This window comes from Mercenaria mercenaria, chromosome 12 (genome assembly GCF_021730395.1).
Source record: "Mercenaria mercenaria strain notata chromosome 12, MADL_Memer_1, whole genome shotgun sequence".
Taxonomy (NCBI): Eukaryota; Metazoa; Mollusca; class Bivalvia; order Venerida; family Veneridae; genus Mercenaria; species Mercenaria mercenaria.
Genome location: NC_069372.1, coordinates 9,721,828 through 9,793,916, shown reverse-complemented (window position 1 = coordinate 9,793,916; position 72,089 = coordinate 9,721,828). Strand labels below are relative to the sequence as shown.

The following is a 72,089-nucleotide window of genomic DNA, read 5'->3' as shown; positions in this document are numbered from 1 at the left end:
TCGAAAGAAGCATGGTCATACGGTGATAATTATTTTACCGATGAATAATTGCTTTCGCATACAAAATGGCGCGTGGAGAAAGCGCCACTTCCGGTAAACGACTCTTACGAGATCTCGTTTTTTTGTCACGGGAGGTTGGCGAGATTTGCTCTATGTGCCTTTCAAGTTGCCAATCTATTTATTTTTTATAGCTCTTTGGAAGAACATAACCCACATTATTTCAGTGTTTTTCTTTAGACAGAAAAATCTTGATATAGTTATCCACAGATTGAATATTGATTAAGGAGGAAATAAATTCCTAATTTTAGAAAGAGGATCAATAAAATTTACTGGAATATATTCTTAACCATGGTCCATTCTTTTTCAAAAACTTGCACTATCTTTCTTTTTATTGCAATATCTTTATTGAGTTTATAATTATGATGAAGAAAGGATACAAATCCACGGAGTGTTAAAGATCTTTGTAAAGACCTACTTTGGAAAATATATTTTTTAAGTAGTGACAAAGTGATATTCAATGGCTTATCTGTGGTACCTAAGATAACATTTTTTTCATTTGGCAAAAAAGTGATATTTTTTCTTTCACACAATGACCTTATTTCACTGAAGAGATTTGATGTATGAGTACATGACCAGAATAAGTGCTCAATACTTTCATTTTCTACATTACAATATGAACATAAAGGTGTATCTTTTATTTTAAGTTTAAATAGGTAATCATTTAGTGGCAAAATACGATGTAATATCCTGACTTGAAACCACTGCATACTTGTGTCTTTAAAACAGTCAAAAGGCATATTATAGTACACCTTCCATTCATCTTGTTGAATGGAATATCGGTGGTTCCATTTTATTTGGCTGGTAGGAACTTCTTTGTTTTTATTAAAGATATCATAGAATGGCCTTGTTCCTTGTTTATGTTTTAAGAGTATTGACATAGGATTTGGTATTAGAGGAGTTTGATGTTTATCTAATTGTTTTCCCCTGTGACTTTTACTGAAGTATTTCATAATTGCATTTTTCATTCCCATGTAATGAAGAAGGTTAATATTTATATTATAATTATTTTGTAGTTTGTCTTTATTCATAATCTCATTATTTTCAAAAATGTCATTGATGTATTTGATACCGTTCAAGTACCATGATTTGAAGAAAACACTTTTATTGCCAATACAAATATTATGATTATAAAATAGAGGTTCTTTTAAACAGTTACTTGAATCAACTTGTATTACAGAAATAAAACTCTCCAAAACCAGAAAGTACATCTTTCCAGAACAAATTACTGCATATATTTGCCATTTTTTCTGCATAGTGTTTGCCACAGTTGAACAATTTACTTTCATCAAAATAGAGATTAGTAAGAGATTGCCATTGACCCTCATGAAGAACTAATCTTCTTAGCCATGTCAGCTTCATACTTTTAATGAATGCCTCTAAGTTTACCATTTTAAGACCACCTTCAAAGTATTCCTTAATAATTACTGTTCTTTTTATTTTAGCTGGACCTTGCCATAAAAATTCAAATAGAAGTTCATTTATCTTTTTTATCATTGTTCCTTCAGGATTTGGTATTGTGAGAAATAGCTGATTAAAAACTGGTATTAAAATACTTTTAATCACTGTGATTTTTCCTAATGGAGTTAAATACCTGCGATTCCAAAAATTTATTGACTTCTTAATTTTCTCTATTTTTTCATTATAATTCAAATCTATCATTTTTTCTAAATCAACATGAAAATGAACTCCAAGTAATTTAAATTTACATTGTCCCCAAAGTAGTTTAAATTTTGTTTTTATAGAGTCTGCACTGTATTTTTTGGACCCTAGCCAAATGATGCATGTCTTATCAAAATTAATTTTAAGACCTGATAACTTAGAGAAATATTCCAGTTCATTTAATGTCTGATCTAGAGACTCCTTTGATCCATCCAAAAGGATGGAAGTGTCATCGGCATATTGAGATATAATGTGCTCTACATCACCAATATTAATGCCTTTTATTGCATCATTTTTTTTAATTCTATGAATGAGTATTTCCGTACAGAGGATAAAAATATAAGGTGATAGTGGATCCCCTTGACGACAGCCGCGGCCTACTTTAAAGAATTCTGTTAAAAAACCACAATGTGCTACAGATGATTCAATATTATTATAGAAAATATTTACCCATGTTTTTATGGAGTTGCCAAAATTAAACAAATCTAATGTTTCATGTATAAAGTGCCATGAAATGGAGTCGAATGCTTTTTCAAAATCAATAAGTAGAAGAAGACCTGGTGAGTTGTTTATTTCTAAGTAATGCATTATATCATATAGTAATCTAGTATTTTCACCAATAAATCTGCCCTTTAAAAAACCCTGTTTGTTCCTTACTAATAATTTTATCTAATATCGTCTTTAATCTGTTAGCAATAGATCCAGATGCTATTTTGTATACTGTATTTAAAAGTGTAATAGGTCTCCAATTCCTTAAAAACTGACGTGGTTTATTTTCTTTTGGTATACAAGTAATTATTCCCTGTCTTTGTGTTACTGACATTAAACCATTGTTAAAAGCATCATTTAAAGACCGAATAATAAAATGTCCTAATGCTTCCAAAAGACCTTAAAGAAATTAGCGGAGAAGCCATCACTTCCCGGACTTTTATCATTGGACATTGACTGTAAAGTTTCTCCTGCTTCTTTAAAAGTTAGCACTCCTTCTATAGATTCAGCTTCTAAGTTTGATAAGCTTGGAATGTTATAATTATCAAATTCTTTTTTTAAGTCTACATTTATTAAGTTTTCATCTTTATTTTCATATAATTTTTGAAAAAAAGTCATGCATTTCCTTTAAAATTTCTGATTGAGATACAACAGTTTTACCATGTTCATTTTCTAACTTTGAAATAGTTTTATTTAAATAGTTATGTTTTTCAAGGTTACAGAAAAAGTTTGTTGGCTTTTCTCCTTCATCAATCCATTTAACTTTTGATCTTAATAGATGTCCTTTAAGTTTTTCTTCTCTAATAGAATTAAATTGTTTCTTTAATGAGTAAAGTTCATCAGAATTCTCTTCTTTTAATGTATTTTCTAAAGATTGTATCTTACTCATAATTTCCTTTTCTAGTCGACACTGTTTTTTTTTCTTTTAACTTGCATAGGATATTGATTTCCCACGTAATTCCATTAAAAGTGTTTCCAAAAATAACTGGTCATTTATAACAAATTGAATTTCATCGTTTGGTACATTGTCTATATTCTCAAAATTATAAACTGGTAGACAGTATTGTCTCTTTACTTCTTTAATTTTTTCCTTAATGCAGTTTAAATATTCAATATCATTTAAAAGAGAGTTATTGTGCTTCCAAAGTCCTTTACCATGGTTTATATTAGAGAAGCCAACTTTTAATGAGATGAAGGAATGATCTGATTTATAGCTGGACTTGATTTCACAGTTTTTTACATTTGGTAACAATTCTTCACTTATGAGAAAAAAAATCTAGTCTAGCTTGCTGTATAGGATTACTCCTTCTCCAAGTATACTTTCGTACATCTGGAAAATTTTCCCTATATGGATCTACCAGTTGATGTTCTGTGATAAATTTTATCAAATTATCTCTGGCCTTTTTATTATTTATCCTTTTATAATTATAATAATCAATATCTGGATTTAGGACCAAATTAAAATCACCGCAAATTATACATTTTTCATTGTTGAAGTTCTCAACTATTCGGAAGACATTATTGTAGAAACTTGGATCATCATTATTCGGTCCATACAATTTAATAAAGTTAATCGTTGTTTTTTCTATTGTAATATCCAATGCAATAAAATTCCCTACATCATCCCTTACAGATTTATGAACATCAATTTCAACATTTTTATTAAAAAGAATCGCTACACCTCTAGCATTAGACTTCGAGAAACTAAAATAGCACTCTCCATTCCACTGAGAGTAAATAAATTTTTCTTGACTCTTGGTAAAATGTGTGTCCTGTAGACAGTATATGTGATGGTTTTTTTCCTTCAAAAATTTAAAGACATCTATTCTCTTCTTGTTCTCATTTAGGCCACGGCAGTTAAGTGATAAGATACTTATTTCATCCATATAAAACAATGGATATATTTCCAAACATGGATAGTACTTCCATAACTTTTATGAAAAGTATATCTAAAATGTGGGTTATGTGCAATAACAAAATGTGTATAGAAAATATAAAAAAAAGATCATGAGCATGTAAAAGAATTTCTTTCAAAATACTATTATAATAGCATTTCTATGTTTTGTTGACACTTAAAAATGCAGTTTCTCTACTTATTCTATTTCCAGAGGAAATTATTGTCAAAAAGAAAATAACAAATGTTTATAAGGGCATATCTTCTGTTGATACAGGTACTTAAACATAGTCCTATGGTGTAAAGAAAAAGTATATCATACATCACATAGGAATATTATGGAAATATCTTAAAAATGTACTAGTTTCTGCCCAGTTATCGAACCGAAAAAGTATATCATACATCACATAGGATTATTATGGAAATATCTTAAAAATGTACTAGTTTCTGCCCAGTTATCGTACCGAACAAAAGAAAATTTCACATGCTATACAATACCAGGTTTCATAAATGGAAACATTTTATTTAATATATAATATTGGGCCGAATGTTGAAAACATTCTATTTAATATACTTGTACTGGGTCTTCTGTTGGAAACATTATATTCAATACACAATACTGGGTCTTATGTTAAAAAATAATCTATTTAATATACCATGTGCCTTTGAGCAATAACATTATGAAGTGGAAATATCGGCCTTAAAAAGAAAAGAATAACTCCTTTAGAAAAAACAAACAAACAAAAAAAAAAAAAAAAGAAAAAACTATCACACAAAAAAAACAAAAAAAAAAAACATGAGACAAAACATATCTGTTCTAAATTGCAACTATTAAGTAAGCAAGAGAAGAAATATATCTTCATATGAAGTAAAGATAGCACTTACATCTTTACAACATCTCTATCAATTTTGTTAACTGTAAAAACTTCTATATTTGAGAAGCATTAATTTTTACCTAGAATAAATGTCAGTTTACACTAGTAATGTTTTAACAATGTTAATCTTTTACTGTAAAATGATTTCATAGGCAAATGTTTTTTTTCTGTTATCAAGATTTATAAATTCATAACAAAAGTTACAACACTTTTTGAAAGTGACCTTAGTCCAGTTTCTATTTTTATAGTTTTTCTTTAATTAGTAACTTTTTATAATGTCTTCCACACTATCGTACAGGTCAAATTTGTGTCTTTTTCCATTGTTGTCCAACCCATAAACCGCTCCATTGAAGAACCACGCATTTTTAATGTTTGGATTGAGCAACAAGCGATTTATCAGATGGTGGTTCGCTTTTGTGACATCGTCTGCCAACCTGTTGCCTGCTGATTTCATAGCTGCTCGTTTGGTCATAACTCTAGTTTTTGCATCGTTATTGAGTAGTTTCACAAGCACTGGTTTTGGTAAGCCTGGTTTTCCCGGGATTCTATGTAAGGCCACAATTTCTGTCTTAGACAGGTTTATGTCTTGAGCTTCAATTTCATTTTAAGTTATTGAGTTTTTATTCGACAATATTTGCTCAGGCTTGAGTAGGGGGATTCTGTCCTACATTCTTTATTCCATTTACATTTCATTAGCATCCATCTATTTGTGATTAATAGAACATATACGTTCAAATTAAACAATACTTAATTTCAAACTCGGTCACATTCAATAGTAAGTAAAATTATGAAAGGCATACCAAATATGACTTTAATTATGTTAAAAATTTCATTTTCTTTCTGTTATGAATACCACACACTTGTGAAAAGTAATCTAAACAAACGTAAATGTAACTTTAAGTCAACATAAAGCCATTTTAATTAATAGAATTAAAATTTCGAGGGAAAAATCACATGAAGCAGATTTGAAGATTGTTTACTGCTTAAGCCGGTGCTAGGGGGCGTGGGCAGTGTTCTATTTTCCATTATTGCTCATGAACAGACTCAATCAAACAGAGTGCAATTTTCAGCTTGCCTTGTTCTCGGCACTTCCGAGGGATCTACTTTCCATATTTTATGACTGAAAAATTGTTGAAAAAGACGTTAAGCCCGCGCACTAACACTTTCCATATTTCATTTATTTTTTTTTAAAAACTAACTTTCAGCAGAAAGTGACGGCAATCTCCAAATCAATAGCTCCAAACCTAACAGAAATTTGTTACAATGATAATACGCGGACTTTAGACGACATATATACATGTACTGTAAAAATTGAAACCTAATTCGTGGCGTGAAAATGTTCGCGAATTTAAGAAATTCACGAAAATCTCAACCAGCGTAAGTTACCACGTTTACCAGGAGGCATCATGATACACAAACTTAGCTTTTGTACTTCAGTTTTTGTTTCTGCTCGCGAAGTCTGGAATCGACTATTTGCGATTTTTATACCGTGAATTTATCCACTTAAACACTAGGTAGGAATCTTATTTTGACCATGTTTTTGTAACACATTAACAACAATCAAAGGAAAACATATGACTTTTCTATAGTATATTCACAAAACACATGACCTATCAATTATACTTACGTTTACTTTTTTATAATATGTTAATATTTTGAATAAATATTGATAACTGGAATAAATCAAGAAATGTAAATATTTACGTGCATTATATTATCTTATGCGAATATATTTACAACAGTGAAGGAGAAAATTCATTATTATGGCAAACTATTTTCGAGGTTAAGTAAAACGTAAAGTACGATGATGACAAAATTAAAAATTAATTGAATGTGTTCGGGATCAATATGTGCATAATCATACATAATTAATGTGAAACATATAGACAAGAGAACATTACAAACATGTCATTGAATGTAGTGAGGTTACGCCGTGAAACGACAAGTGATTAAGAAAGTAGAAAAAAATCCCCACAGGCAACGGCTCAGTAATCTTGTTTGTTTGTTTTGGGTTTAATGCCGTTTTTCAACAATATTTCAATCATGTAACGACGGGCAGTTAGCATAACCAGTGTTCCTGGATTCTATACCAGTACAAACTTATTCTCTGTAAACTTTCTTACATGAATCATCAGAGGTGGAGGACGAATGATTTCAGATACAAGGTCTTTTATCAAATCGTTACGGAGAACATACACCCCGCCCGGGGAACGAACTCGCGACCATGCGATCCGTAAATCAACACTCTCCCTACTGAGCTAAGCGGGTGGGCTTGGCTCAGTAATCTACAGCAAAGTAATGGTAATGAAACGATAAATCATGAGCCGCAAAATGAAAAAAGACAAACTTAATAAAAGGCCTAACAACACGATTTTGTGTGTTCGGCTTTAACGTCTTTTTCAACAATTTTTCAGTCATATAAACAACGGTGTTTTCACTGGAAAATCACGCTGTAGACACATGACATGATACACCACCCAGTCACATTATACTGACACCGGGCTGACCAGTCCTAGCACTATCCTCTAAATGCTAAGCATCAAGCGAGGAAGCTTCTAGTTCCATGTTCTGCGTCTTTGGTATGACGCGGCCAGGGCTCGAACCCACTACCTTCCGTTCTCGAAGCGGGCACGCTACCACTAACTACCGAGGCAGTCACAACACTATTTAATATCACGAATAAGGTGTCAGTCAAAGACACCTTGGCAAATGGTAATGGTAATGGTCGGTGTCACATGTAATGATTGTATAATTGTGACTTTCATAGAGCCTCTTAAGGGTGTTTCTCTTGATGTTCTGCCTTCTGCAAAGGCATTGAGTACATACGTTATTGGTGCTTAAGGTTTGCTTTTTATATAACTATACAGGAGAATTTTTGTGTTTTACATGCCGTGCCTTTTGTTTCACATGCGTGTGTTAGAGTCACATAGCGGGGATTGCTTTAATTTACACTGTCCCGTGACTACTGAACATGGTAGGGATAAGAGTGAGATTGGGAGCGCACTATAAATCGGTTTAAGCTCCCCATTGGTGTTTTTATGCCCCCGAAGGAAGGCATATTAGTTTTCAACTGTCCGTCCGTTCGTTCGTTCGTCACAACGTTAAATTTTTGCATGAAGGCACTTTACTCGCGAACCACTGCACCCAGGACCTTCAAACTTCACATGCTGATAGTACTTATTGAGTACACGACCCCTACTGACTTTGGGTTCACCAGGTCAAATGTCAAGGCGCTGCGGGGGCATTTGTCACCATTAGTGACAGCTCTTGTCTGCCATTGACCGTTCAAAGAGGTGCCCAACTGTGTTCCTTTGTTTGTTTTGTCCTCGTGTGTTTGTTTTGTATGTGAGTATGTATGTTAGAAGTGTGTACTTCTGCGTGTTGTGGGTTTCGTTTTGGGGAGGCTGCGTTTTTTGAACGTAGCATTCCCTGTTTGATATTTATCCATTTTTTAAAGAATGAAACTTAAATATACACTGGCGATATATGAAGCACAACAAACACAAGAAACATCACTTTGAAATGCCCAAAACTAACACACACACGCGCGCGCGCACACACACACACACGGACACACAAACCACGGCATCCCACACCCATTGTGTTAATTCTACAGTCTTTTGTGCTGATTACATTTGAACACAATGGGCATAGATATCTCAAAGTGCCTTGTAGTACAATATACATTCAAGCATATGTTTTCATAGCTCGTTCGTCAGTGTAGTATTCTACTAGATCCCGTTTACTGTACTGAACAGAAAAAGAAACTATCAATATGTATAACTGGTATATTTTGAAATAAAAAAATAATTTTTCAAATTTGAATTGTTTCTTATACCAAACTTACACTTGAAGATCTCCAGGTGATAAATTTTTAAAAATCAATCAACCGTGAAGAATCCCACAATAGCCGTTTGAAAGGCTGTATCTTCTGCGCGTCACCGAATTGGGAGCTCGCGCTAAATTTGATTCAGTCGTGCGGTGCAAGCAACAATATTTTTTAAACTTTATGCTGTTTTTTGAGTTAGCCAATTATCAATATTTCCAATGTCAATAAAATTCCACAAAGAAAATTGTTAATTACAGGCGCACATGAATTTCCTGCAAAACGGCTATTGTGGGACTACTGACTTTACGGTTGATTGATTTTTAAAAATTTTACACCTGAAGTTCAAGTGTGATGTGATATGAAAACACAAGTGATTTATAAAGTAAAGGTTTTAGATAAAATATACGCCAGTAATAAAACTGGAAAGTTTTGCCGTACAGTATATATAAATGCTCTTAGCAAGGTGTGTATGTGTGTTCGGGTTTAACGTCTTAGCAAGGGATTACGGATATTGTTTCAACTATCTGAGAGCCTTTGCACAGAAAACCTGTACATAATAAATGAGGAAACGTTTACTGTATGGACGCTGCCGGGGAAGGTTAAATTTACCGCTAGTTGCTATAGAAATAAGTCCAGTGAAATCAAGGCCTGTATACAGGAAGCCTTTATACAGTATACGTGATCCTGTTTACTGTATAAAAGCCCCGTGGAAAAAGTAGTTTGACCAGTGATAGCCAGACAAGCAAAATGCGGACGTGCGGACGAATGGACGGACGGCGAAGGCAAAAACAATATGTCGGGGGAGACATAATTAACTACAGACTATGTTTGTTTGAACATTATTTCTCAACAGTTTTTCATTTATTTCAGCCAGCAGTTTGACCTGTAAAAGCCGAACAAGACTTTTCTATCACTCTTGATAAATTATGCCGAAATCCAGCCAGCAGTTTGACCTGTGAAAGCCGGACAATGTTTTTCCATTTTTTTTTAGCTCTGGCGGCCATTTTGTGCAGCGAAGCGGAACATGCCGGCGATATGCACAACTAGTGTTGATACTGATCACTCCAGTGATGCTTCGTTGAAATTTAGCCAGTAGTTTGACATGTGAAAGCCGGGCAAGAGTTTTCTATTCTAGCCATTTTGTGCAGCGAAGCGGAACGTACAGGCAATATGCACAGCCAGGCTTGGTACTGATCACTTCTGCAAAGTCTTGTTGAATCCAGCCAGCAGTTTGACCTGTGAAAACCAGACAAGCGTAATACAGACGGACGGACAGACGGACGGACAGACAGACGAACGGTGAAGGCAAAAACAATATGTGGGGGAGACATTATGATAAAAAAATAAAACTATACATATCGCATATCCGTAGCCCTGACAAACCTATAAACCGGGCCAGTCTATTTTATAAGTTAAACAACACGGTTGACCCATTTAAACTAGTGATACACATTTCACATCTGTTTGACATTGTTTTGTTTACTGGTCACCTACGATTTTCTATTGTTTTAGTTTATTGTTGATAAGAAGGGTATCAAAACTCGACTTTAAGACACAATAATTGCCCCTTTGAAAATAATTAGGTTGAATCATAACGTAATGATGTTTTAGAAAGAACTTTTGAAGGAATTTTCTTTGTTTTTTAGTCATTCACCAGAAATTCAAAACGTGGTACCACCTTGAAGACATACATATTTCAACTCGGTTTTCATGTGGCAAATGTCTTTAACGTTTAAAACTCGCTTTTCACATGACGGTGCACTTCCCACTTTATTTTCGTGAAGGCCGTATATGAAATATTTATCCGCCGTTTTTAGCTCGACTATACGAAGTATGGAGAGCTATCTTACTCGACCCGGCCTCGGCGTCCTTCCGCGTCCGCACTTTGGTTAAAGTTTTGATGCACTTTCTCATTATCTTTGTTATTACTTGATGGATTTACTTCAAACTTAAAATAGTTGTTTCTCATCATCACCCACATCATATGGCACAAAGGTCATAACTCTGGCACCAATATTTCATGAATTATCCCCCCTTTTTACTTAGAATTTCAGATTAAAGTTTTGGTGCACTTTCACTCTAATTCAGTTATTACCGAATGTATTTGATTCAAACTTAAAATAGTTGTTCTGCCTTATCACCCACATCATATGACACAAGGTCCATAACTCTGGCACAAATTTTTCATGAATTATGCCCCTTTCACTTAGAGTTAAAGGTTATTTTGATGCATTTTCACTATATCTCGAGTTATTACAAAAAGAATTTGATTCAACATGACACAAAGTGAATGATGCCCCCTTTTGCTAAGACTTATACTTGACATTTAATGTTTGATACACTTGATCCTTATCTCGCTTATTTCTTAATACTTTTGACACAGACTCAAGCTATTATCTAATATTTCATCCACGTCGGAGTCATTAAACACTCCAGTGACGTCTCCAGCTTCCTCAAATGTGCCCAGTTTTACTATCTATCCAGCAACGAAATAGTCGAGCGCGCTGTCTCCTGTGACAGCTCTTGTTTAAAAAACCAGTATGAATTAAAGAGATAAAAACCTTCCTAATAATATTATTTATTGTTGTATATGGAATTTACGAAAACACAAATTTGAAATATATTTAAATTTTATTTTATTATACGCCAGAAGGGACGTATTGTTATGGTCTCGGTGTCCGTCCGTCCGTTAGCAATTTCGTGTCCGCTCTGTAACTCTTGAACCCCTGAAAGGATTTCAAAGAAACTTGACACAAATGTTCACCACACTGAGACGACGTACAGAGTGCATGTTTTGGATGTCTTATTTCAAGGTGAAGGTCGCACTTAGGGGTCAAAGGTCATATGAGTGTGTTTCATGTCCGCTCTGTAACTCTTGAACTGCTTGAATGATTTCAAAGAAAATTGGCACAAATGTTCACCACACTGAGGCGACGTGCAGAGCGCTTGTTTTGGATGACTAGCTTTAAGGTCAAGGTCACACTTAGGAGTGAAAGGTCATATATGACTTTGCTGTGTCTGCTCTGTAACTCTTGAACTGCTTGAAGGATTTCAAAGAAACTTGGCACAAATGTTCACCACACTGAGGCGACGTGCAGAGCGTATGTTTTGGATGACTCGCTTCAAGGTCAAGGTCACACTTAGGGGTCAAAGGCCATATATGACTTTGCTTTGTGTATATTGCTAAGCATTGCAGTGCTCCTATTTTTATTTGGCAGATCCCTTTTTGTTCTCTTACAATATTTTTTTTTATATTACTTCCCTTTTTTTGTTACTATAAATAGCTTATTTTGAAACTTTTTATTATTGGCAGTAGGGAAAAACCGAGACCCCTTTTCTGTGGTACAACATGGATGGTACATCCAATTTTTAGATGTTTTTTGACATAACTTTACCTGGTAAGATTTTTTTTTGTGGACTTAGAATTTTTTTTTGGAATTTCTTCTTTTTGTTGTTCCTGTCCGTTGGCCCCATGTGGTTCTGGGACCATCTGTGTATGAAAAGAATTGGAACCACTGCCTTACCCTTGCATGATCGTAAGAGGCGACTAATGGGGTCTTAACACTTGGTTGGTTTTGCTGTAACTCTGTGATTCCAGCAGGTATACAAATTTTGATTCCATACCTCATGTTTTTTTCGATGTAAATGAGATGTGAAACCAAAATTTGTAGTCCTGTGTGGCGCCATATAACCTATACTGTGTTTGTGCGCTGTAAAACCCAAATAAATAAACAAATTTGGGCTTCAAAAGTCAAGTTCTTGAAAGTTTACTCCTATCCTCTGATGTAACCCTTCGGGCGTATATTGCCCCACTTGGCGGCGCTCTTGTTTAACTATGATTAGTCATGAAAAACTGTTTTAGTACAATAATCTAATTATATATTGTCCTAAAATGTTTCATATCATCCGAAATGACGGAGATGCGCTCTTATTGTGTCCAGATGTATCTACGCGATGGGAAATACATATAACAAAATATAATTCTAACATGTAGTCTATAGAATTATGTAGATATGGTGCAGTTTTGTATTGCTTAAATGAAACATATTTAAATCACGGTTAAATAGAAAATATTCAACCTTGACATAAAGGTTACTTACTTACAGTTATTTTCTTGACAAAGGTATAAATTGGAATACAAATTAAACGATAACATATGTCAGAGAAACGAGTTTCGACAAACTCATAACAAACCTGTTTTTTTTTTCTTCACCTTATCTCGCTTCCTTTTACTGATATTTTGAAATTGGGACAGTTATACATGATATCAGGTCGTATCGTTAGAATAAAACAAGGACAGGAACACGCTATTCAAAATATGGCTTATATTGACTATATAATTTATTTCACTGTTGTGCTTGCGACAAGTCGAACCACAGAGGTAGGTACAATTACCTCGGAGTTAAAATATTCTTTTTTTTGCGGGCTATGTAGCGCACGTATTTATTGTAACAGACTTTTGTTTAACTCAGTAAATCTCTTCATCTAACCAATTAGAGATATTTTTGTCAGGCTAAAACAAACGTATCTTTTAAATAATGAAAATAATTTGCGATAATTATTTACTTATCCGCCCGCTTAGCTCAATAGGGAGAGCGTCGGTCTACGGATCGCGGGGTCGTGAGTTCGATCTTCGGGCGGTGCATATGTTCTCCGTGATGATTTGATAAAAGACATTATGTCTGAAATCATTCGTCCTCCACCTCTGATTCATGTGGGGAAGTTGGCAGTTACTTGCGGAGAACAGGTATGTACTGTTACAGAATCCAGGAACACTGGTTAGGTTAACTGCCCGCCGTTACATGAATGAAATACTGTTTAAAAACGGCGTTAAACCCAAAACAAACAAACAAAAATTAAGGTAATGGACCCGTAATGACATTCTGCACTTTACCACTAATCACATGCACTTCACAATAATATGAATTTATGTGTTTTAGGGCGTGGTTTGTAAGAATGATACCATGTGTGGAAGCGGGGAATGTTGTTATATCAAGCCTGCTTTAGAGGTGGTTAGCAGGAGACAAGCCAGTATTCTACCAGTACTGCCTGGTTTTCATGATACAGGTAAAACACAGCTTGTTCTATATTTAAAGCGGTGCCTACTTCCATTTCCTGTCATGAACAGACTCAGTCAAACCGAGTCTACCATTATTTTGCATTGTTGCATTCTATGCTTCCAAAGTTTCTTCATACAGACTTTATTAACTATCAAAACAGCAATCTGTACCGTGCGGCGGCCGTAAAAGGACTATCCGTACTTGGATTCAATTTTGTTATATTTTCTGTTCCTTTCTGATCATAGAGTCCATTCAATAACTATGTAACAGTTCCGCTTCAGCCGGTGCTAGGGGGCGTGAGGGTGTTGCAATTTCTATTACCTCTCATGAACACACTCAACCAAACCGAGTCTGCTATTATATCTTGCTTGTTCGCAATTTATGCTTCCAAAGAAATTTCATACAAACTTAATTAATAATATATACGTATAGTTTGAAAATGGATCATTCAGTGTCAAAACTAGATCAGCTGGTCAATTGATAAGGAAATATGTAAACACTCGTGTGATAACGTCTTCAATCTAATTCGCACTATAACATCTAATATGATGGTCTTTCTTTAATTTAGATCAAGTTCGAAACTGGGTAGCAGTTCAGAGTGTATCCTTGTAAACATTTAAGAGGCCACATTTTCTCTCTGATCTACATACAGTGTCTTTGTCTAATCTAGGTTAAGCTAAAAATATGATTAACTACTGGCATTGTATCAGAAAAAAACACTGCATGTTATACTCAGTAAATATACCAACACATTTCTATCGTGAATCTTAACCTAATACGTTCGTTGAATGGGTACTAATGTATATTTAGCAAGTGGCAATTCATTTTCCATCGGGAACCAGTCACATTGTCTCAATACTTCTTATTACAGACACACTCACTGCGTAGTTTATGTTTTCGTCAACGCGAACAGAAAAGCAATAAAATTCCTAATGAACATCTTATCTGAACGACACGTCCGTTAGCCGAATAAAAAAAAAAAAAAAAAAAAAAAAAAAAAAAAAAAAAAAAAAAACCGAGTGTGCATTTTTCGCAGTTATACAGTAAAACTCGAAATGATGGATGAAAGTTGTCTCAGATTTTGAATGTGAAATCAAATAGCATATTGTACTACACATTTATATTGTTTATTCAATCTGAAAAAAGTTACATTACACATCCAGGACGCATATACACATAGGCGTACGTGTGTAGCTGAAATTAGGAAGGACATACATTTCTACTTCAGTCAATCAGTCTATGTTCTCATCTAGACATGTTCATTAGGGAAGTTAATCCAAGTGGAGGCTGCGTTTTTTGGTACGTGGCATTCCCTGTTTGATATTTGTCTTTGTTTTTTTTTGTAACGTTGGCAAAAACAAACTACCTGGAGTGTATCTGGATAAAACATATTGAGACACATTGATAGAAAATAAATTATGTTAAATATGCATAGTTACCATTACCAGACTACACATTTTAGGTGAGGAAACTGCACGATTGAAATTGGTTAGTATAATTTTCCGTTCATGACCATGGTTCTTAAAGTAAAGCTATGGTAGGGTATAACATGCACAGCGGTATTTGTTTTCAGATCTAAAGTCTGACATAGTTTTAAATCATGGAAATATGTTATTCACACTGGAGGCGTCATTTTTATAAATGATCTGCATGAAGTAATGTCAGAATAATTTTGTACGAAATCTAAGCCAGGCTGGAAACCAGTATAGGTGAGCAATACAGGGCCTTCGTTGCCCTCATAGTTATATTTCTTTACAGGCATTTGCGAAAAGTATCGCGTGGAGCACGAGTATTGCGGACTACTGGAACAAGCTAATGGGCATTGTGGTTGTGGTCCAGGTCTGTTGTGCAAGTCTGTACCTGCTGCATCGACCTTACAGCCTCTTGTAGTCAGCAAGAAAAGGGACATATACATGCCCGGTCCAGGATCCTTCCAGTGTGAAATGAAACCTTAAAGAGATATTGTATTGCTTTGAGGTACAAATATACGTACCTATATTAGATATCGTTCCATATTTTAATATGACGGCAAATGATGTTCATTTTTAAGTCATATGACACGTTTTTGTGATGGCCCTACGTCCGTCGTCCACAATTTCATGCGAACACAGTAAAACCACATTTTGCAATGGATTTTAATTAAGTTTATTTTTTTACCAGGAAAGTCGCCAAAAACATTTCGATAGCCGAAACGTTTTTAGTTATGAACGTTTCATATTTGCAAGATAGCAGATCATAAGACAAATTAATAGAGTATCGTTTATTTTATTTTGATGACTTTCCTTGTAAACTGGAATGGTATCATATTAGTAACTCCAATGCACTACAGAGTGACCCGAATAGAAACCATATTGTTTTAAAGTTCCCCGTAAGATACTGAAAACAGTTTAAACAAGAGGAAGAGGGCCACTATGGCCCTAGATCGCTCACCTGAGAAACACACCATAACAAAGTAAACATGTTTAATCTAGTGATTTCATAGAAACAAATGTTCAGGCCAATTTTCGTTTGGATTGGACCAAAAATGTGGTCTCTTGAGTTTAAACAAGTATTTTCTTTGATATGACCTAGTGACCTAGTTTTTGATCCCAGATGACCAATATTCAAACTTGACATAGATTTCATCAAGGTAATCGTTCATGATTTGACCTAGTGACCTACTTTTGAACCCAGATGACCCATATTCGAACTCAACCTAGATTTTATCAAGACAATTATTCTGACCGTATTTCATAAAGATTAATTGAAAAATACAGCCCCAATCGCATACTCAAGGTTTTTCTTTGATTTGACCTAGTGACCTACTTTTTGACCCAAGATAACCCATGTTCAATTTACACCTAGATTTTATTAAGGCAATAATTCTGACCAAATTTCTTGAAGATTAATTGAAAAATACAGCCTCTATCGCATACAAAATGTTTTTCATTGATTTGACCTAGTGACCTACTTTTTGACCCCAGATGTCCCATATTTAAACTTGACTTAGACTTCATCAAGGCAATTATTCTGACCAAATGTTATAAAGATCAATTGAAAAATACAGCCTCTATTGCATACACAAGATTTCTCTTTGATTTGATCTAGTGATCTACATTTTGACCCAAGATAACCCATATACGAACTCTACGTAGGCTACATCAAGGCAATCACTCTGACTAAATTTCATGAAGATCAACTGAAAAATACAGCCTATATCGCATACAAAAGCTAAATGTTGACAGACGCCGGACACCGAGCGATCACAATAACTCACATGAGCATTGCTCAGGTAAGCTTAAAATCGGCAATAAAATGTTCTTGCACTTGCGTTATCCATTTGTAAGAAAGAATTAACAATCTAAAGCCAGGCTATCATATATTTGGTTGAATTTGTACTGTCTTTTTAAAACAAATCGTGGTAAAAGGGAACTTGAACAGGACGAGAACTTTCAATAACCTTTTTACGGCGCCAGGTACTGACTCAGGGCAAATTGTTGAGAGGAGATAAATAGCCTGGTCACAAAATGCACGTATGCAATGTTTCCAAAGTAAAAGAAAACCTTACTTACTTGGTATAATACCGCACTAAGGTGATGATTTATGAACAAAATCCGCCATATTTACCCGATATACACAATTTTCTCACTTAAACCACCAAAAGACACAATTTACGTCCTACCCCCTGTTGTTTTTGAAGCTACAGCAAAGAGATTTGAGCCAGCTGTAAAATTTCTTAACAGATTTCAGTAGTTTTCTTGAACAATCTTTTCTATGACCTACTCACCTAGTTTTTTGTTTTTGAAATTTGTTCAAGCAAGCAACAAAACACAGGTGAGCGATATAGGGCCATGATGGCCCTCTTGTTTTAATAAAACATAGTAAGAGAGAACTCGTGTAGATCTACCCTATGTACTATTTCATATAAAACGTATATCCGAATTAGAATGTCACTAGAAAAAGCTTTTTTTGTAAATAAAATTACTTCCTGTCGGTTAAACGCCACAACGAAAACTTCAGTTTCACTACCCCCATCTCGGATTATTTCTTGGGACTCATGATTTCTTCGTCGTGTTTATGTCATTTTACCCTCGCTTATCTTAAGTTATTCTATGCTGCTACATTTCATCTACAGATACACTTGCCTTAGCTTTTCCCATTCAAAGCGATTGTGCACTTGCTTAATTCTGAAATCCATTCCATGTAAAATAGATCTTTAAATCGAGTCCATATGGAACAGTTACTGTTAGAAACCAAACCACCTGTTCTTATCATGTTTCATTGTGGATTTTTATCATACTTTCCTGAATGACTAAGGACTGCAACGCTCGACTATTCAACAGCCTTGTCAATTGAAGGAATATTAAAGTAAAAAAGGGGCATTGGAAAACAGGGTTATGAAACGTTTACAGTGCATATAAGCTCATGACAATGAGCAATTTTGTAAAGTTTCAGTCCATTCCGATTGGTACAAAAGCTTTACAAAAACTGCTAAGTCGAAAAAAGGGCATAATTTTGTAAAAATGCAATTTAGAGTTGTGGAACCTGTGCAATACAAGTCAGATGATCACAGTGAACAAGTGTGTAAAGTTTCATTCCATTCTCGTTAGTGGGTACTAAGATACCAGCTTACATACAAGACCTTAACAAAAAATTTGTAAGTCGAAAAAGGGGCATAATTTTGTAAAAAAGCAAAACAGAGTTATGTACTAGTAACCTGTGCAATGCATGTCCGATTATCACAGTAAACAATTGGTTACTTAGATACCAGCTTACATATAAAACCTTAACAAAAATTGTGAGAAAGGGACATAATTTTCTAAAAAAGCAAAACAGAGGTATGGAACCTGTGCAATGTAATTACGTTTATCACAGTGAATAAGTGTGTGAAGTCCATTCCTACAAGTGGTTACTAAAATACCAGCTTACATACAAAAAAATAACCGAATCAGACGATCTCGTCAAAAAGAGTAACAATAAGCCAAACAACAAAAATTGGTTACACGAGTTCAAGAAAGATGGGGGCATAGACTTGCTTCTTTGAAGCCACAAAAGCTTGGTAGTAACAGAGCCCGCTCCACTATACCTGAAATACTGCAGAACTATTATACAAACCTTAAACAAGTATTTGACAAATATGAATTCCATGATAAGCCTAAAAATATTAACCATGTTGACGAAACTGGTTTGCAGCCTGAACACCGACCACCAAATGTTATTGTACCTATCAATAGAAAACCCCAGGCCATTACTTCACCAAGATCTACCACAACTACAAAAATTGGATGTTCAAATGCCATTGGAAATTCTCTCTCACCTTTCTTTGTATTTAAAGGCAAACTTTATAATCCAGACCTGATGAAATTAGCAACCCCTGGTGCAAAATGTGAAATGTCGGAAACTGGATGGTCAAACTCTAATATTTTCAGGAAGTTTGTACATGACCACTTCTGTCCTCGTGTGAGAAGTCAGGCATCAGGTAATGAGCATGTCCTTCTGATATATGATGGCCGCGGTTCCCATATTAACCAAACATTGATTACATGGCAAAGGTACATAACATTGTATTATTTGTTTTGCCCGCACATACTTCGCATCTCATCAAGCCACTGGACATTCCCATTTTTGGCTCGTTCAAGTCTCAGTACTATATTGAATGTGCAATTTATATGAGAACACAAAAAACTGGAACCTTCCCTTTTGGACCAACAGAAGTTCCATTAGAAAAGCTCCTGCCCTGTGAAGGCTTCAGGGAAGAAAGGCCCCTAGCAAAGGCCAAAGCAATCAAGTACGGGAAAGAGTCAGTTGAAGAGTTCCTCAAACTGAAAGTGGAAAAACAAGTAGTCGATGATGCACAATGTAAAATGTGACTGTGCCTTGACCAAAAAAGTATCTAAAACTCCAAAATCAAAGTTTGGTGGTAGAGCAATAACAGAAGACAGCTACATAGCTGAAATTACAGAATATGAGAAAGAAAATACACAGTCTGAGCACTCTGGAAAGAGAATTACAGATGAAACTAATTCAAAATCAAGCAAAAATAGAAAACCTACAAAACTCAGTCCAAAAGTCAGCACAAGGTCTGCAATCCCCAAAACCATCAGCAAGTGGTTTGAACCTAAACAGAAAGGCTTTATCAGATGAAGATGGTGATAATTCTGATGAATCCGACTGTGACGAGGACATAATGGAACAGGACTGGTACTGTGTGTGTAAACGAACGTCACCACCCAACTTGAAAGACTTGCCTTTCTTGAAGATTGAAAATTGGGCTATGTGCGACTAGTGCGGTCACTGGGTCAATTTAGCCCTGTGTACTTCAGTGCACGTTGTGTACTTCAGTGCACGTTGTCAGGAGGCATAGTTCTTTTCTATGCACCCACAGTCTGCAGTAGGTAACCGAACTTGTGAAAAAGATACTCTGTAAATATGTTCTAAAATGTTACAGTTAGACGTTTAAATGATTCATAACTTTCAAAACTTACTTTGTTTTTTTTTTATATAGAAATGTGAAAAAATAACTTCAGTGGTAAAGAAAAAGAGGGTGGCATACAAAAACTTTTATTGAAATACAAACATGCGAACCGATTGTGACAAGATTGTAGCAGCACATATAGCAGTCCCCTAACTAAATGCTAAGCAGTGTAATTTGTCAAGGTTCCCCTCACCATAGAGACCATCAATCAGCCAATCAGAGCCACGGATTCAACGAGAAGCTGCCAGCTGATCCAGACCAATGTAGTTCAGTATACATGAGGTGAGAATTTTCATTTTCTGTTATATCTTGTTTATTGTTTGACTTAGCATATTTATATTGAAAGGTTGCAGCTACTTTTGGTTAAAAAACAACAACATGTGAATACCTTACATCAAACGCGCATGCGCAATTTTGCCAGTTAAGAGCCACGGAATTACGAGAACACGGCAAACAAAACTTCGCCAGATTATACCGGTCACTAAGATAGTCAGCTCTTGGCATAACAAGCCAATAATAAGACCCCATCAGCAATATGCGTGCTGGCGGAATACAGAGGTTTTATACCACGCATTATCCTTTATTATGCCCATTCAGCCGTTACACATTTTTACACATATCTAACATGACATTTCAGTTTTGTAAAGTAATGAATACCTATGAAAAACAATGGTTTTACAAAGGCGCGCGGTGTCAGTGATTTCTGCGTTCACTTACCTGATCATGGGAACATAACTATTTTTTGCGTCTTTGATATTTCCAAAAGAAAATATTGTAATTAGTAAAATGGGAAGTCATTCGGGGCATAATTAAGCGACACTTTTTATCTTTTATAAACTGTAGCATAACTATGTACATACAACTATAGATAATCATACTTAAGGAAAAAATGTCGAAACTTATGAAAAATGTGTTGTCTTGGTAACTTTAAATCCTTTTGATCTATTAAATGTATGCATATAATACCGCTTACTGTCTGTTACGCCCTGTGTGTATGCAGACTTCATAAGACATACAAATTGTAACGTTATTAATTATTGAGTTTGTTATAGTCCCGGCACGGAAATGTGTGCTGTCGGTATGTATGATTAATGGGAGGGGGATGAGTAAGCCGAGACCTCTATCATACTGACCTACGTATTTCCGTGGAGGATCGCTAACAAACCCAGGGGCGTGAACATGCAAAACCATTTTCGGTCAATAACTTGAGAACGACTTGATCCAGAATGTTTAAACTTCACAGGATGATTGATCATGCAGAGTAGATGACACGCTTTGTTCTGGGGTCACTCTGATAGTGATCAAGGTCACAGGGGCCTGAACATGGAAAACCATTTCCGATCAAAAACTTGAGAACCACTTGACCCAGAATGTTGAAACTTAATTGAGGCCGCGATCATATTGAATAGGAAAAGCATTTGCACGATGGGGAAAATATTTCATGATGGACCTGTCAATTCTTTACTTATGGGTGAAACAGGTCTCATAAGCGTAAATACGACTAGCTTCTACTGATTATAAAACATACCGTACGATTTGTTGTGAATCAACTGTTGTTGTACTTTTAGTAGTTCAACCGCCACCCTTGTTTAAGAGCAACATTTAAAAAACACGTTATTTTTCATCCTCAAGTAATAAGTAAGTAGACTCGCCCAGTTTAATCAATCTAGACGCATAATCTACATAGAGCGCTTACTTCACCCGACTTACATTCGGAACATTTTCACGCGTTTCGGGCTTTATCGTATGTTTAACATGGGAATTTTGAACCGTCCAAAGATGTTGGAAATGTTTGTCTCATTTTTTTATTTTTTTTTTAATAAAAATGTTACTGCTTTCATTGTCTACCACTTTTTTTCCACCCTTGCCTGAAAAAACAGTAATGAGTTTGTACACTGTTCAGACAATTGTGCTCTGTTGAAATTTAACCAAACACAAGTTTACCTGCATAAACAGAAAGCATGATATGTCACCATGCGCGGATCCAGATGGGGGGTAGGGACCGGGGGTCCGGACCCCCTCTGGAAAAACTTTAAAAAAGGAAAGAAGACAAGAAGGAAAGAAAATGTTTTTCGAAAAAGGCAACATTAGGACTGCATGTAAAGTATATGCGGCTGCTGCTACATACGACCCCGACATAATTCATATTATTTATCTAAAAGAAACTAAGAATTTTACCTTCAAGAAAGCTTGTTTCGCAAATTTAACAGGTTAGTCCATAAAACTGTCCCAGAATGCAAAAATTGAAGTGCCAAATTGCAAAATTTCCAGGGGGGGTGGGGGCAGGGGATCGGACCCCCTCTGATAAAATTGGCTGTGTCCGTGCATGGTCACTATACCTGTCCAGTACTGGACATTATGGTAAACGCTTCATTCCTGCACAAATGACAATTTCGCAACTTCTGTCCGGTTTGTACAAATTCCTGGCCGCGATAAACCATTTGACATGTAGGATGATTGGACATGCGAAAGAGATGACCCCTATCGATTTTGGGGTCATTCTATTATATGTCAAGGTCACAAGGTCACAGGGGCATGAACATGGAAAACCATTTCCGGTCAATAACTTGAGAACCACTTGATCCAGAATGTTGAAACTTTATAGGATGATTGGACATGCAGAGTATATGACCCCTACTGATTGTGGGGTCACTCTTTTAAAAGTCGAAGTGACAGGGGCCTGAACCTAAAAAACCTTTTCCGCTCAGTAACTTGAGAACCTCTTAACCCAGAATGTTAAAACGTCATAGAATGATTGGACATGCAGAGCAGATGATCCCTGTAGATTTTGGGGTCACTCTATTAAAGGCCAAGGTCGCAGTGGACAGAATATGGAAATCGATTTCCAGTGAATTACTTGAGAACTGTTTGATCTAGAACCTTCAATTTTCATAGGATGATAAGACGTACAGAGCAGATGATCCGTATTCACGGTATTGTTAGCTCACTTGAGCAATGCTCAGGTGAGTTTTAGTGATTGCTCAATTGTCCGGCGTCCGTCGTCTGTCTGTCTGTCGTCTGTCAACATTTAGCTTGTGTATACGATAGAGGCTGTATTTTTCAGTTGATTTTTATGAAATTTGGTCAAAATGATTGCCTTGATGAAATCTAGGCCATGAATGAATGTGGGTCGTCCGGGGTCAAAAACTAGATCATTAGGTCAAATCAAAGAAAAACATTGTGTATGCGATAGAGGCTGTAATTTTCAACTGATCTTCATAAAATTATGTCGGAATGATTGCCTTGATAAAATCTAGGTCAAGCTTGAATATAAGCTATCTCGTTTCAAAAACTAGTTCACTAGGTCAAATCAAAGAAAAACGTGTATGCAATAGAGGCTGTATTTTTAGATTTATCTTCATGAAATATTGTCAGAATAATGACCTTGATGAAATCTAGGCCATGTTTGAAAGTGGGTCATCTTGGGGTCAAAACCTAGGTCACTAGATCAGATCAAAGGAAAAACTTGTGTATGCAATAGAGGCTGTATTTTTAATTGGTCTTCATGAAATTTGGTCAGAATGATTGCCTTGATGTAATCTAGGTGAAGAACGAATATGGGTCATCTGGGGTCAACCACTTGACACAGAATATGGAACATAATAGGATGATTTGATATGCAGAGTAGATGATCCATACTGATTTTGGGTCCACTCGATCAAAGGTCAAAGTCACAGGGAATTGAAAATGGAAAACCATTTCCAATACATAACTTGAGAACCACTAGGCCCAGAATGTTGAAACTTAGTGGGATGATTTGACATACCAAGTAGATGATCCCTATTGCAGCAAACCATCAGTGTCTCTTTGACTTTTGCTGCTGTCCCCTATTGACTTCTTGCCTATATGACTATGCATTAGGGAGACATGCGCTTTTCTACAAAAGCATCTAGTTGTTTTATATTTTTAGCCTAGAACGACATAAAATTTCACTGACCTTCCACAGAAATATAGGGGGTCACCACGTGACCACCGTTTATCCATTGAAAATGAAGGAATCTTATGAGAGGCAAAACATATATCAGTATACAGGTCCGCTTCAAAATTTGACTACGTAAATGGCTGATATTTATTCATCTCTCTAAGTCAGTTAAATTATGATTGCATTGAAAAATATTTTTTATTACATTTGCAAAAGAAACGATACTTTGCATGTATTAAATGTTTTTGATTATTACAAAATGACCGAAATTTGACATGATCTATCGATCCATATTCCTTATATCAAAAGCATAAAAGGCGCATTCCTTATATCAGAAACATAAAAGCGCATAATATAACTCTTTTCACTTTTGACTACTGCTGTTAGATAATCTTTGTTAGATAGTAGAAAAAATCTTTAAAAAAGGTAGTCGGCACAGTAACACTGGAAAATAAGTGACGTTACTTCAAAGTTTGACTGGTATGAAAATGGAAGGTGTATCGCTTCTCATCAATGGAACACTTAAATAGGATGAATCTTTCATTTGCGTTAAGTTGCCGTATAAAACCTTTATGAAATTTTATTCGCTATATTTTAAGAAGATCTATTTCATATATATAGACAAAAGATAAGTCTATATTTTTCCAAACAAAGGTCTTCGAAATCTCTAAACAGATAATACAAAATTTGATCAAAGGTCTATGTTTTGTTTGTTTGTTTTGGTTTAACATCGTTTTTCAACAGTATTTCAGTTTATGTAACGGCGGGCAGCTAGCCTTACCAGTGTTCCTTTATTATGTACCAGTACTGTTCTCCGCAAGTAATTAGTAATTGCCAACTTCCCTACATTAATCAAAAGTGGTGGAAGAATGATTTTAGACAAAATGTCTATTATCAAATCGTTGCGGAGAACATAACCCCGCCAAGGGATAGTACTCGCGATCCGTAGATCTGCACTCTCCCTATTCAGCTAAGCGGGTGGGCTCGAATGGCTTGTTCAACAAGATTTACAGCTAGGGATACCCGGAACCCAGAATTTTCTTACTCAAACTTATTCACACAACTGCTAGTATTCGCTGCTTGAGATAACAGTGTCAAGGTAGTTTGAAGAATGATTTGTTTCAGTTTTGTTAACTTTATAGTGTTAACGGGGTAAAACCGTCTGTCAGTTCACATATAAGTGAATACAATTATTTCAATGACTGTTGTGTGTTAACTGTTTTGAGATCAGTTAAGCCTTAATATGATAAAAAAGATGAACCAAAAGTGTTATTCTATACCTTAAGCAAAGTTTTATTTCCTTTCAAAAATGATTTTCTAGTTCATATTGGAATATTATTGGAAAATGATGATTATTTATTTTAGACTATCATACCTAAACCATCTTTCATCTACTGCATTGATTATTTATTGACCAATGCACTAAGTTTGCTTCAAGACTGCACTAGTAACAAGCAAAGCCCAGCTATACAATTTTTTAAAGGTGCATCATTGGCCGAGTGGTTAAGGGCGCTGACTTAAAATCATTTGTCCCTCATCGATGTGGGTTCAAGCCTAACTCGTGGCGTTGAATTCTTCACGTGAGGAAGCCATCCAGCTGGCTTATGGAAGGTCGGTGGTTTTACCCAGGTGCCCACCCGTGAAGAAATAACACAAGGAGGGGCAACTGGGGTCTTCCTCCACCATTGGAAAATCGCCAAATGATCAGTGTGTCGGTGAGACGTTAAACCCAGCAAAAAAAATTTTTCAAGTCTCTGATAAGGATTAATAAATCATGTCGAATATTGGTTATTCTGAAATGATATACCACATTTTACTATCAAAATGTGTTAAGTTTGAAAAGAGAGTTTATGCCTTTCAAGCGTATCACAATTTAGCCGACATATAGGCGAGTTACAAATTATAAGAAGTTTACTCATGTAGTGAAATTTTAAAACTGGTCTATATTTATGTAATGTTTGAATTATTAAACAACTTTCAAAAATGTACTTGAAATTTAATATTGTTACAAGAACCTGTAACCATTTCTTTAAAACATGCTTCAATAAGTGCTATAGAAGTGTTTTAAATGCGCGTTAGTTGTAGCCGTCACGGAAAATTGTCCGTAGATGCATACTGCTATCTTCTTCTGGCCTCTGCAATATTCATAGTCAAAGTCCGCACAATTCCTACAGGGTACATCTATAGTGCAGTCCGTTGCCACAACACATGCTGAAAAAAGAGCGTTATTAAAAATAAACGTCTATTATCTAACAGAGCTTTATAAAAATCAATATGTATTATCTCGCTGGCCGTTATGACAGATCAATATGTATAATCTCGCCGACCGTGTTATAAAAATCAATATGTATTATCTCGGCCGACCATTATAAAAATCAGTATGTATTTTCTCGCTGGCCGTTATGACAGATCAATATGTATAATCTCGCCGACCGTGTTATAAAATTAATATGTATTATTTCGCCGACTGTTACGAATATCAATATGTATTATCTCGCTGACCTTGTTATAAAAACGAGTATGTATTAATTCGCCGACTGTTATGAAAATCAATATGCATTACCTCGCCGACCGTTATAAAAGTCAGTACATGTATGTGTTATCTCGCCGGCCGTTAACAAACTCGATGTGTTTTACGTCGGCGACCTTTATAAAAGAACCAGTATGTATTATCTCACTTACCGTTATATAGCTATACCTCAGTTGTTACAAAAAATATTCGTTCAACCTGATATTGGTGACTTACCCATTAGTGTGGTTGATCCAGTATTTAAACGTGCACATTGAAGAGGATTATAAAAAACAATGTCAGTATGAAAAGTCACTTATTGTAATAAAACAAACACGTTTACAAAAATCTACTTTATGACTTGCAATGGTTTAAGCAAAAAGTGGTCAGCACCAAGAACAATGTCATTGTGGTGAACAAAGTGTAATAACGTACAAATTGTCAAACTGTATACCCATTTCTCGTATTCTCAGGATTTCTCATATTCTCGTGTTTTTTATGCCTTGGGACAAAACTAACACTGAAAATTTCGAGTGATTTGAATACAAATGAATGAAAATGTTGCCATTTTACTGAATTTTCCAGAAAAGCCTGCCTTATTCTGTTGATTGTGATATTTCCCGATCTATTTTCTATAGAATATATTTCTTGTAGCAACATGATGATTTAACTTTTTTAAATAATACAAGTTGTTAATGAGGAAGAGACAAATCTAAATCCACGGGAATACGAGAAACACTTTGTCCATTTCTGAGGTTGGGGGTGGTATCAAATACTTAATGAAAAGCATTAAATGCGATAATTTCTCTTACATCTGATAGCTTCATTTGAAAGACAAGTGTGTTGTCAACAAAACTACACCCTAGTTAGTGCTATATTCCTGAATCAAAATTAATTGCCGAATGGTCAAGTCATTTTGTATGTATTCAAAAAAATGTGAATAACAGTCGTTTCAACTCCTGAGAGTGAGTGAATGTTGAGGGAGGTTGTTTCTCAAATATAATACATGTTCAAATGATGAATTTACAATATTTTATTCATCGTATATGTATTTTAGTAAGAAAATATATATTTGTAAAAACTATTGTGTACTTTTTATATAAATTTTGTTGAGGACAACGTAAGCACAACAAAGAAAAAATAATGGACTGTAAATTTATGCAAACTATTTTGAAACAGATATAGGCTATAAATTTAAATCAACGAGACTTGGCCTGTCATTTTCAAAACTGACACTAGATTCAAAATTGTATTGTCACTGGGCAATGTATGCAGAGTTGCTTTAGAACAATTGTTAAGCGTAATTTAAATTAATGAATACAAGAGAATAGTGCAAGCTTTCATGTTTTAATTCACGTGTCTAAAGTAGACATATTTATTAGTTTTCGTAATAAAACTTCTACTGTTTGTCTCGCAAATTTCATGTAATTAATTTATACATTTAATGTAAGAACAATTGATATGTCATTTGAACAATGGAAACAATATATCTGAAGATATGACACACCTTATTGTGAATATTTCATATGTTCAAAACAATGGTACAGTAATATACTGTATCAGGTAAGAGACTTGTATGCAAAATTTAAACAACTTTTATCGTGCCGTTTTTTTTTTTTATATAATTTATGTATAATTCATGATATTCCCTCAAGCTCAAGTAGAGAAAAACGTCAAAATGATGACCACTGTCAAAAACGTTTGCAGATATGTCATTATACTATAAATATTTTGATAAAAACGTCAAACTATTGGTAAACAATTATAAAACACAAAATAAAACTGTGAATATCATTTGTTTTTCTATGGTAAGGATTTTATGAAACAGAATTCTGACTCCAACATTGAAAAATAAGGTCGAGTCCTGTGGGACTGTTTTAAATTTTGCTCACTTCATCCAAAAATAACCTTAAGCAGAAGTAAAACCTATCTACATTTCTTTCACAATGTGCAATCAAAAGAGTAAAGGCAAAAATAGAGAACTTTTACCTCATGTAATTCAGTATTTTAAAGATGTCTAACTCCACCCCTTCTGTTTCATAGGTAATTAAGTACAATAAATCAATAATAAGTTTTGAACACAAGTAAAATCTTACTAGAAAAAAAGGAGTATAAGGAAAAAAACTTGGTCCCATTGAGGTTTGGATCTATGCCCTCTGAACAATTTAAGTCAAAGTAGGGTTATTGCAGGAATTGAATACTCTTCAAAAGGAGGAACACTATTACATGGGTAATACCTTAAATCATCTTTCAAATCTTGATTGTGCTTAATGTTTTATGCTTAATAAAATCCATATTCTTATTCGATTATTGGTATTTTCGTTGTCAAACATATTGCGTATACAACCGAATTATTCAATGTGTTGATATATGAGCCGTGCCATGAGAAAACCAACATAGTGGCATTGCGACAAGCATGGATCCAGACCAGCCTGCGCATCCGCCCAGTCTGGTCAGGATCCATGCTGTTCGCCAACGGTTTCTCTAATTGCAATATGCTTTGAAAGCGAACAGCATGGATCCTGACCAGACTGCGCGGATGCTGGTCGCAAAGCCACTATGTTGGTTTTCTCATGGCGCGGCTCATATGTATTCCGTAATTTGACTTTCAGATTAATAGCACATCTAGAAAGCATTTTAAATTTAAAGGTAATGTTGTCACTTAATTTATGTCGCCCTACTTTTTTGTTATTTGTTTTTTTTTTTGTATCTTGTTACGAACACAAGTATCCTGTTATCTTCCAAGATCTATATAAAGATACACATGTTTAAAGCCCTGCTCCCGTCCTATCTTTTAACCTTGAATTGTCACTGAAAAGGCATGAAAATCGTGACTGTGAACAATGACACCTGTCAAAATAGTCTATTTTATATAAAATTCTATATGAAATACCTGTGTTTTTGCATGCTTAAGTGTGGCACATGGTCGTTAACTGTTACCTATTGTAATCATGGGTTGCATACACACAAAAGAATTTGAATAGACGCAGAGCAGGGCTTAAAACTATATAATTACCGTGTTGAAGACCTGCCACAACCTAGTGACCTACTTATTTCTCAAACATGAACTCCGTGAAAATCATTCTGTCAATACTGGTATAAAAGAGCTATATTACACGATGACAAGTGGAAAATTTAGGCCCTCCCTAAATTAATGTATTCACACAACTTTGTCTGCACACTTCAATAATGTCAGTATATTTTCAAGATAGGCTAACTGTCAATTGGTTAGTAGATACTTGTATTTCTCTTTTTTCCCCATACAAATCCTGTATAAGTACCATCATACAATAGAATATAGTTATTCTGTGGTGCATCTTACTTTTGCGACAGACCCACCTAAACCTTGTGACCTTCTTTTAACTACCACGTGAACTCTGATAATACTATATGCAATATCACAAACAGACAATTAAACCCCAACCCCGCCTGAATTAATGTTTTTGCTTCACAACTTCACGTGACAGATAGATGTTTTCATGCAAAATACGTCTGTCTATTCTGTATTTTCAGCTACATTAACGGTTACCCATACTAACGCGTATAAAACTTTCATTAGTATAATAAATCAATATGCACTGTACTTACGTATTTAGAATTATAGCAAAACTATAGAAAAAGCGTCTATGGTACAAAACTACCTAATTTAAAAGAGTTTCCATCAGATATGTTATAGTATAATTGGAGCACTCCACCAAAATAACGTAGTGGAGGCCAACAAAACTGCTTAAAGGTTCGTCCCAAACCCATCCACCAACGGTCACACTGAAATGTTTGGCAAACTATTAATCAGCAGTCAAAGATAAAGAACTGCACTTTATCCCAGCATTAAAGGACATTTGGTTCTTTGCAGCAACTCGATTTATATGTATGCAAAGAGCGCTTGATGATATCTGAAATATCTATCTACAGATGTGGTCAGATCGGGCGGTTCGTCAAAATCTTTACACTTTTTACGTTAAAGGCTGCGTAAAATGGACATACAACTTCTTTCAAGTAAAAGCCTCGACTTTATTCATATTCTTACAATGTACTTACATTGTCTCGTAGAGCCTCCATTAGACGCTTGCTGTTTCGGAACTACAACCACGGGTCTATCATTTGTAGGAGTCTGGTAGTAGAAAGCTGGTGGTGTTGGTGGTGGTTGTGTTTGCGGTGGTTGTGTTTTCGTTTGCGGTGGTTGTGTTTTCGTTTGCGGTGGCTGTGTTTGCGATGGCGGTTTGTCCCATATCCATTCCTCAGTGTATCCGCAGTAGAATGTTATTGGTATATATCCGTAATCTATGACTGGGCTGAAAGAGGGTGAGGTAACCTCCCACATTCCTAGCATCGCCTCTTCATAGGAATTTGAGTACTGCTTAGGACTGTCAATAGATACTCTGAAACCACCGCCAAAATGACCATTGATATTACCGTTATTCTTATCATTGCTATAGGGTTTGCATACCCTTCCACAAGAATCGTACGCGACGGTTATAAATTCTGAAGGATTGTTAGCAGACGGCCTTTTAACGGGCAAATACCCATTAGCCTGCGACACACCATATCTGTTGTCGACAATTACATATTCTTGCGCATATCCGTCATAATTAAGACCCCAGGAAATGACGTCAATTTTACCCACAACATCTTGCCTCTTGCTACATCCTTCGTACTGGTACTGCTGGCCTGCTTGTATAAATTCATATTTATACCCGAGAGTGGTTTGATTTGTCCATTTGGTTTGTGTCTTGTACAGCGAATACTCCATATAGCCTGTCATAGAAGGTGGTCTCTTTGAGACAACATTCACCGGAATATAGGCCCAGTCATTCGAACGTCCCATCTGTTTAGTATCAACGTCATGTATAAATGGCTGTCTCTTGCAACTACCCCCTATGTTCGTTTGTGGGTACGGGATTGATGTGACGCCAGGGGTTGTAGTCGCTGTATCAATCGTTACCTGGGTATAACTTCTCCAACTGTTTAGTTTTGTGTACGGGTTTGATGTGACGCTAGGGTTAGTAGTCACTGCACTCTCTGTCGCCGTCATTCCTTCGGTAAAATTACCCCCGGTGTTAGTTTGTGGGTACGGGGTTGATGTGACGCTAGGGTTAGTAGTCGCTGCACTCTCTGTCGCCGTCATTCCTTCGGTAAAATTACCCCCGGTGTTAGTTTGTGGGTACAGGGTTGATGTGACGCTAGGGTTAGTAGTCGCTGCACTCCCTGTTGCCGTCTGTTGTGTCGCCTGTGTGTTAACTTCAGTAGTTTGAGGGATTGCTGTAGGCAACTGCGTTGTCGTTTGAGCGGTGTTATTGCCAGATAATCCTATTATTGCGTCGACATCTCTTGAAACACATCGAGCTATGCTAGGTTCGCAGTACAGAAAAGGAGAGTTGTCACAGTTTGGACATACAGGTGCGTCTATATACTGCACCAGATTGAAAAACGCGTTGCTATACCCTACCCGTTGTGTGAGAGCAGCTAACTGTATGCCAAGAACTGCGACGGTGTCGACTGATACAAATCCTGCATTAGCATTTGGATTGTGAGATGGACGGAAACGGGGATCATTTACATCGAAAGGATAGTCAGTTTCTGGGTTTATTGGAGGAATTTGTTCGCGTTGTTGTTTTCTAAACAGTTCCCATATGTAGTCTATGTATGCATGATGGCTAAAGAACAGGGGATCAAATGGAGCATTATTAAGATTATTCATGTTTCCCCCAACGTAGACATGGGGAAAACCGTGTTCAGCTTCTAAGTCGAAAGCAGGAAGGGCAGTTGGTGCAAGTATTTCGGAATTCCTTCTTCGACTTAATATTCTCTCTACTACAGTGTTTGACATAAGTCGAGTGCCTCCAATATTTCTTCTGATTGGTGGACCGGTCCAGTTTCCGAAAGGCCCTGTTTGCACAATACCATACCCGTTGCCGAAGAACTCATTACTGAAAAGAACTGACCGAGTGGGGTCAAGCATTTCATTGTCAAAGACTGATGCCCAGAAAGGAACTGTGACAGTAGAATCATACCATAGCCGCAAAATGGATTCGAATCTGTAATAAGAAAACGTCAAAGTGTTACATTAACACATGCTCGCAAGGGAAGAAATAGACATATATTTTTTTTTCTATGCGCTCTAAAAATATAAATCTTTCATTAATTGAACAGCTGAAGTGCAATGAACACAAGATTCCCTTTTTCATAAATGAAATACTTGGTGTTCACAAGAGAAAGCATGTATTTTATTATCTGTAATCAAATTTTAGCCATTTACCCGTGCAATCTCGTGCATTAGGTCGTGACGTCATAATGTTTAATACCTATATGAGTACCAAATTGTAAAAAGGCAATTTCGATTAAAAGTATAAGTACTGTAAAGTTGATTATATGAATTACAGTATGTATCTATATGTGAACTTGTTTTATAAAATACCTTTAATGAACCTCAAAATGTAAAGAATGTTTAAATAATATTTTGATATAATTAAATACTAAAATTAGTTTTGTTTACCTGAGTGATGTAATATTCACACTTAAAAATAAAGTCATCCTGTAAATGAAGTTTTTAAACAATTTCCCCCCCCCCTTTTAGGGCCTCATCTGTGTCATTTGTCAGTGTCCTATATATTAAATGTGTATAAAATGTAACTAAATTAATATTATGTCAATAATAGTTACTTATCTTGGTTATAAATTAACCTTTTGGACATTACTTAAAAAATATATATGATTAAAATAAATAAAATATAGGTCCCTTTTTGGGGCCTCATTTTAAGCTAATTAAAGTTAGCGAATAGCATGTCTCCTCCTTTTTTTTGATTCAGCATACTTCAAAATAGTTACATAAAAGTTTGGTGCTTTCTGCACAAAAGGAAACATCTTTTTCCTGTAACCTACTCACTATAATTTATTTTCTTCCGCCGTTATCTGTAGTTAATTGCCAGTAAGATTATAGTGATAAAAGTCCATGATACTATTTCAAAAATAATGATTATGATAAAACCAAAGACAATATAAAGATAAAACGTTTTAATATGATTTGTCGTTTAATTAAACTGAAAATGTGAATCAACAAAAATAAATATTAGAGCACCGTCCAGTGAGAAAATACTGTGACGTCAATTATGACATCAAATTGCAGTATGAAGTCTGGATAATTACATTCGGATAAAAGAAATTCATTTTACTGGTATTTCAATGAAATTATACAGCTTATGTTTATTGTATGATTTATCATTCAGATGTTTGGATATCTATTATGCACTCTGGCTAACGATGCCGTAGTTCTGAATTCTGAATCGTGGTACAACGGACTCTAAATAATGCAAGGGTTTGACTGTTCGATAAACATAATTCTGAGACAGAATATGATTTAACAAAAGTTAAAACAGTCTAAGTCATTTCGGCACCACTGCGTTCCAGTACCACGTCTAGTTATATCAGGCCAATCGCTGCCTTACTTGGGATTTTATATAAGTATTTGTATTATATTATTGTAAGATAGTTCTTACCTTATCCAGAAGTCTGTCCATCGAAAAATAATAAGATACTAAAACATTTCAAAAAAGGAAAAATAAAAAAAAATAATCCAAAAATATTTTTGCAAAGTTACATTTCATACTGACACGGTCCGTGTACGGCTTTTATTGTAAAGGCAATCTCAGAAGATCCTTTCTGCATGCATCATTCAAGACACTGGCTGGCATCTTGGTAAAGCAACCAGCTCTTCGTGTGTTATTTGAATAGATTATAGAAGAAAACGGACAAAACAAAGGAGTAAGTGTCCTGAAAAACAATACAGGGGTCTGCATTTTCAAAATGTGTTCATTTCATAGTCAAAGTATATGTCCCCGTTATTTTCGATGTTATTCTATGAATGTAATTTTCCGATGAGGCCGGGAGCAGTTGGTGCCGAAATAACTATAGACAAATGTCTGTTCCTTACATGTAGAGGTACAGTCGATGCCAAGATGGAAACGCCGGACCCATATGAGCCATGCCGACATGTGACCCTGTATGTAGCCTCGCCAGAAAGTCATACACACTTGGATTTAATCTCTGTTGTAGAAAAACACGTAAGTTACTGTTTAATTTATACATTGTGTTTTAGTGTATGAAACATTCGTATATTCATCCATAGTGTAGAAACACTATATCGTAGTTTAATCGATATATTAATCTTAAATTAAAACATATTTTCCTCCTGTAGCAATTAATCAAACGTGGTATACACTTCGTTAAACAATGGTTTGAAGAATGGCATCCGTTTTAATAAAATGTTAGAACGATATTTCTGTGGTTTATCGTTTGATTTACCACGTCTGCTGGTTACATTCATGCCAAGTTCTGATCCATGGTATATCAGATGATAAATTAAAAGGAGACTTTGATAATTCAATAAATATATACATCTCTGGTGTAGAAAAGCACATTCTTTGCTTTCTGTGTGTATATTTAAGCAACATTTTTTAACATTTTTGTTTTGGATCATTCTGCTGGAGATTCATGACTTATTTCACAGAGTAAGATCACTATAAGGTGAAGTGCGCAAAATGCAACGTATTAAAAACATGAGCGCAAAACTTATCCTTAACAGGAGGAAATTTGACAGTTCTAAACAAGCATTGTATCACTTACACTGGTTGCTGGTGAAAGCAAGAATTGAGTTCAAGATACTTTCTTTCATGTATAGCTGTCATACTGGCAGAGCACCTCTGTATTTAACAAAATTGCTTACCGAGTATATTCCTAGCGGACAAGGTTTGAGATCTGAAATTCTGAATGCAGTTATGTTGTTCCATACAACAAGTGCAAAGCATTCAATGATAGTTTTCGTACTATTGGTCTAAAACTTTGAAGCAAACTGCCGTTAGAACTACGCAAAAGTAAATCACTTGACACATTAAAAAAATAATCTTTAGACACTGTATTTCAAAGATTTCGCGGCATTGTTTTAATTTTTTTGATTACTGTTTATTATGCGAAAACAGCAGGTGATTGTTCTTACATTTTTGTAAAAGGTTTTACATACCAATATTTATATTTCCAAGGTTTGTTTAATTGAACGCACTTGTTGGTAAGGTAGGGTAGTGTGTAGTATTTCTATCTTAAATAGTATATGATGGCGCCATTAACCGGGAGGTTTGAACCTCTATATGCAGCTCATCTGGACGTACAATGTAATGCTTTAATTACTGGTATTTGCAATAAGGGTAAAATGACCTTCAGGGGAGGGGTGCGGTCATGACTGTTTGTTACAATATGGCTGTTATTATTGTCATTATTAATATTGTTAAAATTATTATTATGTACAACGCCATTGAATATATCATTGTATAAAAATAGGCGTTTAATCAAATTATTCAGTTTCAGTTTTAGTTTCAATACTATAAATGTATGATTTAATATTGATTCATGAAATTTCTAATTATACAGTAGCATTTGTTAGATATTGGGATAATTCAACAATCTGAGCCAAATGGCAAGTTTTAAAAGGGTATTGCTTTGGAATTAATATATTTCTAATCTATCCTGGTTGCACACCAAAGATAAGTAATAGAGGTAAGAATATTTTTCAAATGAATTTCGACTGAATATATATTTCTCAATGTAAATATTTGGCAAATTTATTACAATAGTACTCATATTCAAATGTTTTTTTTTAGGAAATATATGTTAATCAGATTTAAACATACGCTAGAATTAATATATTTTGGACCGGCAACCTGGACAGGAAAATCGTATTCTCATATTATCTCCATTGAAATTTAAACATGCATTTAACAATCAGTGAACACTAATTAGTGTAAATGATCAGTTGTTAAACTTTCGACCAAATTCATTACTTGATCACAATCTGATTAATCAACTTTAATAAAACACTGCCAAAAATGACTTATGGAACCTGTGCAGTATAGGTCAAATCATTATAGTGGATATGAATGTGAAGTTTCAATCATGTCCCACTAGTACGTACCTGGATAACATTGTAACTTGAAGTTGCTATGTCGAAAAGGGGAAATAATTATAAAACTGAAAAATAGAGTTATTAACCTCCACATTGCAAGTCAGATCATCAGGTAAACAAGTGTGTAAATCTTTGCTAAATATAACCAAAAATGTAAAAAAACCAAAAATGCAAACTGAAGTTGTGGCACCTGTGCGTTATTTGTCAGATTATCTCAGTGACTGATAAGATTCAATCCATTCGGACAAGTAGTTACTAAGATATCAGTTTATATACAAAGACTTACCCAAAGTGGGACGTGAACTCAGACGCCGACGCCGACGACTGGGCGAATGCAATAGCTCTACCTTTCCTTTGAATAGTAACTGCTGCTGTATATACATTCGCTATTGTTTGACGACTCGTGCATCAAACTCCAACATAATTTTGATAAATCTTGATAACTTTATTTAACGATGGTAAGATATTTTGTTATAGCCAGTCTAACATAGTTCTGGAACATAATGATTTTAATATTCCATTTTTAGTATTAAGACAGATTTCGCTCTGTATACATGTAAGGAACTCGTACGTCTGCAGGCTTCAAACTTCGTTGAATGTGGTCAGAATATTTTTCCTATTGTTTTGGTGTCAGTAGGTCAGATGTCAAGGTCAAAGTGCTTGTTGGAGTGAAAACTGTTCCTCAAAATAACTTAAGAATAATCAGGCCTACAACCGGAAAACTATGGAATGATTGCCTGTGTTGAATAAATAAGTATACTGTATTTAGCTTAGACGGTCAAAGGCCAATGTGACAAAACTACAAAACTGAAAAAAATGTCCTCAAACATTGCGGATCGTTTAAGTTTAATACATTCAAACATCATGAAATAATTTCTTGTGTTCAGTAGGTGATTCTTAACTGACTTGCGGGGAGAGTTTGCTGAAGGTCTAGCTCAGCCTTGATTTGACAACGGTTCCAAACAGTAATTTGAGAACGCTTGGACCTGAAGCCCCCAAACTTCACAAGAGCATCCATAATAACTGGTGTAAAAACTAAGAATGTTGTTATTGCTGCCTTTTAGGCAGGGATGATGTATATGTCAGTTTAAAATGTCATACAGATCGGAATTCACTTAAATCGGGTAGAAGACGCAGTATCTAGTGTGCTTACACTACTGAAACTGCTTATACCTAATTCTGGATAATAAAGGAAGGAATCTTTTCTGTGACTATTTTTACTGCAGTTGTGGCCCGTTCAATAATTCTGCTATATTGAATATAGAAAAACTCTTGTATGTCCAACACCTCCCACACTATGAGCCTGATTTGATTCCAACTTTCACAGATGATCAAGCCTGAGGTGCAGATGACCATAAAGGAAGGATTTTTTTCTATGAATATTTTGATAATTTTTGCTTTAAAGAGACTGGCACAGAATATGGAGGCATCCGTTACCTGTGGACACAATATCTAGTTGTTGTGGACATACTTTTATGCACACTTTTTAACTATTCTTATCAATTAAACATTTAATTACATTATTATATATATTTATTATTTATGTTTCTGTAATAGTAATAGTACTTAAAATATGTAAACTTAATTTCTTAAATATTGTTCTTAAAACTATTGCTTCTAATGCTGTTTTGCTGGACAATATATACAATTCAAATAACGCGCCAAACGTAATGTTCTACTTGGACGTTATGTCATGTTATATGACGTCATGACATTATACAAATGTTAACATACATTGCACGACTGCCTGAAGAAATATTTTAATACGACACGTGTTGCAAACTTTAGAGTTGTCTTCTTTTTTACTAATATTATAATATATTAGTGAAAAATAACCATTGCATATCTTTAAATCATATGGCACGGGGTTTGTACTGCTAGGCTCTTTGCCGTAATTGTGGTTTGGTATATTGTGGTGGTGATTTAGTTCTGATCAAATCTTTTTATTATGTAAACAATATAATACGAACTTGTATCTATTTTAAAGTACGTGTTGGTTCTACCCTGTCTGACTCATTTCCACAAGGTTCTATTTTATCTATTACACTTTTTAGCATCAAAATTAACAATATAGTGAAATATTTGTTACCAGGGACAGATTGTTCATTATATGTCGATGATTTTTTGATATGTTATCATTAAAAAAATATGCGTACAATTGAACGCCAATTACAGCAGTGTTTGAATAAAGTTCAAACTTGGGCCATGGAAAATGGTTTTAAATTTTCCCAATCAAAAACTCAGTGTGTCCACTTTTGTCAATTACGGAAACAACATTTTGACCCTGAGCTTTTTCTAAATGGTACAAAAATAGCTGTTGTTGACGAAGCAAAATTTCTTGGTGTTATTTTTTATAAAAAGCTTTCTTTTATACCACCACATACCACTTGAAAGCCAAATGTTTGAAATCATTGAATCTTTTAAAGGTAATTTCAAATATTGATTGGGGAGCAGATCGCAAGGTTTTGTTAAAACTTTATAGAGCTTTGATTAGATCCAAGCTAGATTACGGTTGTGTAGTTTATGGTTCAGCTAGAAAATCGTATTTACAAAAGTTGGATACTATCCATAACCAAGGTCTTCGTATTGCTCTTGGCGCATTTAGAACTTCGCCAGTTGAAAGTTTGTATGTTGAAGCAAACGAACCCTCCCTTTACAGACGTGAAAAACTGTCATTGCAATATGCTCTGAGGGTAGCTGCCAATAAATCAAATCCTGCTCATAAAATCATATTTAAACCCAAGTACCAAGATTCGTATGACAGAAAACCAAAACAAATTAAACCTTTTGGATTTCTAATCAACAATACTATGAAGGAAACTGATTTTGACTTCGATAGTATAAAAGAAAATTTAGTTCTGAATACACCACCATGGACTCTTAATTCTCCAACAGTTCTTTTTGATATGAAAACTGCCTTGAAAAAGTCTGAAACAAACCCCGAAATATTCAAGTCCAAATATAACGAAATCAAATCGACTTACAAAGATCATTTTCCAATTTATACAGATGGTTCCAAAGATGATTCAAGGGTTGGATGTGCCGCCTTTAGCTACCTACATCAATCAAAATTACGTTTGCCAAATAACGCTTCAATTTTTTCAGCTGAGGCAAAACCTATTGATTTGGCCCTTAATTTTATTTCAGAATATAATGAAGAAAAGTTTATCATCTTTTCCGATTCATTTTCAGTACAGTGTAACTTCCGAAAACCGAACGACCTCCGGACCAGCCTAAAAGTTCGGTTTTTGGAAGTTTCCGGAATTCAGAAGTTTGAAAGTTTGTAGGCAAAGTGGACGTGGTGCACAACAGTTATGTTTTCTTACACATCGGATGAAGGAGATTATTATCCTTCATAATTTTACAATTTCACATAAAGAAATGAATTAATTAATGATGAATTACAAACATTAAGAATAACAAATACATAATAACAAATATAAAAACATAAATAACAGATATAAAAAGAAACAACATAACCTTAATAATAGCATTTACGCAAACATTTTCCACTTACATTTACCATTTTTTGGAGTCCTGAGTTGTCAACATTAAATTTTAATTAATGTTGATAATGCATTGTTTAATCGATGTAACTAAATCATTTAAAACACATATCTTTCTTTCGTTCAAACATGAAGAAAGTTTGTAACACGTAAGATATTTAATTCATCATTAATTTCATAAATTAATTACAAATGAAAATAATCGCTAATTACTTCCTTACTTTTGCATCAAATGATGATAGTGATTATATAGCGTGTCAAAATAAACACGCGCCGCTAATAGATAAACAAAAGAAGATATTGACAGCGTTTCTGGATTATCAGGTGACACTTTTAATCCAGCAAATATTTTGCTGTTCGGTTTTCGGAAGTCAATTTTAGTATTAAATTATAAACGGTGCTTCAAAAATCGTCCGCTTTTCAGAATTCGGGAGTTCCGGTTTTCAGAAGTTAAAAATACATAGAAATAAGAACAGAAAAAATGGGACCTTGAGTTTCGTGCGGTTTTCAAAGGTTTCCGTTTTTCAGAAGGTCCGGTTTTCGGAAGTTACACTTTATTACAATCAATTCACAACCGAAATACGGAAAATCCTTTCATTCAAAATATTCTTCTCAGGGTTCATGAACTATCATTTAAGAAGTCCATCATATTCTGTTGGATTCCTAGCCATGTTGGTATTCATGGAAATGAGGATGCTGATACTGCAGCAAAGAAATCACTTTCATTACAACAATCTAAATTGAAATTACCATATACTGATTTTAGGCCAAATATCAACAAATACATTTCAACTAAATGGCAGTCTTCATGGAACAATGCTTCGTTCAAAAAACTTCGTGAAATTAAACCTACTTTAGGTGAATGGCACCAAGGAAACAGATCTGTTCGCAGGGAGGAAGTTGTTCTTTCCCGTTGTCGAATAGGTCATACTCGGTTGACTCATTCGTATCTTTTGAACAATGAAAATCAACCTGAATGTGTACCATGTCAAACAACGCTTACTGTTAAACATGTTTTAATCGACTGTGTAGACTTCGATCCATAGCGCAACTATAATGTTGAATCGTTAAAAGAGTTGTTTGAGCAAATTCCTGCCGACAAAATTTTACAATTTTTGAAACAAATAGGCTTATATCATAAAATCTGAACCTTATTTGATTTTTATTCACAACTTTTACACTTTTTTATGCTTGCAAATGTTTTACACTATATATGTATATACATTTTTACTTTAATAGTTTTATATATGCTTTACAATTAACGTAATCCATTTAACTTTTTCTCGGCGATATATGACCTTTTTGTGTCGGTTCGCCGTAAAACCCAACTCATTCATTCATTTTTTGTATCCTAGCGGATCTCACGTAATTCAAACTTTAATGAAAGTAATTATATACCTTAATGTAATTTATCTCTATATATTCAGTGTATCCTCGAGATCCAGGTAACTTTCAGAGGGAGAAATTATAGCTTCTCTTGTCCCAATCGGAAAAAAGGTACTAAAATATCACTCCTGATTTGTGAGACATGAAAACCGAGATTTTAATTGTAAATGCAAATGTTGAACCAGTACCATTGTGTAGTACAATTCGGGTGTGTATAAAAAACAGCGTCGAAATTTATCTGTTTGGTTGGCATGTGCGCGCTTGTTTATACTGCTAGGCGCTTTGTCGTTATTTATCTGGTGTATTGTTGCGGTAATTTAGTTCGTATTATTTCTCTCTATCATATAATAATTCATAATACGAACTTGTATCCTAGCGGATAAGCCTGGATATTTTTGGATTTGGTCTATACCAAACTTCTTTCGATTAAAAAAAGTAGTAATCAAAGGACCGAAATCTTCATAGAAGTGTGTGTTGGGACGGTGGCGAGGGATAGAGTTGGTGGGTGGTCGAACTGGTCAAGCAAAATCTCTAAAAATAAAACGTTGAAAACATACCCTATCAAACTTCATGGCATTAACGGCAGCGAAGTACCTTCTCCTTTCAGTAAATGTTAAGACACGAACTTCCCGTCTAATTCTAGTCCCTGTCACCTGTCGTTTTCGTCTATCAGGGGGTTCTAATAAAGGTCGAATAATCTGGTACAAAGTTGACTCAAACAGTTTCTTTTCCGGCACGGTCACATTTGAAACACTGACAGCAAACTTTGATATATACATTTGCATGGATCTCCAAAAGACCATCTGACCTACAAATATATATTGTATATAATTTAGTACTGGATTCCTTAATTGTTAAGTGTATTAAAAGTAGTCATTCAACACAAAATTGATAGTAGCAACATATTAAATCGCCATATTGATAATGCAATAATATTTAAAATATAGAAAAGTTATGACTGCAGTTCTCAAAGATAAAACACTATCTAGGTCCTTGAAGCAAATAAAGGACAACGCGTCAATTAGTGCCTGCCGTAACAGGTAATTTGAAATATTGGTATTTTTAGCCTGTAGCCATGACCAACACTTCCAATGTAAAGTACAGTAGCTCTATGACCATTTTAACTGCGTAACCACAACAACATTACAAAATAGAAACCCGTGCGTTACGGTAACTACGCCACCACCATGGAAGAACTTGAGTAGAGTACAAAAAGACATTTATTTTAAGGCTGGACATCAATAAATCCAGCTGTTTTTTATTTCATATAAAATCCACTTACTTCATAACGGTTTTTCGACATTTTCTAGCATATCAGATTTTCAGAGACTTATTTTCCCATAAAGAACTAGATCGCTACTTTAGAGAAACAAAAAGAAAAGGGGGTGTTAACTTTTATATAAGAAAACTACAGTTCGTTAAATACAACCCGCTGAATGTACTACTTTTCACTTCTTTCAAATTCTCATTTCGAGACATTAAATTCTTACGCCGCGATTTTTACCTAGCATGCGATAGGAACATGCCGATTTAAACAGAATGCAAATTGATACATACTGAAACACGGTAGGGTAAAAGTAAGCACGTTGCTTTCGAGAAAATGCACTAGGAAAGGAAAAAAGATTAGTACTACTTATATTTGGACTACTTGACCAGCGGAGGCTTACATTCTATTTGGTAGTGATCAGCCTATAAGAAAAAACTTTTGTTTGATTCCATGATTTTGCATTCATTTTCAAGGTACACCTATTTAACAATGATTCTGCTGAATTTTGGTGCAAAATATTGAGAAAATGTAGAGAAATGACAATTCATTACAGGTCACCCCCATCCCCCAAAATACGCGAAATTTAGCCCTGTGCAAGCAATATTTCAATTTATTTTACCTTATTCGTGGAATTTTCATTTAAGATCCATTTAATCGTTACGATGTTTGTCTTTTTCATTCAGAAACATGCTAATTTCAATAATATTTAGACAAGTGTAGTGCTTAAATGCGAGAATGGCATTCCATTCATTTTCGAGGAGTTTCAGAAAATACCATGTATTGCCCCTTATAGGCTGAACACCACTAAATCCAGGTGTTCTTTATTTCATATAAAATCCACTTACTTCATTACGGTTTTTCGACATTTTCTAGCATATCAGATTTTCAGAGACTTATATTCCCAGAAAGAACTAGATCGCTACTTCAGAAAAACAAAAAGAAAAGTGGGTGTTAACTTTTATATAAGAAAACTACAGTTCGTTAAATACAACCCGCTGAATTTACTACTTTTCGCTTCTTTCAATTTCTCTTTTCGAGACATTAAATTCTTATGCCGACATTTTTTTCCTAGCATACGATAGGAACATGCCGATTCCAATAGAATGCAAAGTGATACATACTGAAACACGGTAGGGTAAAAGTAAGCACGTTGCTTTCGAGAAAATGCACTAGGAAAGGAAAAAAGAATAGTACTATTTATATTTGGACTACTTGTGATAGACCAGCGGAGGCTTACATTCTATTTGGTAGTGATCAGCCTATAAAGGTGTATGCTAGATAAAATTTTCACGAGGCAGAAAGCGCACGACGCACCGATTACAACACCGTTTCCGGTAAAGTTGCACGGTTTCGGATAATCGGACAATCGGCGGGTTTACTTTTAACGCTTGATCATAACTAGTCGAAATGATAGGATGTACGTTTCGGGACGGCTTGACTTTTGACTTTTGACTATCACTGTCCCGTTACGTCCAAGCTTATTCAGAGTATTTCTGAAAGGAAATCCCAATGAAAACGTACGCAAGATAAAATTTTCACGAGGCAGAAATCGCACGGCTCACCGTTTCCGGTAAAGTTGCATGGTTTTGGATATTCGGACAATCGCTGCGTTTATTTTTGATGCTTGATCAAAACGAGTCCAAATAATAGGATGTAAGTTTTGGGACAGCGTGATTACTTTTGACTGTCACTGTCCCGTCACGTCCAAGCTTATTCTGCGTATTTATGTAAGAAAATCCCCGTTGAAGTTTGTTGGGAATTTTTTCTGGTACAAGTACAAATATATGAATGTATTTGTAAAGATAACAGGTCTGATAATGAATTAATGTTGACATTAAAGCATAAAATTGTCTCGCTGATAATTTTGAACATAAATTTTGTGTTTTGTAACTGTCATTTTAATGTCATCGGCTGAAACCGGTGTCGAGGTAGATATCTCCTCGCACTTTTTCACATCATATTTCCAAAGATTTATGTCACTTATTTACAGTTATGTTTTACATTTAACCCATTTGACGTTTCTTTATGAATATATATTTTTAATTTATTGGAGTCTGACCAGTATTTCATGACTATTTTGGATTTTAACGGTATTCATTTCTCGGCATGAAGATCACAAACCAGGATCATTAACGGGCAATATTTCAAAATGAAATTGTGAAAAATCTAATCCGGTGACCACTCATTTTCTTTTTATATTTTTAAAGTAAACATGATATTCTGCTATTCTGGCAGGTTTAATCAAATTTCTTTTATGTAGATTTAGAAATATTAACTGCTGAAGGAAATATACAATATTTCATAATTATGATGCTTTTTGATCTAGAAAACAGCAACAACACATAAGTGTTATGGAACTATTTCCTGAATAACATTAAAATTTCTTTTTTGTTTTAAAGGGAAGTAATCAAGTCTTATAAAATTTGACAATCTGTTATGCTTCATAAATCATTTATTTGATTCCTTGATATTATATGCTATAGCAGACAAGCTCTAGATTTCAGAATACACTTGTACCCTGGTAGTGCATGATAATCTGAAATAAAATGAAAACGAAGTCGGTGACCCCCATATTTCTTTTTATTTTTCGGTACCTTATAGAATGAACTAAATCTATGAAATATGAACAAAATCTGTTATTGGGAAAAATGGTGAAATTCAAGCATACGCCTTTAACAAAAATATTCCATTTAAAGCCACGTTTTCTTTGTATTCTTAAGGTCATACATTAGAATTTTATTATCATCAGACGTGGCTCTCTTTTCCATTAAATGTCAGAAATTATAGCCTAAGTGCATCATTCAAAATGACAATTTATGTCCTTATACGTCGAGGAAAGGTAGTTTAAATTTTTGTCACCATGAACCACGCCATTATCTAAATAAGCATGATATTCAATTAGAGGTACATATATGAAAAAATATCGTGTATTCCACAGAAATGGTAAATATGGTTAAAGAAACAAGACAACTCAAGTTTGCAACGCGTTTCGTTTTAAGAAATGGTTAAATAAGAGATACTGTAAGAGAGAAAGCATATTTCGTTGACAAAAGGCAAAAAATATGGTTACTAAGTTTATATTATCTTATATTTTGCTTTTTTTAAACAGCATTCTACTGATTATTTGATTTTTTTTCAGGACATATAGAATGATGAAACTTTCTGCGCTTAAAAAGAAAAAGTCCGCATACTGTCTTTAACTACAAGTCATTATTTGCTGTAATTTACATGCTTACTTGGTTGAAAAAACATATAGAAAATCATCATCAAATGCATTAATTTTTTAATAGGTCTACAAAAAATCACTAGGTTAGAGAGGTAAGCATTTTTAATATGGTATGATAATTTTTTTTATTTGGTATCATCCGATTCAGTTTCTATCCTTGCTATCCACTCTAAATTAGAACTTCTCTTACTTATTAATATAGAAACATTGAATGATCTAATATCTACAATTCCACCTGCTTTTCATGTTTTTCCATTTTGGAAGGCATGTTGCAATACAAATTTGAGATGCCAACAGCAGCAAAGGAGATAATGCGGGAGGGGCTTCCCATTCTCCTGGGGCGTATGGGGGCCTCCCCTAGAAATATTTTGGTTAATATACACTTTTGGCAGGTTCTAGTATAGTGCAAAATGGGAGTTTTAATACAAAAGCATACTATTATTATAAAAAAGCTTTGATAAAAAACGCAGTCTTAAATGATCTCCATTATTCTTTAGCATCTGCCACAAAATCGTTTTTCAAATAAAAAGGCTTGATGCAAGATAAGAGTCTAATAAAGAAAAGCATGTTGTTGTTTGTGCATTTTGACAATATCTTTTTAAATAATAAAATACATTTACATAGATAGGTCTTTCTGTAAATGATCAAAATTTGGGTCGTGAAAATATGTGACAAACGAAAATAAGGCAACTAATGCTAGCGTTATTTATAAAATCACGATTTATTACTTATTTCTACGACCAAAGTTTTTTTTACTAATGATTTGTGCATGTTTGTCAGTTTTTCATTAGAATTCGCCAAAATCAGTTTATGACCATTTCAAAAGTCTTGGAATTTATTACGGATGTCCAGTCGGATTCCTTCTGTCTTGTTTTTATGTCACAAAGTCACTGTTTCACGAAAGTGCAGTTTTACGAAAAATGAGCTCCTACCAACAACCAAGTGGTTTTACGACGGCCAGCATGTTAATGCCCGGAGACAATATATTTGTTGAAGCTTGAACATTCCAGGTTACTTTGATAGCTGTCTCAAAAAAATATAACAACGTTTTAGGTAAACTAGAGGGTTAAAAGGTCATGCTATGACATTCTGATTTTGCGATTTTTCTGTGAAGCTTTTATTTCAATAATTATGTACCCGCAACATTTCTGGAAAACTGTACCCTAAATGTATTATGAAACTATTTCGTAGTCATTTAGAATTTATGCAAAGCTAAAACAGAACAAATGTCAATCTATAGATACTATTAATGCGTAATCCAGAAGTGATGAATGGATGTTATTCAAACTTCATACAACAATTAAGGACATTAGGGAAAAATGCTTTGTAGAAGTACAATAAATTAACCTAACTTACCTTTTGAATTATCTGCCTTTATTAATTAAACTTGCATATAAATTTCTTTTCCAAAAAGTAACTCCAAAATTACCCAATCGTTTTTGTTGAAATTTCACACAAAGATATAGGTCATTAAAGGAAAAAAAGAAGGGGGAGCTGTGGTCTAGTGGATAAGGTGTCTGCCGCTCAATCCAGGGGTCGTGGGTTCGAGCCCCACTGGTGTCACGACAATGACTTCTCATATGACACCACTACTGCTTTTTCCAAGAAGCGGACTCGGGAGTGGTTCCAATAAGCTTGAAGCTTTCATCAAATCGAGCTAAAACAAATTAGTGTAAACTAAAAGAAACTTGTGTATAAAATCATGAGTCTATCTCGCTCACTTTTTAAATTATCTTCCTTTATGGAATTAAGTTATCTGAACCATATTGTTAAACGCTAAATGAAACTAATGAGGTGCAGTATGTTGTTGAATTGTTAAACCATTTACTGGCTACTGGCAACTGACATATTACCAAAAGCATTTTGTCTTGACATCACTTTCTATTTAGTCGTCTAAATAGTACTTACGTTACTGGCATCAATTGTTCGTTACTAGCATCAGCTGATAAAGCTTTGTCAAAGGTCTCTGGTAACCTGCTTGCTGAAGGGATTGTTCCATTATATAGGAAACATCCCAGCAGTTGGTCACAATCAACAGACACAGAGATTAATATTAATTATATTATGTACTTGTTTAAGCACACATCAAATGGTCAGCCTCAGCTCCTTAACACACGTTATCATCAATATATGTCATTTACAGCACAGCAAATGATCTTTGATAGTATATCATACTTTGTTTAGTTTATCATTTATTTCACCACAATCTACGTTACATTATAACAGTTCAGACTGACAAAACTTTTCATAGTTACACAAAGAGCTTACGTTTCAGGGTTTAGTTTACAAGAATTTCTAAAATTAATGAAATAAGTCTTTATGGAAAAAAGACTTAGTGTATCCTTTTGCCAGATGCAGCTGATTGTTTACTTGATTAGATTATGTCAAAACACCCACGCACTTTGTGGTTTGTGAAAAATGTCTTTAGATGTAGGACGTTGTTAACACTTTATTGTTTAATTTTTTTACCAATCATCTACTTTGATCATCCTTAGTGGTATTCGATGTAAATGTGCGAATGGAACTGAATACAAAAACAGGTGACATTAAGGGAAATTGCTGTGTACAAGAATCATAACACTACCTTGCTCACTTTTCGACTTATCACCTTGTATCTAATTGAGTTGTCCTGGCTATAACTTTAAAAGTGCTGAAGGGAATTTATTCAATCTGCATACAGAATTAGTGACCTTGTGTATAACTTGTGTATAACTTGACATTGCTTTCTTCTTAATAACCTTCCTTTATTTGTGTGTTAGATCAACTCCTAAAAAAATGGAAAACCACAGGTCGCCCAACAGGACATAAACAAAACTGTTGCAGACACTGTTTGATTGAGGCTGTTCATGGATGGTAGTGGAAGTGCAAGCCATCTTCCATGCCCTCTAGCACAGGGTTGAGCAGAACTCAACATTTACATATGTTTTAAGTACAAGAATGTAATTTAGAGACATCCGCAGATGTATTCATACGGCAGTGCACATGGAACCTTCAATGATACACTAGCGTGTAATTCCATGAAAAGCGGCGTATGGTCCCCAGTTAAAATAATGGGTTTGCCCTAAACGAGAAAACAATGGGCAGAACTAAGCAAACTGGAATTTAGAAAGGGCATCTGAGGTTACGGAGCCTGCATATCACAGGAACTGCCAAATGACTAAATTAAAAAGCAGGCACCATATCCTGGGGGTGATGATACAATAGCCAAAGCTATGAAAGGATGTAATGGAACCAGTGCCAGGACAAAATGTTCCAGCTGATAAACTAAACAGTACAAATAAATAGCCTTATTTCGGACACACAATAGTTTTTAATCATAGAATGAAATAATATATCAATAAAATCTGTAAAAAGATCCTTTGAAAGCACTGAGTGCGACCAAGAAGAATAATAGTAGTCTCGGTTTAATAGTAATGAAATATGCAACACCTCTCACGCCCACTAATACCGTACATACATGTTAAATAGACTGCATGATCTCAAAGGACCAGAAAATATAAAAAAAAAACCGAATTAAAACATTACCCTTCTGAAAAAAGAGTAGAATATTGATAGCAATTTATTTCTGTCCTTTCATAAATTAACGCGATTAAATGGTTTATCAATAAAAGTAAGCATAATTGTAGTTGATAAACGATACCCTTCTGTATGCAAGATTATGTATCTTTTCAGTATTCAATATGACCATGCTTATTTATATTTTATACCATTTACTGTGACCTTTGACATATATTTGTGACATTTAAACTGGCTAGCATCTGTACGATCAAACTGATTGCATCATTAAATGAAGGAAATTATCTTAACAAGAAATCAGAAATATTTGCTTATGTAGTCTCAACCCTATTTAAAATAAAGCAACAAAAGCAAACATTGAAAACTTAACGACATGACCTGCCAAAAGGTGAACTTCAACCTTATTCTAATTAATATGTATGTAAATATTACATTAAGATTTACTGAGACGTTTTTAATTTGTAACTATAAAGCTTTTCTAAAATTATATATAACCAACATATACTAAATAAAACAGCCAATCCGCACTCCACCTGTCCCCATTTATTTTGCAAATATCTTCAAAATAACATAAATACTTCTTAATATGTTTTGTACACTCAAAACAATATGTCACTGATAAAATGCCGAACTTTCAACAAAACCAAATGGTATTCACTCGTGTTCTAAACCAGCTTTTATGAGTTATTGTGACTTTTTACAAATGGGCTGAGTTAGTAATTTTGAAAAGAATAAATGTTTGCGTCATTTAAAATTTTTGAAAATTTATTATGTTTGTTTAAACATATACTAAATTGCAATGTACAGAAATTGCACAGATATTGGAATATTAGCTAATGGCCGTTAGTTATTTTGTTCAGTATAAATACCCTGTGATATTTAACCTTGATAGATGAGTATACTCGTAAAATGTATTTTCGAGTGCGAGTCATAATTTGTTAATTGGATACAAATGTATGGTTTATTTAAACCTATAATTGTAAATCAAATCCAGTATAATGTGAAATTATTCACAAATCATTGCATCTTGATGACCTTCATGACATTTTGACCTCTATGATTTACATATAATGTGTATATATTTTTTTGGAGATAGCACACTGATGAACCGGGGATGTTTATACTTTAATAAGGTATTTGTCTCCAAGCATTAACATTCCGGCCCTCATTAACTTTTTCAGGTGCAAAAACTACCTGGCTGTATGTATTATTATGTCCTTACGGCCTGTTTTCAACTTGTTTGAGTTGCAATTTTTTGAATACCAGGACCACGATTGTACTGTAATACATGGCATTGCCTTAAAATTGAGTCCATGAAACGTGAATTTCATTTCTTTGACGATAACGGTAAATATCTGAGATGGAACATTATGAATTGGTGAGTCACACTTGATTGAGCAATTGATCTAGAAAGCCGTTGTAATTACAGGCTGGCCAATCAAACTCCGTGACCTTAATAATAACCTCTCACGTTAAAATTATTCTTTCCTAATTGAGGCGACTCTTTAAACGCGCTCCGCGATTTACCTATAACTTTACCCGAGGATGGCAATGTGGCATTTTTTAAAAAACAAACATGTTTTGCCAAACATCTTATGTGTCACAAAGGTTAACATACGCAGTTACCATCGAATGCATGGTCTATATGTGAAAACAAATCCCATTGCGACCCTCTAATTGTGCGCAACAAATTCACGCATCGAATGGAACACTACGCGTGTTGACTGACCGAGTCAATGTGTCTTGCCGTATTTACACATTGAAAGTGGTAACGGATTTATTTTTTGTAGGATGTAACAACTTACATGTATGTTAGCGTAAATAGTTTGGAAATAACGGACTCGACATTTTTAGGTAGTAGAAAACAACATAGTTCTTTTTCAAAATTCCCGCTTTTTTGTATTTTGGTACAGAAATAAACGCACCCTTGATGCAAAATTAACGCCCCAGGGTGCGCTTAAACGTGCGGATATGAAATGTCAATAAAGTAGAATGGTCTTGTCCTTGTGTCCGATCTTGGGGTTCCACACACTGATGACAGGCATTGCAACCAAAATTTTACAAGATGATCATTACATAATTATTTATATAGATGTGCCCTAAAAGGAACTTTTGCTATGCTTTAACTTTGTACATAATTACTTCAGTCAACGATGACATATGTCATCAGGTACAAGGCGGAGCAAAATAATTTGTCCGCGTTCTACATCCAGAGCTGTCATTGGTCTATCGCATGTTTTAACTAAAGTAAAGATTGAGAGGCACGTGGCAGCGTTTGAGTACTCTATCGGTTTATGACAAGTCGCGCGGCAATTAAGGGATGGCGGGAGCATTTATGATGGTGACCCGCTAATCCCTTGATTGATCACATGTTGTGTATTGTGTATTTTAAAGTATTATAAAAGGAAACGGCCGCGGGTAATATTGATTATTTGGCTGCTGGCAAATTGATACATACTATATTTTCGTAAAAGAATCTTGAAAAAACCATAGGGTCGGTGGGTTTAACTAGGTAGGGATGGGTTACCAGAAACAAACATTTTAGTGCTAAATAAATAGATTGTGCTACATTTATATTGTAATGTTCTACAGTCTTAGTTATTTGTTAATATAACTTCCATATTTTTAGCGGTAGCTTTATATTAATACCGTGTTTAGCTTACATTTATTAAGTGTGTAGTCTTTTAAATTCAATGCATACTATTCTAAATACGCATAAACGTGTTCATTTTAAGTTCAAATGCACTATATTTATAGGTTATTAGCTTTGTATCAGGAAATACGCACGAGTTCTTCAGTGGAAGCGGAATATTCTTCCGCTGAAGAACGAGTGCATATTTTCCGATGCAAAGATAATAACCTTTTTATTACATACGCATCTACACGTATAAATATAATGTAAATATCATAAATTTGTTCAATAGCCTGAATATGACTGACAATACTGAACTAAATAGAAAAAATAGTGCAACAACCCACACTGAATTACGTCACGCACCCGATATAAACTTCAGGCGTAAGTGTATGGAAAAATATTGACGTTTCCGGTACCAGTGTAACTTAACGGGGAATAGAAACGAGTATGTAATAAGTTGTTATTTAAACTTTTGAAATATAAAGTTTGGGTGTTATAAACCTTTAACATTTAGAAGTTCACAAATAACATCTCCAAATAATTCTGAAAGGTACTAATTTATTAATGCTGGTATTTGTAAAAGATAAATAATTCGGAATGAGCATCTTCAAATCTTGACAATAACATCTACACGTGCAATTCAATGCTTTAATTACATCAGTTTAATTTCTCATCATCAAATTTTACACGAAACAAAGTCAAAATAAATTTGCTTTTAATTTTTAACCAGGTTTTCAACGAAAACCTGAGTTATTAGATTGGGGTAGATGTCGGTCGGGCGGGCGGGCGGCGGCAGCGGCGGCGGCGTCAAACTGGTGTTTCCGGTCAATAACGTTTGTTTCGGTAAAGATTTTTGAATAAAACTTGGTATGTATGTAGCTTATATCAAGTCAAAGGCTGGGATTGATTTTGGGGTTTCTGGGGTCAAGGTCAAGGTTACTGTTACTTAAAATAGAAAAAGGGTTTCCGGTCAATAACTTTTGTTTCGGTAAAGATATTTGAATAAAACTTGGTATGTATGTAGCTTATATCAAGACAAAGGCTGGGATTGATTTTGGGGTTTCTGGGGTCAAGGTCAAGGTCACTGTTACTTAAAATAGAAAAAGGGTTTCCGGTCAATAACTTAACTTAGGAATGAGCTATCATGATGAAACTTGGTGTATAGAAAACTTATATAAAGTTGTAGCTTGGGATTGATTTTGGGGTTTCTGGAATCAAGGTCAAGGTCATTGTTACTAAAAATAGGGTTAGGGTTAGGTTAGGGTTAGGGTTAGCATATCTTCTACATGCATGGAGGGATTTTGATGAAAGTTGGCACAATTGTTCACCATCATGAGACGGAGTGTCATGCGCAAGAACCAGGTCCCTAGGTCTAAGGTCAAGGTCACACTTAGAGGTCAAAGGATACAAGAATGAAAACTTTGTCCGGAGCATATCTTCTTCATGCACAGAGGGATTTTGATGTAACTTGGCACAATTATACACCATCATGAGACGAAGTGTCTTGCGCAGTTCCCTTCTTTAGAATTACTTCCCTTTGTTATTACTATAAATAGCTTATATTGTAACTTTTTCATTACTAGACGTAGGGAAAAATCGAGACCACTTTTTTGTAGTACAACATGCATGTTACATCCAATTTTGAGGTGTATTTTGACCAATCTGTACCTGGTAAGGATTTCTGTGTGGACTTACAATTTTTTTTTTTTATTTTTTTTTTATATGATTAACTTCCCTTAGTTGTTACTATAAATAACTTATATTGTTACTTTTTTAAGACCACTTTTCTGTGGTACAACATAGTTGTTACTTTCTAATTTTAGGTGTATTTTAAGGTATCTCTACCTGGTAAGGAGTTTTTTGTGGACTTAGAAAAACAAAAGAATTACAATGATTACTAAACAACCACAAAATTAGAATTACATCTGCAAATACAGGTGCTAGAATAAAGAAATTTGCTGTGACGGGCGTATATTGTGACATTCTGGCACTCTTGTTTATTCTGATGAAAAGTGTTGAAAACCTGGTTTCGTGGCATTGCCGCGTTTCTTGTTATAGATACTGCAGAACGTCACAGTAAAGTATGCTTACTACTGTATGATAGTTATGTGGTACCTGACTGGTTTCTGAGATCTCCGACAGAATGGCAGTCGTCCAGGTAGCCCTGGAGTTCCGTTGGTAGGTATTCCAGAGGTTCCACATTGGCTTTGCCATACTTGACCGCCAACACGACCAACAATACGAGTATCTGAAAAACCTGAAACCGAAAGTAACACGATTTTGTAGTTTTAATTTGGATATGGAATTCAAGGCTCGTGTAATGTGCACTGCACTCCTTAACAACTGTATGGTATGTCAATTACTCAAACCGAAGTGTGTGGCGCTATATAGGAGTCACGCGCGTTCTGTAACCGACTGTAACTCCTTTCCGGAAGCATATCCCTTTAATTCGAATAAATACTTATAATATCGGTTTTGATACAAGCTAATAGCTTACTCCTCAGTTATAGGACATTAATATATGTTTGTATGTAATGTATATTTGATAATAGATATTGTTTAAACCAACGGTGGTCATCATACTACAAGAACCACTTGTGAAATAGACTACTAGGTCCAAGGACACGGTCACATATGAAGTTCAAAGGTAAAATAGCTTCACCCCTTGTCCGTTTCATATCTTCTAAGCCGTAGGAAGGATTCGTAACACTAGAATCAGTTGTTTACCTCATTGGCACAAGGTTCAATGTCAAGGTCAAAACTGGAGAGAGGTCAAAAGTCAGATGGTGTTATGCTTAATTATCGTCATTTCTGAACAGTTATTAGGGAGAAATTATTTTTGGAATATTTTGCTTGATTGAAGGTTGTCCAAAAATAATTATGGCCGTAGTACCCTTAACTGGTCATTCAATAAAAACAAAAATAAAATACATATTAGCAGCAAAACAGATAAAGTTACAGAACACTTCTTGAAAGATAAATAAATAAATAAATAAATAATATATATATATATATATATATATATATATATATATATATATATATATATATATATATATATATATATATATATAAAGCTGATAGAGTGATAAACAAATTAATCTGTCAATAATTGGACAGTCTAAATCTCAACTTGAATCTGTTAGGTATTTTCTCGCTGACCATTTCATCCTAATCCACTTATTTTTGACAAATTAAGGTTTTGCCAGTTTGTTTGAGTAGTGTATAAATGAATTGGTTCTTAAAACATAAAAACATGAATCTGAAAATGTGTATTAACTGTAGTTGATTCAAATTTAACCATCTCATTTTAACCAACTAAAAGTTGTTTCGTAATAATTTGCAATGACCCTCAGAAACTGTCACTGTTGCAAGAGCTATACTTGGAGTAACCCAAAATAATCGGAGTCATGAGAAAGAGGCATATTCAGGGTTCAACGCAATAAGGGCGTAGTTATTATATGTAGATACGCTCTTATTGCGTTGAACCCTCGATATAGTCCATAAACTATTACACCGACACTGTATGCATATCGTAGCTACGTGCGCGCGGCTTAGCTAGATATGACAATACATACTTTAAACAAGGAAACGTATTTTGGAAAAAAATTCAAGTAGTCTAAAATGGCACGTTACTATACATACAAAATGCTCCATCTGCAGGAAGTATATTTCATAAAACGTATCAAAATGACAAGTGAACTTTATGTGAACACGATTTGTTTTGTTTCTTGGGGAACTTTTAAACAGACGTAAATCAATGCCATGGGCTTCCTAGTATGATTCAGCAAATTTCAACTTGGTAGTAGGCATGAAACTGGTTCATCCAAATTCAAAGATTTTAAATGATTTATCAACGAACCATGATAAAAGGTTGCAAATAGCAGTACATTCTGCTATTCCATTACTTAATTTTGAGTAATTGGTTTTTTGACAATAAAACACAGAAAGCCAATGAAAAGTAAAATCCACAATGTCCATTATTTGATGATCTTGAAATCCTATACCGTTTAGATTTTGTACCAAACCGATGTTCTTCGGTGGATTTGAACTCCGTGTTTGTACTGATAATGGGATTTTCCTATAAAAACTGGCAAATGGATTTCCCATTCCAAAATAATAATGGGATTTCCCACTAAAGACAGATAATTGAATTCCCTTTAAAACTAGCAATGGTATTTTCCTTAAAAACTGGCAATGGGATTTTCCATTGAAAAGTAATAACAATAATAGGATTTCCCAACAAGATGGTCATGATGGCCCCAGGTCGCTCATTTGAGATACTCTGCTTGCTTCAACAGTTTTGGAAGATAATTATGCAAAAACATCTATGAAATTATCATGAAACAATGTATGTTTGAATTTTTTTAAAGGGCCAGCAGTTTCTGAAAAGGATTTTAAAATCGGGTCCGCTGTTTCTGACACAATGATTTTTGAAGTTTGCAAGGAAGACGTGACCACACTCCCTGGCAATCATGTTTTTAGACAGATCGAAATAGTTTTGAACACACGTGTCAGAGAGTCACACAAGAACCTTGTACGTGAAATTATATTAAAATTGGAACAGAAATTTCCTACAAGTTCCCACCATATACATAAAGGGAAAAGTGATCACGTGCCCTGACCGCCATTTATCTGACAAATCAGAAAAAAAGAACAATCTTGGTAGATGGCCACACAAGGATAATTTGTATGAAATCATTTTTATTCTCCCCGAAGGGCGAGCATATAGTTGCCGCTTTGTCTGTCCTCCCGTCCGTGTGTCTGTTCTTCCGTCCGTCACACTTGTATCCGCAGTATAACTTGTTAAGTATTTATGGCATTTGATTGAACTACACGTAATCAGAGAGGCTATTGAGACAAAGTGCAGTGTGAAAGGATCATACCGTACGTAGGTTTTGAATTATTTCCCTTTATTAAACAAAGTAAGGCTTGTCCGGAGCATTACTTCACAAAATGATAGCGGCCATTGATGCGAAGTGCAGTGTCAAAAAACCTTACCTACTTTTTGAATTATCTCAGTTTATTTTTTCTCCTTTTTATTATCTCCATTTTATGTTTCTAATACGTTATTCCCCATATCGGGACAAACACCTGCATCGATGAGCATCATTCGGTTTTACCGAGGTCTTGTTGAAAATAGGGTCAGTAGTTTCATACAAGAAGACTTTTAAAGTTTCCACTTTATACATAGAAAAAGCGACCACGTCCTGGTGGTAATGTTTTCTGACGAATCAAGATATCTTGGTAGAAGCTTACGTAAGGACCATTTGTATGAAATTGAATTACACTAGGACCAGTCGTTTTAGAGGAGATGTCATTTTTAGATTTTTCTATTTGTAGCCCCGGCAGCCCTATGCGGAACCAAACGAAACCATTTAAACAACTTTGGGAGAGGACCAGCCAAAGAACATCAAGGCCAAGTTTCTTCAGAGGAGATGTTGTTCCAAAGAATGTGTGGAAGGACGGACGACGGATTGACGGATGGTCGCCGGACGGTGAACGGTCACAATATTTCACCCAAAGCACTCCGTGCTCAGATACTGCTGATATTTTTATGAAAAAAAATCATTTAAGATATACCGCTTTATAGTTTTTTTAAAAGAGTATACTTGAAATAGTCCTATTTTGTTATACTTCTAAAACGGCATTGTAATATTATTTCACGTTAACTGTAATCTAGGCATAAATAAGTTTCTTAAATCTCATTATTTGTTCATTTTCATAAAATCTCAAATATGAATCACCAACTAAATTTCTTCTTTTAATTGAAATGGGTATCATTGCCCTGCTGAATCCATACAATACATTCAGGTGCGTGTACTTTTTTCTATGAGATATTAAAAATATTCCCGTTACAATGGTAACCAGAACTGATTCATGCAATTTCACCCTTCATTCTTCGTATATGGCTTGAATACTAAAACGGGTACACATATCAAGTTGTCTGAGACTATAAGTATTTGCCCCACCCCCTCTTCATATTGGTTTTGTTTTTGGTGCTTACAGAAAATTGACCTAAACTGTGAATCCTTAGAACAAATGACGTCATTAAGTGTGTACATAAAGTAAGTCCGTACGGATGTTGCTTAAGTTGTTATTGCACTGACTTCGAAAGTGAAACGTCTTGAATTCAACATAGGCTGGAGTCTTCGTTGCTTTATATTGAGGGTCCGTGTATGTGTCTTACACTGTGAATGTAAAATTATTGAATAGGACTATCATTAGCACTTTGTACCTATCTCAGAAACCTAAAATAACTAATATTCTTGATGAAGGAGTCGCCATTTTGGGCAAATACTTCGTCTGCAAACAAACAGAGATATAAACAATCTGTAAAAGTGTTTTTCGTATATATATTTTTTTGTTTTGCATAGTTCAGAGATAAGCTATCATCAAACTATAGGTTTTGATTTTATGAGAAATCATTACCAACTTTTAGTAACATCGATCTATCGGAAAATCGATAAATTTGCCTATATAAACAAAGAAGGAAAAAATTACTTAAACTTAAATAGAAAAAGTTCTGTTTGGAAATCAAAAATTCGATACCCCACAAATTAAAGTTAAATTTATTCCGGATATTATGAATATTCTTTTAAAAAATATTTTAATATTTGGTTGGTCCTTTTTGACTTTAAATAGACCCACCTCAGTTCATATAGACTCTGTAGGAAACGGGACAAAAAAACTGACTTTTTCAAATATAACAGATAAAATTAGATATTTTCGGCAAATAATCAAAAAATCGATACCCCTAAAAATGTAGAAAAAATATTCAATTTTTGTTATGTGTAATTTGTTATAAATTTAATAATGGTTTGTTTGGTCCTTTTTGCATTTTAGTGTGTACATTGAACATTTCTTCAAATATTCCGGCTATTTCCGCCGTTATCCGTAAGTACTCGGAAACTGTTACGGAAAATATTGTCGTCTGCTAGCCTCCGGTTTGCAGGTGCTTTGTCGATACAAATTGCTTATTGATTGTAGTGCCAAAAAATGAGATTGTAATTAGACCAATTCAAGGAATTAACTGTTGAATTCAGAAACAAATAAATACACCGGATATACTTATATCAGATAATCTTTACGATAAATCGACAAATGGCTGCTTTAATTTAAAAATACAGAATAAAAATATTATAAGGAGGTTAAAGAAACAACAACAACAGAATTATCGGTTCATCAAGGCTATCTTTCAATTTGAAGTTTGGTCATATTATGAACATTAGAATATGAAGTCTTGTTTCTAAACTAGATCTATTTAAAAATGCCAGATCAAGAAATAAGATGACCGCGCTGGGAATCGAACCCGGACCGCCGCGGCAAAAATAAAGTTTTCCGCTGTCGTTACCAATAACGCTATGGTGGGTTTAGTGTTCATGAGCTTGAATATACAAAACGCTTTTTAATTTTAATCGTAAAAAGCAGTTAAAACAACTAATTCTCGTCTGTTTCCGTAACGTTTAGTTTCTCAGTAATTAAGTTTCAAAACATTCTTAAGAAATATAGCATTAATTTCCAGAAGTCTAAAAAAAATTGTTGTCGAACGATCTGGAGGCCGGTGCCTTTAATGCCTGTTTATGGTACATTTTTAATTATTTGTTTGAAAATTAACTTAATTTAGTCCCAAGATTGCACACAATTACATTAAACATAAAATAATTTTATTGTGTCAAATGTTTAATAACCCTTTCAATTTCACAGTGTATTACAATATTGCCTAGGGGTGAGCAATATCCGGTCAGTGTTGTTTCAAGCTAGGTCAAAAAAATATGTTACCAAACAGGTATTTTTATGGTTTTAGTGTGTTGTAATATATATCACCTTTTTCTGTTTATATATCTTCTTTTTTCTTTCTCTCGGGGATTGAGTTTTTATGATTTTTTCACTTATTTCATTAATCTTATGACAACAGAAAGAATCAGTACAAATTATTACCCACCTTTAGAATTAACAGTAATAAATTATCGTTATTGACTTGTCAGTCTACGAATTTAGATTATACCATTAAATGTCAACAGAGTTTTCCGTAAATATGTACTGAGTGAAGATCCTTGCCCAAATTTCACGAAAAAACAAACTTAAATAATTACTTAGTTAAGTCTATTATCTTAAAACTGTACTAAGTAAGAAAGAGAAACTTAAGGCCTTGATAAATGTCATAGCTCAGATGTAGAAGACAGTAGTGCTGTATAAAAGACAGTGATTTAGTTTAATACAAAGTATATGTAATTCCTGTGATTAATGATTATTTACAGACAGTTAATTGTTGTGCGTACATAGATATATGTTTAGCATTATGTTTCATGTATTAACTAGAAAGTATTTTTTTGTGTTTGAACAAAGAACTATAAAATATATTTAATTTTATGGCTCTTTGATATGATGTATAATATGTAACGTATATAGATAACGTATTCATATTCTTAGATATTACTTTTATTTGACAATTGATAAGTATTATATACATTTTCGACTAATTAATGTTCCGCTTTTCACTTTAATATCAATTAAAACTTGTTTAGTAAACTGTGCGTCTGCAAATGCATCAGCTGTTAATTACCGATTTTCCCCCGGTTATACTACAACAACAACAATTAGTACGGAAATCCACGAAAGCGTCCGATAGCAGAGATATCGGATTATTGGTTTTATTGATTTTTATGATAGGTAAAGCTGTCCCACTTTATCGGTTTAGCGATGTTACTAAAAGTTGGTAATGTTATGCAATTCAAGTTGGAAAGTCCCAGGTTTAAGTTTTTGCTCATGAAAATAACAAAAATTTTCAAGTTTTAAAATATCCTGGAATACATTTTACACTTCAGCCTTTCCGTGACAGATTAATACAAACACGTTAAAATCTTATTTCCGCCTTATATGAACAATTGCACATTATTATTATGAAGACAGTCTCATAAAACGTTCTGCTCTATTTGGAACGTTGTTTGTCAATTATATTAAAACGCAAAATATATAATAAGTTATGGTTAACGAAAGATCAGTTTTTACCAAAGTAGTTCTTAAACAAGTTCTTACTCTATTCTTTTATTACTTCTAACTTTTGATTATTTTTTTCCCGAACATTTGAATTTATCTTTAGACATACACTTCCATGGGGTGTTTTTCATTGAAAATTTCAGCTATTGTTGTCACCTAATATTTTAAAGGTTTTACATTTTCTAGTCCTGTTATCTTTGGTTTATTAATATTAATGTCTTAAAAGTTTGTAACTTTTAATTTCGAACGTGTCAAGTGTTCGCCGTAAATGGATGATATTCAAAGTAAAATGTCCATAGGACAAATTCTGGGATTTTTACATATGTAAATAAACTAACTAAATAAATATGTATGTAAGCCTTAGTCGAATTTATTTGTACTTGTTGCGGGATAATTAGATAGAAGGTAAATCAAACTTTTAAATTTGATTCCAATATTTTCACTACAGCTATTTTACGAGCAGAACATTTGGAATTGTATTTTGCGTTCATATTCCGTCGTAGATTTGAATACGACAGCCGGTCAAAATGTAAGTTCAAACAGTTTTTCAAGAAAAAATATTTTGTTAAATAATTTTGTTACGCAATTTGTGAATCAGAAATTGTTTATTTTCAATGATACGTACTGTACATTTACATTATAGTGCGTCATAAAGAAACACAAGGGCAAAATTGAAAAAAGAAAGTAAAACATTTATCACATGTTTAGATAATAAAAAAGGGAAAAAATGTTAAAAGTTAAGAGTTAATTGGTCTTCGCTACTCAATGGTTAAGAAGAATTCATATTAAAAACATTCTTAAATTCAGAAAACTCTGACCAGAAAGTGTTTCCACAAATACAGACTACACAAGTTTTCTTATAAGTAAGTAGTTTACTACATTTATATAGACAAATGCAACGCTGTTAATTTCAAAGAAATACAAAACGGCCGAACTGGAAATACATTAAAAGGAAACATGTCATAAGTTACATTTCGTATGCTTATTCTTCAAATTACAACTTCGAAAGTATTCATTGCAAATTGATATTTTATAATTGTATATATTTCTTATTTATATTTAATTATCACTAAGACAAACATGTAATATATCGCATCTGTAAATGCTTTTGTAAACAAATAAAACGTGGAATATACCTTCATTGTCATTCCATGCTAAGAAAAGTCCATGTGAAGAAGTAGTGCTTCAGAATTTAAAGCCTTCAATGACATTTATTTCTTTTCAATTAGCATATTCATCTTGCTGACAGTATGCACGTTTACCATGAAATGATTGATTGCGCATGTCTGATAGGAAGCGGAAGTTCACATGTTTCGGGAAAATGTAAATTAATAATGTAAATGATTAAAGAAATGACGGCGAATACATTCACTGTATTAAAAGACAGAGAAACTATTGAAATTAAAGGAAATCGTACTATTTTAAATAGAGGATATTAAACATTTGACATCTACTTATAAAGAAGTCAGCTTTAAGACAATATTACCACAGTGTAATATCAAAAATGTGACAGGAGTTCCACTAACATGACATTTGACGACTGTATTTATTTTGGTACATTTTTTGCATCTATGAACAAAGCAACACAAGGTACATATGAAAGAGGACATAGATATCATATAAAATACGTCTTTCTTTCATTTAAACATACTTGGAACCACAATTTAGATCAAAACAATATTGATAATCATTAGTCAGAATATATCAAAGGGGACACTAACTACCGTTCCCAGTAAAGGAAAACTCATCTATGGTTTTTAATACACTTTGATTTAAGCATATTTCAGACCAATTCGTTCTATGTTTTGAACGCATTTTTCAAAAGAAATGTATCCTTTTTTCAACTAATTTGAAAACCAATTTTGTAGGAATTTGAAATTGATAAATAATGTATATTTGTTTGTTTTGAGTGGGTATGGTATATATTTCATCGAGAAGTGATAAAAATGTTATATTTTCACGAGCACGTAATCAAAATTCATAAAATTGAATACACAATCCGCCATATTGATCTAGGAAGACGCGCTTTACATTTATTGATTTTACTCGGTGTGTTCAAATTGATTGAGTATGACATCTATTCTTATCAGTTGGATTTACAATATACTAACATGGAATAATTATTTCAATAAGAATGTTAGATTTAGCTCAGTAGTGTCTTTTCTGGTTCAAGTCACGTGTAGTGAACAACAACAATGGATATCAACAACAAGAAAACTGGCCCCCCCCCCCCCCCCCCCCCCCCACCCCACCGGTAAACGTTTATCACTGGGCCATATCAGTTTCACTGTTTTGTCTTATTCACTAGACTCTAAAATAGGTCCAATTTACTTCCACCTGCGTATCAACCTTTGCTCTGTACAAACTGCTGTTTGTGTATGTGTAACGGACTTCGAACTTTTAGTTTCGAAATGAAAATTGATGGGACTATTACAAGTGCTGCCCATAAACATAGGAAATGGATTCATTGAAGAATTCATTCTGGGCATTCAGACTTTGATTAAATGGCATGCCAAAACTCGTGGCATGTTCAGAACCTGTTGGCACGTTAAATGGGACAGGTTGATATGGTAAAACCACTGCAGGTACAGGTACTGAAACCACTGGTATTCTTGACAGACCTGGGTTCAATAATTTTCAAAAGTAATTAATTAATTACAATTAAAATAGAAATGCTTCTACAGGTTGTTAATGCCCATCGCATGCCTGTCCAAGATTCGGTGTTTTGTTTGCCACCGTTAAGAAGAACGGGCTTTCGGGATCCATCATTTCAACAGGGCGCATTTCTGCATACATTTTGTATAAGTGTACCGGGTCCCTTTCTTTTGCCTCGGGAACAGCATAAGCCTTGGGTTTGTCTATCTGTGTAAGAATTTTTTTTCGCATTTGTTTTATATAAATAAAATTTATAAACTTTTTGAAATTTAAATTATGTAAAATATATTTGAGGTTTCTTTATCGTTTATTGTTTGCTACAAAATTGGTATCTCGTTGAACAACTGAAATGAATTATTCATTTATTAATTTTCTTTATTAATTCATTTATTTATTTGACATCCTTGTATGTAAATTTATAATTATCAAGATTAGATTGTGATTACCGTACATTGTGTTTCGCACGTTTATGCCTGTTCTCGTTTTTGTCTGCCTTTCGGTATCGTACTGTAGGTATATCAACTTTGCACTGCACGTCTCCCCATCTCAGGCAATTTACCTCGTTACCAGTTCTCATGCCAAAAACTGTGAGAGAAGGAGTGCATTTGGGTTACTGTCCCCTAGCGTTTCAGTGTTGTAATTTTCTTTTCAATTTGGGCGTTTTCTAAGGGATCTACAGCATTACGCTTATTGGCTTTCCAAGTTGTTTCAACTGTTTTGCTACATTTTTAGGACTAACATAGTTTTAGTGAATTCAATACTTGATCGTAATGGTGTTTTATAGCCTTTGGCCTTTAAATAGCGGTCGATAGAGGGAAATAACTCTGGGGGTGCAGACGGCTCGTATTCACCACCGTCCCTCTTTCTCACTGACAATAGAAATGAGGACAAATTAGTTGTGTGGGATGAATTCAATAATTCTATGCTAATTTTTTTTAGCCAGACAAGATTTCAGCAGCTCCAAATCGCCTTTTGTGTTTCTTTTGATGTTATTTTTTTCCCGATCATCTAAAAACTGGAGCACCTCATCCGATGTCACCTCATTAAACCAGTTTCTGTTTGTAACTTCTCTGCTTGTGTGAGAATTTCCAGTACTGATAAGTTCAAAGTTAACATTGACATAATCACTTGGGCCTTGAGCATCAAAATCATTTCCAAAGAGTAAATCAAAAGTTTCTTCAATAATTTCTTCAAAAATCGGTTGATTGTTGTTTTAATCCATTTTTTTTTAAATGACAGAGAGCAGACGTATTGTTGTTGTTATTATTGTTTGATGACGTTGTTAAATTAAAGGAGATAACTAGTACAGAATTTCAAAGGGAGACAATGAAAAAGTAGTTCCGGCAGAGGGAAAATAACGAACAGCGACGCTTGCGGGTACCTGCTATAACTCGAAGGAGTTCGGATAATATCTTTTCGGATTTGAACGTTCAAGCATACTTTATCCTGAAATGTGTGAAGTTTTTCTAACGTTTAATTTTTATTTTGTTGTTTAATGGTGAAATGTTATGCAATTATCGCCTTCTGTAGCACTACAGTGGTGACTTCTGCCAGCAGATAAAACTTAGAAGATAAATGTATTGATTCTAGAAGCATTACTGAACGCTTTCGGTATGCAGTGAAATCTAAAATTGCTAGGAAAAATGTTGTAAAATGATTGAGTCAGCTTCTTCCAGACTTACAGTCATTGAAACATTCAACTTTAGGACGTGCAACATATTTTTATTTATATAAGATGACTTTCTCTTCCAATTATATTTTTGCTTAATCCTGTGACTGTTCTTAAAAATCTGTTTCAGGTCAATCTAATTCATCATTTATTTTTTATTTAATTCTAAAGCCCAGCGTATTTTTATTTAAGTACACCATGTTTTATATGTGTGATATGTTGATGGATTAAAACAGTTTTGTTATCTTGGACGGTATATGAAATGGTACCTAGAATAACATGCCGAAATATTCATAAACAAGTGAATGAAATTATGCCATGCAATACGAAGTCCCCTACATAGGAGGGCACATAATTTTCTCTACTGCAGTATAACATAATGATATGATATCTGTCAATGGTGTATAAACAATATTGTACTATATATACAATATGTTACAAAATGTATAACACAACATTTGGATCAAAATTTGCATATACAAAAATCTAATGGCGAAGAGCAATGCATTCTCCTATCTCCAAGGATGTTACTAAAGATAAAGGTGAGTGAGTGAGTGAGTTGGGTTTTACGGCGAATCGACACAAAATGGTGATATATCGCCGAGAGATAAAGGTGAAGATAAAGGTGAATTACAGGGGAATTAGCTTATTGTCAGTTGTCAGCAAACTGTATTTGGCAGTTCTTAATAACAGATTGAAGACATAACTTGAGGATCAATATTTACTCGCTGATGAACAGAATGGTTCCCATTGTAAACGGAACTGTGAAGAACATGTTTATACTGCATGTACAATTATCATAGATAGACTTTTTTTCTAAGCAAGATACCTTTTGCACATTTATTGATATACAGAAAGCCTTTGATTTTGTCGACACAAACAATATCAATGGTAAAGTTTATAACGGCATTAAGGTTTTTTTTACCCGACCGCTTAGCTCAATAGGGATCTCAGGGTCTTGAGTTCGAGCCCTGGGCAAGGCGTATGTTTACTGTGACGATTTGATAAAAGACATTGTGTCTGAAATCATTCGTCCTCCACCTCTGATTCATGTGGGAAAGTTGGCAGTTACTTGCGGAGAACAGGTTTGTACTGGTACAGAATCCAGGAACACTGGTTAGGTTAACTGACCGCCGTTACATTATGTTTCGGAGAACCCGACCCTTCCCATTTTTTTATGATTTTACAATGTTTCGACTCCCAAGTTATGGCCACGCTACAATTCCACAAAGTTCACAAATAATTGCAAAAAGCTATGTAAATATTTTAGGCATTTTTATAAATAATTAGATAAATCTTTAAGCTTTAGAATGATACCAAATTCATTTAAATCGCCCGATGTCTTCACTCTGCATCATGATTTGTAAATATGAAGCGGTAGGTTCACGCACTTGACGCGCCGATGAAAAGTCGCCGCCATCATGAAAATTTGAAAACATACATCGGAATGAAAAAAAAGAAAAAAACCACGATCATTTAGCGATACATCCGTCGTAAACCCACCACATACACTAAAAAGAAACGTCGTTACGAGAAGACCTATAACTGTAAAATACTGGTTAATTAAGTTCAGACAGGATGTGGTCATTTCGTATGTGCAGCCAGTAAGTGTGATTGAAACAGGTGTACTCAAATGTTATTCGCAATTGTATACATACACACCTCAGACATTTATAATATCTAACTTGTTACAGTTAGTTGAATAACAACAAACATAACAAAACGTAATGAGTCAAATGGCATATCTGCTAACATTATTGCGGCCTTCATAGAGTACGATTTATAAAAACCGTTTTATAAACTCTCTGCTTAAAGATAAATTCAAAGATAACCTTTAAAGTGTTATGTGATTCTCTATTATGCTTCATTTTTATACCCCCACCAAACATGCTTGAGGGGGTATATAGGAGTCAGTTTTGTCGCGTCGCGTCGCGTCCCGTCCCGTCCCGTCGCATCCCGAAATCTATTATCTCAGTTATTACCAAATGGATTGCCCCTTTTTACTTAGAATTTAAGGTTAATTTTGATGTATTTTCACTATATCTCAGTTACTACTGAATGGATTTGATTCAGACTTAAAATACATGTTCCACCTCATCACCCACATCATGTGACACAAGGTGCATAACTCTGACACCAATTTTTCTTGAATTGTGTCCCCTTTTACCTAGAATTTAAGGCTTATTTTGATGTATTTTCACTATATCTCATTCTGATTGGCTAAGAGCCAAAGGGAAGTAACGTTTTTTTAACTTTTGTACTGAGTTTCTTCCCCTTAAATTCCAGGAATTAGTCTATTTTTAGAAATCTTATTCTTAGATTTTCAATATTTTAGGTATTTTACTAACTTTTATATTATAAGTCCTATGTAAAAAGTAAATACATTTTTTCTGTGGTAACATGGGTCGGTAAGACATTTTATTGTATTCACTTTTAGTGTATCTCTAATATTAGAGATTTTTTATATTTACTAGTATTACTATACTAGTATTATACTAGTATTACTTATATGTGGAAGCCCAGGATGAAGTACTCCAAAGACTAAGTATTTTTAAGATTTCTTATGGTTGCCATTCTTCTGTGACAAGACCGTATGGTGGGGATATGAGACACTCCTGTGACAGTTCTAGTATCATTTGTTTATATTGAAAACTCGTTGTTTACGGTACAGCCTGACCTAGTTTTGAGACATGATGTACGTCAATCAGTTATTTATCTTCTATGGTTCGAACAACAGGGTGTTAACATTATTTTAAAGTGTGGGTTATTCTGGGGTTCCAGAATCTTCTTCTTTATTCTTTGTGATACATGAAATTGTTAGAACCTTCCAGGGTGCTATAGTAGGAAGTTGTTTTGGGACAGGTAGGACCTAAGCAAGATGGAATTGAAAAACGTTTCTGTTTTCAATATCAAACAAGATCTCTTAGAGCACGAAATGTCCCCCTTGATGCATTCAGTAATTGCACAAGGAACAGAAGTTATTTGGTCATAGTCACAGTGCACTGGATGTTCCGGGCACGTCAATATTTATGGGTCATTTACCTGTCATAAGTAAACTCAGTATCAAATGTGATCTTAGACAAAATCATTCTCTAGCTATTTGGCAAAAAAGAGTTCTTTTTTACTTGGTCAATGTAACCTTGACCTTGGACTTACTGACCTCAAAAATTAATAGGGGTCATTTATGGTCATTATCAACACCCCAATGAAGTTTCGTGATTCTAGACCCAAGCGTTCTCAATTTATCGTTGGGAAACGGTTTAATTGTTACGGTCACTGTGACCTTGACCTTTGATCTACTAGCCACAAAATCAATAGGTTGTCTGCTGGTCATAATCATCCTCCCTTTCAACGTTCATGATCCTAGGCCTAAACGTTCTTGAGTTGTCATCTGGAAACCGTTTACTGTTCCGGGTCACTGTGACCTTGACCTTTGACCTGCTGGCCTCAAAATCAATAGGGATCATCTGCTGGTCATGATCATCCTCCCTATCAACGTTTATGATCCTAGGCCCAAGCATTCTTGAGTTATCATCTGGAAACCGTTTAAATGTTCTGGGTCACTGTGACATTGACCTTTAACATACTGAGCTCAAAATCAATAGGGGACATTTGCGGGTCATGATCGTCCTCCCTATCAACTCTTATGATCTTAGACCTAAGCATTCTTGAGTTATCATCTGGAAACCGTTTAAATGTTCTGGTTCACTGTGACCTTGACCTTTGATCTACTGACTTCAAAATGAATGGGAGTATTTTGCTGGTCATGATCAATGTCCCTATCAACTTTCATGATCCTAGGCCTAAGCGTTCTGGAGGTATTATGCGGAAACCATTTAATTATTCCAGGGCACTGTGGCCTTGACCTTTGATTTACTGATCTCAAAATCATTAGGGGACATCTGCTGGTCATGACCAATCTACCTATCAACTTTCATAATCCTAGGTCTAAGCATTCTTTAGTTATCATCCGGAAACCGTGTAACCGTTCCGGGTCACTGTGACCTTGACCTTTGACCAACTGACCACAAAATCAGTAAAGATCATCTGCTGGTCATGTCCAACCTCCACATCAAGTTTCATGATCCTAGACCCAAGCATTCTTCAGTTATCATCTGGAAACCGTTTAACTGTTCAGGGTCACTGTAACATTGACCTTGGACCTACTGACCTCAAAATCAATGGGGGTTGTTTACTGGTCATGATCATCATCCCTATCAACTTTTATGATCCTTGACCCAAGCATTCTTGAGATATCATCTGGAAACCGTTTAAATGTTCTTGTTCACTGTGACCTTGACCTTGGATCTACTGACCTCAAAATCAACAGAGGTCATTTGCTGGTCAAGATCAACCTCCCTAGCAACTTTCATGATCCTAGGCCTAAGCGTTCTTTAGTTATCATCCGGAAACCATTTAAATGTTCAAGGACATTGAGACCTTGACATCTGACTTACTTAAATCAAAATCAATTTAGGTCATCTGCTGGTCATGGTCATCCACCCTATCAATTTTCATGATCCTAGGTCCAAACATTTTTGAGTTATCATCATTAATTGTTCTGGTTGGTTCACTGTGACCTTGACCTTTGATCTACTGACCTCACAATCACTAGAGGTCATTTGCTGGTCATGATTAATCCCCTATCAACTTTCATGATCCTAGGCCTAAGCGTTCTTGAGTTATTGTGCGGAAACAATTTAACTGTTCCAGGTCACTGTGACCTTGACATTTGAGTTACTGACCTCAAAATCAATAGGGGTCATTTGCTGGTCATGACCAACATCCCAATAAAGTATCGCGATCCTAGACCCAAGCGTTCTCATATTATCGTTGGGAAACGGTTTAATTGTTACGGGTCACTGTGACCTTGACCTTTGATCTACTAGCCTCAAAATCAGTAGTGGTTGTTTGCTGGTTATGATCATCCTCCCTGTCAACGTTCATCGTCCTAGGCCCAAGCATTCTTGAGTTATCATCTGGAAACTGTTTAAATTTTCCGGGTCATTGTGACCGTGACCTTTGACCTACTGACCTCCAAATCAATAGGAGTCATTTGCTGCTCATGATTACCCTCCCTGTCAACTTTCATGATCCTATGCCTAAGCATTCTTGAGTTATCATCTGGAAACCGTTTAAATGTTCTGGATCACTGTGACCTTGGCCTTTGATCTACTGACCTTTAATTCAATAGAGATCATTTGCTGGTCCTGGCCAACCTCTCCCTCCTTCAACTTTCATGATCCTATGCCCAAGCATTCTATGCGGAAACCATTTAAATGTTCCAGGTCACTGTGATCTTGACATTTGACCTACTGATCTCAAAATTAATAGGGGTCATCTGCTTGTCATGTCTAACCTTTACATCAGCTTTCATGATCCTAGGCCCAAGCTTTCTTGAGTTATCATCTGAAAACCGTTTAAATGTTCAGGGTCACTGTGACCTTGTCCTTTGACCTACTGACCTCAAAATCAATAGGGTTGTCTGCTTGTCACGATCGTCCTCCCTACTAATTTTCATGATCCTAGGTCCAAGCATTCTTGTGTTATCATCTGGAAATCGTTTAAATGTTCTGGTTCACTGTGACCTTAACCTTTGATCTACTGACATCAAAATCAATAGAGGTCATTTTCTGGTCATGATCAACCTCCCGATCAACTTTCATGACCCTAGGCCTAAGCGTTCTTGAGTTATCATCCGGAAACCATTTAAATGTTCCAGCAAACTGTGACCTTGACATTTGACTTACTTACCTCAAAATCAATAAGGGTCACCTGCTGGTCATGATCATCCTCCTTATCAACTTTCATGATCCTAGACCCAAGCATTCTTGAGTTATCATCTGGAAACCGTTTTAATGTTCTGGTTCACTGTGACCTTGACCTTTGATCACTGACCTCAATATCAATAGAAGTCATTTGCTGATCATGATCAACCCCGCTATCAACTTTCATGATCCTAAGCCTAAGCGTTCTCGAGTTATTATGCGGAAACAGTTTAACTGTTCCAGGTCACCGTGACCTTAACATTTGACCTTTAAGTTCATAGGGGTCATCTGCTGGTCATGAACGACCTCCCTATCAACTTTCATGATCCTAGATCCAAAGCATTCCTGAGTTATCTTCCGGAAACCGTTTAAATATTCCGGGTCACTGTGACCTTGACCTTAGACCAACTGACCTCAAAATCCATAGTGGTCATCTGTTGGTCATGACCAGCCTCCATATTAACTTTCATGATCCTAGGCCTCAGTGTTCTTGAGTTTTCATCTGGAAACCGATTGGTCTACGGACCGACCGACCGATCAACATCTGCAAAACAATATACCCCACCTTCTTTGAAGGAGTGCATAATGATCTGTGTGAAGTTAGCAGAATAGCAGAATGGCAGAATAACTCCAGCAGAATAGCAGAATAACTCCAGCAGAATAGCAGAATAACTCTAGCAGAATAGCAGAATAACTCCAACAGAATAGCTGAATGGCAGAATAACTCCAGCAGGATAACAGAATGGCAGAACAGCAGAGTA

General features: G+C 34.8%; 2 protein-coding genes across 2 annotated transcripts; one reads left to right on the top strand and one right to left on the bottom strand.

Annotated features, from left to right (window-relative positions):
• Positions 1–13,053: 13,053 nt before the first annotated feature.
• Positions 13,054–15,867, top strand: LOC128547094 (uncharacterized). The gene is made up of 3 exons (XM_053518816.1): positions 13,054–13,187; positions 13,747–13,873; positions 15,625–15,867. The coding sequence occupies exons 1-3, from the start codon at positions 13,068–13,070 to the stop codon at positions 15,819–15,821; spliced, it is 444 nt and encodes a 147-aa protein (XP_053374791.1). The 5' UTR covers positions 13,054–13,067; the 3' UTR covers positions 15,822–15,867.
• Positions 15,868–26,226: 10,359 nt separating this feature from the next.
• LOC123533840 (uncharacterized) lies at positions 26,227–62,523 on the bottom strand. The gene is made up of 6 exons (XM_045315755.2): positions 62,373–62,523; positions 54,352–54,493; positions 42,150–42,400; positions 34,679–34,791; positions 30,790–32,786; positions 26,227–26,453 (listed from the first exon to the last, which is right to left on the bottom strand). The coding sequence occupies exons 1-6, from the start codon at positions 62,382–62,384 to the stop codon at positions 26,284–26,286; spliced, it is 2,685 nt and encodes an 894-aa protein (XP_045171690.2). The 5' UTR covers positions 62,385–62,523; the 3' UTR covers positions 26,227–26,283.
• Positions 62,524–72,089: the final 9,566 nt, after the last annotated feature.

Coding starts and splice junctions, on each gene's coding strand:
- LOC128547094 (XM_053518816.1), top strand. CDS start 13,068: ATGATATCAGGTCGTATCGTTAGAATAAAACAAGGACAGGAACACGCT. Junction 13,188..13,746: donor CGACAAGTCGAACCACAGAG/GTAGGTACAATT, acceptor TATGTGTTTTAG/GGCGTGGTTTGTAAGAATGA. Junction 13,874..15,624: donor GCCTGGTTTTCATGATACAG/GTAAAACACAGC, acceptor ATTTCTTTACAG/GCATTTGCGAAAAGTATCGC.
- LOC123533840 (XM_045315755.2), bottom strand. Junction 42,401..54,351: donor AGATCTCAGAAACCAGTCAG/GTACCACATAAC, acceptor ATATATTTGTAG/GTCAGATGGTCTTTTGGAGA. Junction 34,792..42,149: donor ATGCCATGAAGTTTGATAGG/GTATGTTTTCAA, acceptor TTTCTACAACAG/AGATTAAATCCAAGTGTGTA.